Raw genomic sequence first — 60,948 nt, forward strand, 5'->3', positions numbered from 1 at the left:
TCAAACTCTGGGCCTTCGAGAGCCGGAGTCCTGCATGTTTTAGACATTTACTTCTAACACCCCTGGTTCAAATGCTGATCCAATCCTGATCATTTGAATCAAGTGTTGGACTAAGGAAACGTCTAAACGTGCAGGATAGTGGCGCTTGAGGAACGGAGTTGCCCACCCCTGCTTTAGATCAAAGGTCTCAAACTCTGGTCCTCGAGAGCGCGAATCCTGCATGTTTTAGACATTTCCCTCTTCCAACACACCTGGTTCAAATGCTGATCCAATCCTGATCATTTGAATCAAGTGTTGGACGAAGGAAACATCTAAACGTGCAGGATAGTGGCTCTCGAGGACGGAAGTTGCCCACCCCTGCTTTTGATCACAGGTCTCAAAGTCTGGTCCTCGGAAGCCGCAGTAATGCGTATTTAAGATGGTTCCCTCATTCAACTCACCTGATTTAAATGCTGATCAAATCCTGATCATTTGAATCAGGTTTTGGAGGAGGGACACATCTAAAACATGCAGGATGGTGGCCCTCGAGGACCGGAGTTGCCCACTCCTGCTTTAGATCAAAGTTCTGAAACTCTGGTCCTCGAGAGCTAAATCCTACATGTTTTTGACGTTTCCCTCTTCCAACACCCCTTGTTCAAATGCTGATCAAATCCTGATCATTTGAATCAAGTGTTGGACTAAAGAAACATCTAAACGCGCAGGATAGTGGCCCGGGTAGAGGACCGGAGTTGCCCACCCCTGCTTTAGATCATAGGTCTCAAACTCTGGTCCTCGAGGGCCGCAGTCATGCATATTTTAGATGGTTCCCTCCTTCAACTCACTTGATTCCAATTTTCTGATCATTTGATCAGCATTTGATTTGATTCAAATGCTGATCAAATCCTGATCATTTGAATCAGGTGTTGAAGGAGAGATACATCCAAAACATGCATGATAGAGGCTCCGCCTACTCCTGCTTCAGATCATAGGTCCCAAACATCATATTTGAGATGTTTTCTTCCTCCAACACACCTGATTCAAATGATCGTTATCATTATCAGGGTCGTCCAGAACTTGCCGATGAGCTGATCATTTGAATCAGGTGGGTTGGAGGATGGAGACATCAAGGGCCATTTCAACAATTTATCTCATGACTGATTGAGGCTGCGTGTCGTTCAGAGCGTACGCAGTTCGTGCGGCATCCACAATGCAGCACATGCCTACTCAGCCACGCCATTCTCTTGGCTGGCATGTTGAAAATTTTCCATGGGCTAATGGCTGACCTGACTTCAGTGGTCAAAGGTCATAAAATTGCGGTTAGTTAAGGTTTGTTGGCAGCAGAGGCCAGCAGAACACGTCATCTCCGATGTATAACTGCGCCTTATTTATCGCCGCGAAGCGACATCTGTACGTCAGCCATCAATTGTTTCCTCAAATAGCCGCATAAACTCCTTTGAGCTATCCTTTAACAAAAGACTGTATTTTTTTTCCTTACAGCCGTGGAGCAAATATTTGGACTCACAAAACAAATGGATGTCCTCCAGTGGTGCACAGCGAGCTCCTGGGAAATGATGTCGGAAGAGAATCCAGAGCACCTAGAAATGGATTCCTGACGTAAAAGACAGTTTGGAAATGTGGGATTTGATGAACGAGGTGTAATTTTAGTGAGACCGCGCATCTGGGGGTCCTCAGAGAATGCCCTTGTCTTGTTGTAATTTATGGATGGGCTATTATGAGCCTCAGGTCTGCCTGAGCTTCCCGGAACCACAGGACGCTCGCTGTTCCCTTTCTCGCCACGGATGACCCTCTCAACTGTAGCAAAGTTCATCCATGTTGAGCCTTGTTTTTTTTCCTTCTTTTTTTCTTCCCTGGCTTGGCAACCTCATTTGGTTTGTTAGATTACGTAATGTTTGAGCACATTAGTTAATGAAATGCGGCTTTTTGAATACAAGAGATGCACATTGGCGAAAATGATGCTGCCGAGCTGGGCTCTCTTTTATCTATCGTGCGACATTAGGACACTCTCCTACCCACATTAGCTGATTCAGTTCTTCACAACAGACGAACAGCTTAAGTTGCTTTCACATGCAATAACACCGGTGAGAGCATTTCTGTAACAAAAACAAGCAAATATAGGCAGCCAAAAACTATCCATCCATTTTTTTTTATACCTGTTGAGACGTCTGGGCACAGTGCCAAATGCATGCGACTGCAGGCAAAGGCTGTATCGTGAGCACCCGAAGTGTGTCAAGTATTTGTACCGTCTCACCCGAAGGTGGCCGGAGTCCTGCAGGTTTTGGATGTTTCTCTTTTCCAACACGAGCTGATTCCAATCAACAGGATCGTTTTCGGGCTTGTGCAGAGCTTGCTAATGAGCTGATCATATATCAGCTGTGTTGGAGAAGGGCAACGTGCAAAACCCGACAAAGTGACTTTGCTCTGGCCACACAGAGTCCGGCCATCCAGAACTTATTACCTGTTTATCACCGGGGCAACTGTAAATGAGCCATTGACTTGAAATTGGGCCTACATTGATGACTCCGTGTCAACATTAAAAGCTACCAGGAAAATTTGGGCCGCCTAGTTTTGTTGGAATGTGTGGAGGATCACTGGAGAGTGTACAGTACTATATACAAGCCCGGATTGGTAATTTTCCGGTGGGCTTGTCTGCTACTCTGGGCCACGATCCCTGTCTGCATTATAATATCCTCCAATCTCATTTGAAAATCAACACTGACGACATTGTATTCTATTACTGCTTTCTCATACAAATGCTCTTCTACTGTCATTCAATTTTTATTATTTATTTATTATTTTGTAGCACTGACTTTTGTAGATAAGAATGTATACCTAAAGTAACAATAACTTGACTAGAAACAACACCACTGTAACTAAGACAGCAATTCTCTTTACAAAATTATGGAAGTCTTTCGAACTTATTGCTAAAGTTGTTTGAACGTACTGCAAAGTACAAAGCAAAGTTGTTTCAACATATTGTCAAAATATTTTTTCCCATAAATGCTACAGGGTTTTGACTTGCTCACATACAATTGCGGCAATGCCACGTGGCATTATGGGAAAAAATGCTATGTTTTTAGCATTTGGCCTACATTTTACCAATACGTTTGAACAACTAAGTTCAAACAACGTAGGCTAGCCCAGTCGAAACTTTGTACGACATATTGAAAGTTCCGCGTTGCCGTACAAAATAACACATTAAAAAGGCACAGTATATTCAGAAGTGTTACACGAAACTGCAACAAAGAATGTTGGGAAAGCCTTTGTGCGTTTATAAAGTTAGCGCCAGTCTGTTAAGTACACAGGACGTTATGTGGATAGGTTTCAAATAAGAGCGCCAACAGGAATGATGTATTAGCTAAATATTGCTATCTTAACAGTGTTGGCTAAATCTGTCATGTTAAAGGTTTACTCAACAGGAAGTCAGACTCTTGCTTCACCCCTCACTACGATTTGAAATTGGCGCTCAAAGGGCGTGTTGCCTGGAGGACCGTTGGGTTGCGAATGGGGAGAGGATTGGGCGTGGTCTGGCTGTGATTGATAACAGCAACTCGCTAAGAAGCGTGAACGGGAATGAGCCTGTGGATGTATCGTCTCGTGTAATGAGAGGAAAAAAACTGCCAAATTGAGTTTTTCCCAGTGTGTTACCTGAAGATGGCGCCAAAAACACGTTGTTTTGCCCCAAATTCAAGCTTTAAACAAACATTCACTAAAATGTCAAAGTAATGACCAGGACATGTAGACAGCATTTGTAGACACCGGTTTATACAGTTTATCAGCAAAAAAAAAGTTGATTTGGTGTTGATTTATCCTTTAAGTATAAAGTGTCTTATGTGTTATGTACATTTGCCTATTGGTCCTTTATGTTCTCATACTTGTTCAAAAAACACTAGTCAGGTTTCCATCCAATTGTTAAGATTTTTTTAAGCGAATTTACTGACAATGCGCAAAACGGACTTCTGCCGGTTTCCATCTGTTGTTCTTTTGCGAATATTGAGAGAGGACTCCGCCGCTGTAGATGGCGCTATAGACCATAGAGATCATTTTAAAAAAGAAGAAGAAGACTAGGAAGCGACTGCGCCGTGTGATGACGTTGTATGAGTTAGCTTTTGCGTTTCTTTGCTGTTTTCCATCTAAAATAGCATGAATGTTCGCTTCTTTAATTAATTCCAACAAGATTTTTTGTTTTGTCATCCCCCAAAATATACCTTACTTTTTTACTTTATCGTCCGACATTGCTTTGGGACTACAAACGTACGTGCAACGTAATATCCAGTCAAAACGTGCGACGTGTATCCGGTTTTGCCGGCGGTTATTCGCAAAAGCTGTTTCCATCGCCAAAATTCGCATTTTCCCTTTTTCGATACACTTCAAAATCCACCCCCTCCAAGCTTAAAAACGTTGTATTTTTTTCTTTTCTTTTTTTGCGAATTTTGGGGCCTTTTTTGAATTTCTGGCGTTAACATTCAGTTTAATTTTCGATTTTTCTTTGAAAATTCGAATAAAAATGGGTGGATGGAAACCCAACTAATTGTGATCTTGTGAGCAAATTCAATTGTAATTGATTTAAAAAAATTATACAAAATCGTTGGAGGAAATAGTGAGCTATTTTAGATTGACACACTAACATGGGTACAATTATTATGTTGTTAACTAAAGTGGGATTTATGCATTCTTGATTATTGCATTAATCCCCAATCAGACTGTCGTCCACTGAGTGAACAATTGCCTTCGTCAAAATCTATTGTGCTGCAATTTGAGTGTATTCGCCACTTATAGGATCAGGCAGCTCTCTGCCGCAATTTTACTATTATTTAAAAGAGCCTGCTCACCATGGAGACAGGGTGTGAGCACACTGAACTGACATGTGGCAAGTGCTCTTTAATTCTGTCACAAAAAGGAGCATGTTGCTGTGCCGCCGGTGTGGCGGGGGCGGCTCTGGCTGTCGGCCTCGTTACGTGAACACAGACGGAGCTACGTGTGGAGCCCGAGTTCTGTGACACTTTCGCGGGCAAGTTCCTGTCTTCCCCATCTGCGGTTGCAGCCGGGCTGCCTGGTGCTTTGGCAGAGATGCGCAAGGAGGATGTTGAGGCATCAAATGAGAATTATTTTTCACAAAAACACTGACGGCCAGACTTGGAAGCAATGAGCCAGAGAGTCACTCGGCGTCACGTGGCATCAAGCCATTCGACAATCAAAGTTTGTATCTTGTGCTTTTAGGAATACGTCTGTGAGGCCATCTGGGCTCCTTTAATGACTCTCCTATGAAAATCCTTCACTTCTTTTAAAGTGCAGGTGTGAAGCTCAAAAATGTTCAGCCGGTTGTTTGCATACTGATACTGAATGCAAAAAAAAAAGCTTTCATCTATTAAGATGTCCAACACTGTGTCAGTATTTCATCAGCATTTTCCTCATTTAGGGCTCTGCGTCCAAAAGGCGTGGGCTAATCAGATGTATTTCATATTTTGGTCCAGGAACATTAGCCTCAAGCCTGTCTTTTGATTTCTATACGCTGAAGCAAATCCACTCGTGTATTTTCTTTACCCCCATAGTGAAGTATGACTCACCAGTAAAAGAGCGTCACTGGGTAAAAAAACATTATCATCACCAGGGCAAATTAGAAGAACACTTCTGGAATGCCAAACACAAAAATATTCATGAATAATTAACTTTTCTCTGCCGGTAAAGGTCAGTTCAAATGAAATTTGAGGTTGTTGAGCTATGTCCATAATTGTATTGCTATTTTTATTTTTTTATTTTTTACGCATGATCCAAAGAAGTGATGATCCTCCAGTTCTTGATTAGTGAGTCTGGGGAAGAACTCACAAGAGCACAAGTTGCGATTCAAAGCTACAGAGATTGGGCGAGATCGGACGTTCTCAGGAAAGTCAAAGACACAAACACACTTCTTGACATTTTCAGTCCAAACTGCATGCGCGGAATAATCAACTCCATTTATGAGCCCAGGATTGTCTTTTCATTCATGCACAAACAGCCCATCGTCTTCATGGATGCCGATCTCATGGTGTACATAAGTCATGCGAGGTATTTACACATGGATACACGCATGACAAAATTCAGGCCACGAAAGAACAACAATGATGAAACGTATCAGTAAAGCCACACAGTGAAAATTCATAATTCATGGAGAAAAGTAAAGAATGTGCCTGTGAAATCATAAATAATTCAAATATGATTGGATTATTTAGTGGCTTGGCAGAACTTTCTATTTGTGCATTTGCATTACTTATGTTCATCTTAGCTACTCATGGAATATTTCCTTATATGTGAACTAAAACCAGAACTGGCTCGTTTGTTACATACAGAGCACACCTCGGACTTTGGTCTATTTATAAGACGAGCTGAGCCGTCCGTGCATGCGTCAAATCAAAGTAGCTGACCTTGTAAATGAATGGAAGCGCTCAATTTGTGTCGCGGCATGAATGGCGGCTCCTTTCTAAGAGGGACGTGAAAGACGACTGCAGATGAGCTGCACTTCATCTGGCAGGATCTGGATCGGATCAAAAACATCCTCGTTCTGTGGATCTAACGGTTCATCGTTACCAGGCAACTGCGAAAAAAAATAAACAAATGATGACTGAGACTTTCTCCTCATTGGAATGTGCGTTTCTGAACGCGCCGCTGGCTCGTATCAACTAATAGGATTCGCTATACAGTAGATGTGTGCAGCTAAGTGAAAGCCGCTCCGCTCTGCTCTGTCTTACTTCTTGTGTTGGGGTCTTCTGGGAGGAGCAGATGGATTTTTCATGTCGAAAAGATCATCGCATCCCTACATGAACTTTTCTCGGTTTTCTGCTTCTTTTATTCTGCAAAGCCTCGAAAAGAGTTGTTTCGCCGTGAGAACAGAATGGATTTACTGTTAACTGCTTATGGGCTGTAACTTGACTATATTGTATTAGCATTGATTGTGTTTTATGTGTCACATTTGGTGGATATGGGCCAGCTAGAGCTTTAGACTTGAAATAAACAATTGTCTTCCAAATGTAATATGCCACAGAGAAGATTGCCAAATTTGATTGATTGCCATTTATATACGATGAGGCTTAAAAATTGTGAGAAAAAAATATATTCTATTCTTCTCAAATACTGTTGCCGTTTCCTCTGAATGTGTTGAAACCACACCACAGTCTGCTGAGTCAAAATAATTAACCCCGCCTTTGGTAAAAGTAACCCAAACTGGTCAAAATGCACAAAAAACAACCTAGCATTTTCTAATGGGCACCAAGATGAAGGTGGACTACACCCGGGATTGGTCGCCAGTCAATCACAGGGTACATATAGAATGATTTTTCCCCCTTCTTCTTCAGTTTGGCAAGATAGTCTAGACTATAGGGATGGGCGAGTACTGCCGATACCTGGCCTTATTTCAAGGTATCAGTACTTGCAAATATCAGATGCCCTCTTGTAGCCATTTTACGATCAGGAACAAGAAATTAGAAGAATGGAAAATTGCCATTCATTTCATGTAATTTTGAGTAAAAATGCTATTTTGCGATATATATGGATCTGTCTTTAAAATGATCTGTCATTGTTTTGTTTTTTGTTTTTTTTGTTGAAATTCTATTTTTTAAAAGTACTAGTCTCGTACTGGTATCGGTCTCAATAAAAAAGACAGTGGTATCGAACATCCATAACAGACAGACAGCCATTCACAGTCACACCTTGTATCATTCTGCAAGTATCACGTGACCGATGACGTTCGAAGCTTCATACGTCACAGCGCGTATTGACGAGCCGAAACGCTTTGGTGGCTAGTGGCCTGCGAAATCACGAACTGGAATTTATGCGGTCCTTTGACTGAAGGTCCCGTTAAATTCATTGTTGGATGGCCTCCTTTGGATGGTGAAGTGGTACCGTCACTTCACTTTGGTACATGAGACGTGGTTTCGTTTTCTGGTTCTCTATTCAAAGCTACTTGTATAATGTTAAGGGTCTTATTTAATTAATAATTACTCAATACCAAGCATGGTGAAATGTAATTAATTATATTGTTTGTTACTGTTGCCTCATTATAAATGAGTAGATCTGGCGCTTAAATTATTATTATTTTTTATTACAGTGAACGATGCATATTTTTAAAGATGCAAAATTAGAAAATCTTCGAAAAATAATTCCGTGGCCTGCGTCCTTTGTAACTGTTCACACGTAATCCCGTTTATATTAAACATCAACATACACACGTCAATCATATTTTATTTATGAAAAATACTTTTATTAGTAGCACAGACTTTTGTAAAAAATACATGCTCTGTATCTGGTTTATTTAGACTTTTATTGATGAAAGATAAGTGTGAGTGATTGCTTCCCACTTCAATGACATAGGTTGCATTGACTTCTTTCGTCCACTAGATGTCCCACATGTTACTTTGACTGAAGCACCAAAGCTCCGAATCTTACTCGGCACAATTTGAAAGAAAGCCTCAAAGGTTCACAAGGCTTCACCAGCACATCTCTACTTGTTTGTCTCCTTCTTTCTTGCTTTTAGTCAATAGTTTATTCTTTTGCGTTGTTTTAACTTCCATAACGGCTGCGCAAATCTCATGACGACTGCGCGTTAGCGAATGCAACCTGTTAATTGGTGACGGGTGGAACCTTTTTTTCTTACATTGGTTCCTATTAATAATTACCAATAGATGGCGTAGGATCACTAATAATGCAAACAACTGTTGCAAACAACTAAATAGGGAATGTATTAAGAGACTGTAACATCCAGCCTAAACAAACAAACAATGACAGGAAAATAAGAGAGAAAGGAAAAGCAAATCAAACATGAAAATGGAAAAAGGGGGGAAAAATGCTACTCATGACTAAAAGTCAGTTACCAATCTTGTTTTACAAAGATTCTTTCTGTAACTTCCCTGCAGGAGCCCTCTCAGCCTTCCGACTGCCTTTGTGCTAACAAACCAACAGAAGCCAGAATGTGTCCACAAATACACAGGAAGTGGAAAAAAGTCCATCACAGCACATTATGAACATTATTAATTTATTTGAAATCACTCACAGTTTGGTCAGCATCTAGTTAATGAAACACCCTAAAGGGAAAAAAAATGAAGAGGCTGTAAATTATCTATAAAGTTCTACAAGACCTACAAATCAACTCCGGCCTTTTCTAATAGTGAGTATCACAAATTGGTTAGTTACTCATTGCTACATCGATTTAAGGATTTGGGCAAAACATTTTGTGCGTGAGTGCGTGTGTGCGCGTGTGTGTGCGTGGGTGGCTTGCCACTCCAGATAAGAGTATGTGGACAACAGGCGCACTGCTGCCAGCTGCTTTGCCACATGTTGAGAAATACTGCCAAGGCTTGTTTAAAGAAACATTTTATTTTCTGCGAAAATGTCATTATTAGGCTATACGCGTTCTTCATCTAGCCTGGCTTCCTCACCTTTGAACCGATATGAAATGTGCACTCGTGCGTTTCAGCAATCTATATTTTCTCAGATGAGACAGAAATAACTATAAATTGGTTATGATAATGATGGGCGGGGGTGGAAAATCTGACTCCAGGAGCTCGCGCCATTTTTGCGTGTGTGCGTGTGTGCGTGTGTGTGTGTGTAGGACCTCCCAACAAATGTTGAGGCCTGGAAATTTCTGCTAGATTGACTCATTTGATATTCATCATGCCCCTGACCCTGCATGAACACACAGATCCCACGTCTTGAGCCTACTGAAGCATCTCTCAAGACATGTTCAAGAATGTCCACTTTTGCAATGGAGTCTTCTGTTTCTTGGTTCTTTGCACTTTGAACTTTAAAGGGAAAGCAAAGTCAAAAACATTCCTTGCAATGATATGTTCTATAAAGCAATACTAAGTCTAAACACGCTATTCTGATTGATGCTGTGTTTGTGGAATAGGAATTAAATGGCAAAATCCACTTGTTTTTCTCTATCACGGGGGGTGACCATTTTTTATTTTTTTATTTGTATTTTCTTTGTATTTTTTTTTTAATTTTCTAGTGCACTCACACACATATATGGTCTCCCAGGCGGGGAAGCGAACTCACGCCAACCTGCACCGAAGGCAAGTGACGGTAACCACTCCACCGCCCGGAGCCCCAGGGGGCGGCCATTTTGTCACTTGCTGTCAACTGAAAATTACATCACAGTTGCTCAGGGCTTGGGTATCGACCAATAGGGGCACACCTGCTCTCAGGTATCGACCAATAATAGCTCACTTGTGTTCTGAGTTTGGTCATGTGAACTGTGATGTCATTCACGACCTGAGCCCTGAGCAACTGTGGTCATAGTGACAAAATGGCTGCCCTCTGAGATAGATAAAAACGGGTAAATTTTGCTGCTTAATTCATATTCCACAAACGCAATATCAATCAGAATGCTGTGTTTAGACTAGTGGGAGAGCATATTATTGTAAAGAAATTTTTGGGTTGACTTCAGAAAATATGTTATGCTTTTTGATAAATTTGGAAAGACAATAATTTTGCATGTGCAGTTTCACCGGCTCAATTACAGTGTTTGACTTGCCTTGAGAACGATGACAGTATTTCCTCTTAAAAGCTGTGTCGATATATCTGAAATCATGAGTGCAGGTCGGCATGAATCCCAACCAGATTTTCTTCTCTTTTAAATCAGCCTCAGGCGTTCAGAGTTGCCTGGAGCAAAAACCAGTCTGTCACATCTTTTGCACACTGTCCTCACTGTCACAGCCCTGACAAAACCTTGAAGTCAGAAAATGCAAACTTTCATTATTGTTTTATTCTCCTTCACTCCCAAACCTTTCCGCCCTCAAACCTTTGCGCCGACATATGTCTTCTTTCCGAAGTGCAGCAACAACTTTCTGACAGGGTTTTGAAAATTCTATTCACTGTGGCATCCGTCACGCACTTTGGCTGACAATTAAAAAACGTTGTGACAAATCTAAGTGTCTGATTGACACTTAATCCAAGATTCACGATTCTGAAACTTAGTTGGTCAAGAAAAAACATTTTTTTTTTAAACACATAAATTCTTGATAGTCACAACCAGGATGGCCGAGTGGTTAAGGCGTTGGACTTAAGATCCAATGGACGAATGTCCTCGTGGGTTCGAACCCCACTCCTGGTAACAGTTTTTCATTGGTGGTGGTGGTTGGTCTTCTGTTAAGACAAAGGTAGAGAACTCTAGTCCTTGAGACTGTTTTAAGATGTGTCCCTCCTCCAACCGGAATAAAATGATCAGGATCATTATCAAGAGTATGAAAACCTAGAAAAAAATATATTGTACATTAAGAACACATATACCATTTGTGATTAATCGTGAGTATTGAAGTCACGCGATTAATTACAATTAAAAAATAATAATCGTCTGACGCCCCTAATTTTTTAATAATATTTTTTCTTTCTTTTTATTTATTTATTAGGTGCATCAGGTGATTAAAATGTTTAATTGTAATTAATCACATGACTTAACTTGTTACCTCAAGAGTAAGCAATAATTTTATATCTGTTCTAAATGTACAATGTATTTTTTTCTATGTTTTCATACTCTTGTTAACAAAAGTGGAAAAAATGTGAAACTAATAGAAATTGTTCAAATGCATTTTTGACGTCTATAGCCGTCAATGGCAGTGAATGAGTTAATTATTTTTGTTTAATTGTTACTCAGAAAGCATCTTGACTGTTTGCTGTCATTTATTTTGTTTTGACCTTTTTTTCTTTTCTTTTTTGTGTGTCTTGATTAGGGACAGATATACGTATTTTTCTTTCAGTCCCCTTTCATTGACTTTTCTTTTAAAGATTGAAATATTTTTTGGGAATTGAATTGAATTATGAGTATGAGTTATGAAGCAAAATCCAGCCGGTTTTTTTATCCATCTCTGGGGGTGGCCATTTTTTGTCCCTTGCTGTCGAGTGAAGATGACATCACAGTTGCTCAGGGCTCAGACTACAACCAATCACAGCTCACCTGTTTTCTGAAGCTGAGCTGTGATTGGTTGTTTACTTGTTACCTGAGAACTGTGATGTGATTTTCACTCGACAGCAAGTGGCAAAATAGCCGCTTTCTGATATTGTCTAAATGCCATATTTAGACTAGTGGGGCTGCAAAGAATATATTATTGTCAAGATTTTTTTTGTGGGGGGGGGGGGGGGTACTTGCCTAGAGAAAAAAGAGAACCTGAGATTCAAAACTAGAAGTTTTGACAGTGGGACAAACCTGCTAGCCAACGTGCCCGTCCTCTTCATTTGAATTGAAATATTCAGTGTATTTACATGTCATTGTTTCCATGAAGTAAACAAAAATCATGGCTAATAAATATATTCACGCTATCACTCTCCTTTTTCCCAGGTGGCCAACTTGCTGCGACTCTTTCAGATCCCTCAGATCAGTTACGCCTCCACCAGTGCCAAACTCAGTGACAAGACTCGCTACGACTACTTTGCCCGCACCGTGCCCCCCGATTTCTTCCAGGCCAAGGCCATGGCGGAAATCCTGCGTTACTTTAACTGGACGTACGTCTCGACAGTGGCGTCGGAAGGCGATTACGGCGAGACGGGTATCGACGCCTTTCAGCAGGAGGCTCGAGCCCGTCACATCTGCATCGCCACGTCGGCCAAGGTGAGCCGTTCCATGAGCCGCTGGAGCTACGAGAACGTGATCCGCTCTCTGCAGCAGAAGTCCAACGCCAAGGTGGTCATCCTGTTTACCCGCAGCGAAGATGCCCGTGAGCTCCTGGTGGCCGCCAACCGCATGAACGTCACGTTCACCTGGGTGGCCAGCGACGGCTGGGGAGCGCAGGAGAGCGTGGTGCGGGGCAGTGAAGCTGTTGCGGATGGCGCCTTCACCATTGAGCTGGCCTCCTACCAGATGCCCCAGTTTAACGACTATTTCACGGCTCTCCACCCGTACAACAACACCAGGAATCCTTGGTTCCGAGAGTTCTGGGAGAACCAATTCCAGTGCAGCCTTCACGATTTAAGCTGCGGGAAGCACTCGCTGCGAGAGGCTCCGTTTCAACCCGAGTCCAAGATTATGTTTGTGGTGAATGCAGTTTACGCAATGGCCACCGCATTGCACAACATGAGGCAGGCCTTGTGCCCGAACTCCACCAACGTCTGTGACGCTCTCAAGCCTGGCAATGGAAGGAAGTTTTACAGGGACTATATTCTCAAGACCAAGCTTGAGGGTGGGTAAAGTCTTCAATGGTCAATGTTAAAACGGGTTTCGTTATTTTTTTTTTCATCCATCCATTCTAAGACAAGTATTCATTTCTTAGTTCTTTGCATGTTTGTCACACTTAAATGTTTCCATCATCAAACAAATTGACATCAAATAAAAATGCAGTTTTCAGATTTCAGCTAGGCCACTTTAAAACCTTTTTTTTAAGCCATTCAGAAGTTGTCTTGATCCAAAACTAGAGCTGTCAAACGATTACAACTTTAAATCAGATTAATCGCATCTAAGAATTTTGATTAATCACGATTAATCACTTAATAAAAAAGGCTTTTTTAATCAAAAAAAATTGCTGCCAAATTTGAATAGCACCGGTTATGTGTTCATTCTTTTGACATTTAATGCTATGAGGACGTCTTCAACATTTTTTGATCCACTGCACACGCTCATCCTCTTTCTCTAATCAATGAATTACTTGCATAATTTAAAACGGGGGGAAAACGACCCCAATATTTTGACATGAACAAACATTCTAAATGTCATACGCAAACATTTATTAAATGCCTTACTTTAACGCATGTAATTATGTTTATTGCTCAAATAACCTGTGCTACCTTAAACGTAGCCATCCGCTGTCACCCTAAAGGATAATCCGATGTCAAAATTAATAGTGCAATTAATCTGCGTTAATTCATGTTTAATGCAATATTTTTTTGTGATGAAAAAATGAATTGGAAAATGGGATTAGCAAGGGGGCAAGTACTTTTTCACACAGGGTCAGGTAGCTTTAAATACCCCTCCCCCTTAATAAATCAAATCAACATTTAAAAATGGCAATTATATATTTATCTTTGTCTGATCTTCACATTTGTTTGATGATCTTAAACATTTAAGCGGGAAAACTATGCAAAAAAAAAGAAAAAAAGATACATTTAGAAAGTAGCAAATACTTTTTCATGGTTAGGGGTGTCAGGCGATTACAAGTTTTATCGTAATTAATTGCATGGCTTCAATAGTTAACTCACAATTAATCACAAATTTCATATCTGTTCTAAATGTACAATAAAATGTAAAATATTTTTTTCCCAAGTTTTTATAGTCTTGTTAACAAAAAAGTGGATTTTTTTTAAACTAATAGAAATATGGCTGCATCTTTTAGTCATTGATACAGTAACTTAATAATATTAATTCATAAAATTAAGTTGATAAAGATGTACTGTACTGTAAAAAACGAGTGTGATATTGATTTGTGTTATTTTTTCTGCCAATAGATGGCATAATTGCATTTGTTAGACATTGGTGACAGCTCAGAGCATTTTTCTTTTCATATTAAGAGCTAGCTAATCATTAACATGAAGAAACTTGTGAAATTCTGCAAATTTTTTAAAATGTAAAATAGTACTTGATCCCAGTCACCACAAATATATGCATTATTATATGTTGCGACTGGAATTCCCGCAGCACAGGCTTTCCAAGTAAGGGTCATTAATCGCGCCTTAAAAAAAGAGTGGAATTAAAGGAACTTGAAATTAACTGAAAATGAACGCACTAATTCTTATATTACTTTACAACAATCTATTCCAAGCCCAAGATTGCGTAACATAGCAAAGGATGATTGCATTTTTGTCGTCGTCATCGTCCAGTGCTTTTTATGATTGCTTTGTATTTTAACATTCTTTCCATTCATGCCCAACAGCACCATTTCGTCCACCAGATACAGATAACGTCGTCCGATTTGACTCCTTCGGCGACAGCTTCGGCCGCTACAACATTTTCCACTACCACAAGGCAGGCGGACGCTACAGCTATCGCAAGGTGGGCTACTGGGCTCAGAGCCTGATCCTGAACACCAGCCTCATCCCCTGGTCTGGCGCTCCCACCTCCCAGTGTAGCGACCCCTGCAGGAAGAACGAGGTGAAGAGTATGCAGCCTGGAGACGTGTGCTGCTGGATCTGCATCCCTTGTCAGTCCTACCAATACTTGCAGGATGCGTTCACGTGCGCCGACTGCAGCTTCGGACAGTGGCCTCTGGCTAATCTGACAGGTTGCTATGACCTACCTGAGGAGTACATCCGCTGGGAAGACGCCTGGGCCATTGGACCCGTCACCATTTCCTGCCTGGGGATGCTGTGCACTCTATTCGTCATCGGCCTCTTCCTCAAACACAACGAGACACCCGTGGTGAAAGCCAGCGGACGCGAGCTCTCCTACATTCTCTTGCTGGGTGTGCTGATGTGCTACACGATGACTTTCATCTACATCGCCAAACCTTCCACGGCGGTTTGTACGCTGCGCCGCCTGGGCTTGGGAACCTCCTTCGCCGTGTGCTACTCCGCCCTCCTGACCAAGACCAATCGCATTGCTCGGATCTTCAGCGGGGTTAAGGGCGGCGCCCAGCGGCCTCGGTTGATCAGCCCGGCCTCGCAGGTCGCCATCTGCGGCGGTCTGATCTCCTGCCAGCTGGTCGTGGTGGTGGTCTGGCTGCTCCTCGAAGTTCCGGGGGTGAGAAAGGAGGTGAGCCCGGAGAAGAGAGACGTTGTCACGCTCAAGTGTAACAGCAAAGACTCCAGCATGCTTCTGTCTCTCACCTACAACTGCATCCTCATCATCCTCTGCACGGTGTACGCCTTCAAGACCCGCAAGTGCCCCGAAAACTTCAATGAAGCCAAGTTCATTGGGTTCACCATGTATACAACCTGCATCATCTGGCTGGCTTTTCAGCCCATTTTCTACGTGACTGCCAGTGACTACAGGGTGAGTGACGACCACAACATCCACGTCTGTATGTAGACCTCTAATGTATACAAATTGAGAGGTCAAGTCTATCTATACAATGGAGACAATGTGGTTGCATAAGTGTGCACACCCTATTATAACTGGTTGATGTGCCGTTGTTCAAAATTGACCAATCACATTTAAACTCATGTTAAATGGGATTTAACCCGCCACCATTTATAGTACATCCAATTAACGCCAAATTAGTTCAGATGGTCTAGTAGGCTTTCCCTCACATTTTTGTCATCACATCTTCAAGAAAGGTCATGATCTGCTGCATCAGCGGTGTCTTACTGTTCAAAATTATCAGTCAAAGGGTACAATATATTTGACAAGACATTAAATATGCCATGGAACACAGTGAAGACAATCAAGCTAAGAAAATAGGGCATGACATTGACGTAAAATAAGAAATTGACGCCACTCCAAAATGATGAAAAGACAAGAAGAAAACTCATCAAGGAGGCTGCCAAGAGGCAAAAGTCGACATTGAAGGAGTTGTAGGAATTGCAGCCAAGTAAAGTACTGGCTGCATACATAGTTCATGTGACAACAATCTTGCGACTTATTCATATGTTTGGGCTATGGTACGCCTACACACAAAACATGCATGAAATCTCCCAAATGTAGGAAAATCAGTTTTGGTCCGATGAAACCAAAGTTCAAACTTTTCGACCATAATTCCAAAATGCATGGTAGTGCAAGCACAGCACTGCTTATCGCACACACAGACACCCCCACGCGCACACACACACACTATATATATATATATATATATATATATATATATATATATATATATATATATATATATATATATATATATATATATAGTATACTGACTGTTCCTGTGCGTTTTGGCCTCTTGGGGGCAGTGTGGTGTAGGTATGTGTTCCCACAGCATTTGTGTGTAAATATTCGTTATTTGAAGGAAAGAGACTCCCGAAGTTGATGCTAACTTCCTGTTCGCATTTGAATAGGATCCTCCCTTCACTTTTAGCATTAGCGCTAGGCTAGCGATGTTTTAAAAATGAAGCTTTTGTGTATTTAAATAAACAGTGGGTGTAATTCTTATTATTGTGTATTTAGTTTTACAGTTAACTCCAACTGGGGTGTCATTAAACAGCTTAAGGGACGATTGGGGGACAACAGAATAACCAGAATAAAATACGCTTCACACTTGCTAATTGCTAATGCTACGAAAGCAAAATGGTGCATTCAGAGTACCTTTGCAGCGTTGGAAAATTCGATTTTCTTTGATTATAACGTTTTTAAGTTGATTGTTTTGGCTGATGTTTGAAGGACAATAATCGGTCGGGCCCTATTGTTTTCAAACTACACTACTACATATATGACCCCTAGTGGCTACCCTTGGAATGTCAATATATCCCCTACCAAACATTGTATAAGCTAGCCATTTTAACAAAGCGCCATAAAACTATCGGAGAAATTAGTGAGCAAATTCGTTGGGATATTTGCCCCTGGGATCCAAACACATTGCGGTATTGGGGTGGCAGGAGGGAGATGTAGACTGTGGACTCCCTTGACACAATTGCCTCTCCAGAAACGAAGAGAAGACTGGCAGAACTGCGAGGGCAGAAAGGGAACTGGATGTCCCGTGGTGTCCCTGTACACTTCTATGTTGAACGGAGTGTGAAAGACAACAATACCGAGTCTCAGCTGTGCCCTCTGTCCTGGGACTTCTGTCAACTGCTCAGATAACGCCTCTGCACTGCCCCTGCTGGCAATGTAGGGAAACTGCAGCCAGAGTGGCCTCATCAGACAGACACAGAACTCTTGTATTCAAATGTTACTAGTGTTTCCTGAGTTTAATACCGCTTCTCAAATTGTTGACACACACGGATGCAAATCTCCAGCGAGGGGAAAAATTTGACCGCGGTCCGTCATGAAATGTTAACATAAATTAAATACAATCCACTGAGCCATGAATAGCTCATCTGATTATCATATGAAATATTGAAGCTGTTCTTGGCGCCCCGAGGGAGAAAGGTCTCCCCTCGTACGCCAGGCCCGGTCCTCTCATCTTGGCAGCAAACACAACTGATTAAACACCCACAGTCACAGACAGCGCCTCCACGAACACACGGAGGGCTGACGGGAAAGACAGAAGTACAACCTCTGACACGTTACAGAACCTCGCGCTCAGAAATGGAGCTTCAAACGTGCGCAGTTTAACTAGTGCTACAAATAAAGGACAAATCATCAGCTCTTGTTTTGCCAAATGGATTAGTAATTCCACCAATTTATTATTAAAAATTATTATTAAAAAAAAAAATGAATGACCATAAACTAGTAGTATAGCGTAAGTCGGACTTCTAAAAAATAAAGCCGTTTTTATCCATCTCAGGGGGCGGCCATTTTGCCAATTGCTGTCAACTGAAGATGACATCACAGTTGCTCAGGTTTCAGGCAACAACCAATCACAGCTCACTTGTTTTCTGAAACTGAGCTGTGATTGGTGGTTACCTGACACCTGAGCAACATTGATGTCATCTTAAGTCGACAGCAAGTGGCAAAATGGCCGCACCCTGAGATGGATTAAAAAGAGCTGGATTTTGCTTCATAATATCAGATTCCGCAAATGTAATATTAATCGGAACGTCTTGTTTAGACTAGTGAAGTCACATATAACCAATTTTTTTGTCAAAAAATGTTAAAGGTTAACTTCCACTTTAACTCATTCACTGCCATTGACGGCTATAAACGGAAAAAAATCATTTGAAATATTTTTATTAGTTGAATTTTTTTTCCCACTTTTGTTAACAAGAGAATGAAAACCTTTTTTTTTTATTGTACATTTAGAAAATATATGAAATTTGTGATTAATCGCGAGTTAACTAGTGAAGTCATGCGATTAATTACAATAAAAACATGTAATCGCCTCTTGCCCCTAATTTTTAATAATGATCTTCTTTTTTTTTTTTTTATGAATTTGTGGCAGTGAATGAGTTAAACAAGTGTATTTGACCGTGTGTTTCCAGGTGCAGACCACCACTATGTGCATCTCAGTCAGTCTGAGCGGGTCGGTTGTCCTGGGCTGCCTCTTTGCTCCGAAAGTCCACATCATCCTGTTCCAGCCACAGAAGAATGTCAGCACTCTCAGGGTGGCCACCACCCGTTTCAGCGTCACCACTGGCCCAGGTTCCAGTTTCTCGCAAGGTACGTGTTGGCAGTTATGTTGGAGAGGACAGATGAGTTGTGTGTCTGCGTCTCCTTCTTCTACTTGCGTGTCTTTGTTTTCGCAGCATCGGCGTCCAACGTCGTTCCAACGGTGTGCAACGGGCGAGAGGTGGTGGACTCCACGACGTCTTCCTTGTGAAGATCAGCTGAGTGCTTCTGCCAAGTGTTGTAAACACAATTATATAACCATTAGTCCTCAAACAGGTGTCTCAGATATTAAAGAGGACCATTGTGCTGACTTTGTTGTCCTCAAAGTGCTGTGAGTACAATGTCCCAATTATTTCCTTCTGGTTTTCAATTCAAATACATTTACCAAGATGATATAATGCCAATAAAGGTTACATAGAGTATTGCCCTGTTTTTACTGCAACAATGATAGTGAAATCTGTTAAATGTATTATATACGAGATGTTTTTCATGTCGATTTTGGTGAACAGTTTGTGCTTTATTGTAATTTATGTAAATAAAATGTGTTTTTTATTAATATGAGAATTCACTTGTAGTCTATTGAATAAATCGTGCACATTCATTGTTTCTGTTTTCTTAGGAGAGCTTTTGATTGTATTACTATCTGTATTTTCAATTGAAGTATATGGATTACAGGTTAAAGAGAAAGAGTTTTGTAATTATTTAAACTTTTTTTCACCACAAAATCCTGCCACTTTTTTATTATATAATCCGCTGTGAAAATCTGACTACTTACCTTCACTTCTGCTGTGAGCACCTTAACATTTGTGGCTGACAAGATAGTTTATTTGAAAACTCCTCTGCCCAAAGCATTTAAATCAAACGGGTATTTGGCTAAGACTAAGTTTCAACATAAAAATAATACTGATGGTAAATCTTTGACAATGCTTAGTCTAATTAGTGCACCTTCATCAGCTTCATTCCACAGCCATTTTTCCTCACAATACAAGCACACAATATTAAATATGAAACTCTACTGTGGTGTTTTAAACATAGCAACATGATTCAGTTCTGGGTAAAAAAAAAAATCGTAACACTGCCATCTTGTGTTCAAGCAGTTTTAATATGATCACGTGAGTGAATTGATGGTGGCCTTGTAAATTTAGATATTTTTTATATAATATATATATATATATATAATTAAAATATAGGTGTTATAGAAACAAATATTTTAGGTGAGTAATTTTATTAACTAGAACACCCCCCCCCCAACCCCCCACTCCCACCCCCCACATGTTCAATAAGAGAGAAGCAAAACATTTGGTCCATATTCGTAAAGAGTTCAAAGCACGAAATAAATATTTATATGATTCTGAAATTATTAATTGTTTATTACGAACACAAGTTCAGCTTTTTCTTATTCTTTTCTCATGTGTTTTAAATGTTTGAAAATGCAGAAGAACACTTACCGGGTTGCCCGCAAGGTAGCGGTGTCGGCCCTCATGTTAGCTTTGTTGTGGTCCCATGGCGGTCCCTAGTGGCTGACTCCTGTGACCGCAGCATGGAAGATGAAAGCTTGGCAGTCCTGCTTCCGCCTCTTCCTGACGCACTGACAAGCAAAACTTCAGTCAGACCACCTTCAAGTCTGTGCAGTGCAGTGACTGCGAGGTGTTTGTTTTGTGTGTGCCTTTATCTCTAAACAACCCTTATTTATTTAATAAATTAAGATTATGTTTGTGCAATGTGCAGCCAATTTGGATATTGCTGGCACTGGGTATAAAAATGTCCCAAAATCATCACTTCAGGATACAAAACAAAAAATTAACTTGCATCTTCAAAGATAGCAAGCCATTTTTAACACTTCGTAATAGTCAATCATTTGTACATAAATTAAATAAATAAATAAAATGTACCAATGTGACCGGTAGTTTTGTGCGTTGCCAACAATATGCGTGTATTTGTTGTTGGGAGTCTTAATTTGGTGGGAAGTAGGACCCAGGGAAGACTGGACATGACCGGGGACAGTGGAGTGTGTGTCAGTTTGAGAGTAGAGGAGAAAAAAACAGGACACACACACACACAATACAATGTGTGACAGTCTGTGCCATACACAGCACGAGGCATGAATGGCAGCCCAACTGGAGCAGAGAAGAGTCGATGGACGATTCATCCGTTTTTTTCTCATCATAGTCTTAATGGAGTCACAGATCAGCTGCTGTTGAATTGGAAATATCCACCTATGAAGGTATGGACCTCCAGAGGCTTGTTTGGGAGAAATCAACCTGTTGCATTGGCTCAGACGTGCAAGATGGACGCATGGTTCGTCACCTAGGATGCTGACCGGTTTAATACGTAAGGAATTGTAGAGTTTGATTTCCATTTGGAATCATGTGTAACAATTCCGAATTTTGATTTGACCTGAGCTACCAGAGCACACAGAAGACAATGGGTGGGTACTTTTGAAATGCTATTTAAAAGTTGTTAACCTTAAAATTATGTACATATACTACTATTTAGAATCCGAATCTAACTATACTGCCGTGGTGTATTTCAAAAAATAAGAAACCTGTGGAATAACTTAAAAATTATTTACTTTTGTGACAGAGTACAATAGGTTTTATATTGACTTCAGTGTATCCACTTTAAGAAGTGGTCGTCTTAGATGTGACTGATTTTATTTTATTAACGATCCATCCATCCATTTTCTTACGCTTATTTGTGGTCCAGAAGGCATCCTGATCAGATGCCTGAGCCGCCTTCTTCTGGCTTGTCTCATTTGAAACTATTCTTGGTAAAATGCCGTGCAGTTGAATGGATGTAAGGATATATTACAGCAAAATATAAGTTGGTCCCCACTTTGTGACATATTGCCACCTTCAGGACTGGAGTAGAACGATCACAATTTCATGAATGCTTCAGACATACAAAGCGTTAAATCTTAAAGTGGAAGTTAACCTCAAACATTTCTTGACAATGATATGTTCTATGTGACCTCACTAGTCTAAACATGACATTCTGATATTACATTTGTTGAATATGAGTTATGCAGCAAAATACAGCCATTTGTATCCAATCTCGGGACGGCCATTTTGCCACTTGCTGTCGACCGAAGATGACATCAATGTTGCTCAGGGCTCACCTGTTTTCTGAAGCTGTGCACCGATTGGTTGTTACCTGAGACCTGGGCAACATTGATGTCATCTTAAGTCGACAGCAAGTGGCAAAATGGCCGCCCCCTGAGATGGATAAAACGGCTGGATTTTGCGGCTTAACTCATATTCCTGACCTCCTTTTTAACTCATAACTGAAGCTACTTATGTCCTTTTTATTTATCTTTATATAGCACCTTGTAAGTTAGCGATAGAAAATGGATGGATGAATTTCTTAGAGCTCATGTGTAGCCAATGAAGTCTGCTGATTGTCTCTCTCTTGATCTCAGCACATCCATCCATAACGACGTCCCCGATCCAAGCAGATGGAGTCATGTAAGAATAATGGCCGAGAAGTTTGAGCCTATGATTTCGTCGGTCTCATATCAGCCGCAGCCAAATCTGACAACCGTCCCATGGGAGCGACATCCGACGGTTCCTTCCGACGTGGGCGTGGTCACAAGCTCCCAGTCGCAGCTCAAAGACCTTTTCGGCTTGTTCTGCATGGTGACGCTGAACCTTATCGCGTTGTTGGCCAACATTGGCGTGATGGTAGCCATTGCCCGCGCCCCACACCTGAAGAGGTTCGCATTAGTTTGCCACCTTTGCGCTGTGGACCTTCTGTGCGCCGTTCTCCTCATGCCACTGGGGATCATATCCAGCTCGGCCTTTTTCGGCACCGTGGTGTTCACGGTTCTCGAGTGTCAGGTGTACCTTTTCCTCAATGTGTTTCTCATCTGTCTGTCCATTTTCACTATCACGGCCATCAGCGTGGAGCGGTACTTCTACATTGTGCACCCGATGCGCTACGAAGTCAAGATGACCATCAATTTAGCCGTCGGTGTGATGATCCTTATTTGGGTCAAATCGGTCCTCTTGGCTTTGTTTACGCTCTTTGGATGGCCGGCGTATGGCAGCCAAAGCTCCATCGCCGCAGCTCATTGCTCTCTCCATGCGAGCCACAGCCGTCTAAGAGGAGTTTTTGCCGTGCTCTACAGTGTTCTCTGTTTCCTGGTTCCTTCACTGGTCATCTTTGCCGTTTACTGCGCCGTGTACAAGGTCGCTCGTTCGGCCGCCTTGCAACGAGTCCCCGCGGTCTCAACGTGGGCCAACGCAAACCCGGATAAGAATCGGTCGGACTCTATCAGCAGCCAGACCACCATGATCAACACCACCCGCTCTCTGCCCCAGAGACTTTCCCCAGAGAGGGCGTTCAGCGGGGGCAAGGCAGCCCTCACCCTGGCATTCATTGTGGGTCAGTTCTTGATTTGCTGGCTGCCTTACTTCATCTTCCACCTGCAAATGTCTCTGACCGGTTCCATGCACAGCCCGGGAGACCTAGAAGAGGCGGTCAACTGGCTGGCCTTCTCCTCATTCGCCGTCAACCCGTTCTTCTACGGTTTGCTCAACAGGCAGATCAGAGAGGAGCTGGTCAAGTTTCGTCGCTGCTGCCTGACCCAGCCGGTGGATTTGGCCGTTTCCAGCCACGAGGGCTCACTGCAGGAGAACTTCCTCCAGTTCATCCAGAGAACCACCAGCACATCTGAAACCCGCTCCGACTGTGTCAACACCAGTCCCAGAAACACTTTGGACCACAGGGTTAAGATCCCTGGGCAAATACCAGAAGATCATACTTAGACTATGTTTGACTGATTGATATCCTCATGGATGGAACATTTTTCCAAGTTTGCCTTTTGTTGTTACAGTCCTACATTGCAGGTGGTCTTTTCACTTTTGATAAACCCTAAAACAAGGGTCTGCAAACGACGGCTCTGGGGCCACATGTGGCTCTTTAGTCCCTCTCCTGTGGCTCACTGTGGATTTCTAAAAAAAATAGTAGAAATTATTTGATTAAAAATACATATTTGTCTTCAATTTTAGATAAAATTGTCTTTAAATGAGTTAATAACTTATATAACAACAAAAATAATTAAATATAAATGTCAGAGTCCTTATTTTAGGTTGTCAGAGAAAGAGAGACAAAAGGTAGATGAAAACGTTTTTAAGATTACTTAAAAATATCCAAAAAGGAAGAGGAAAAGCAAAAAATTACCATAAAATGTCCATGAAATTTCCCAAACAGTCCCAAAAATCTTTTTAAAGGTGGAAAAGAAAATGTTTAAAAAGTAATTGTAAAATGTCAACAACAAAACAAAATAAATCACAAAAATTACCATAAAATGTATGTCACAAAAAATTCAAGGTGGAAATTATTTTAAAAAGTAATTGTAAAATGCAAACATAAATAAAAATAAAATAAAGAAATCACGAAAATTACCATAAAATGTCCACAAAATTGCCAAAGAAGGCAAAAAAGAACATTTTCATTTTTAAGTTGTCAGAAAAAGAGAGATGAAAGGTAGATGAAAACGTTTTTTAAATTATTTAAAAATGTCTAAAAAGAAAGAGGAAAATCTGAAAATTACTATAAAATGTCCATGAAATTTCCCAAACAGTCCCCCAAATTTTTTTTCAAGGCGGAAAAGAAAATGTTTAAAAAGTAGCTATAAAATGTCCCAAAACAAGAAGGAATCCCAAAAATTACCATCAAATGTCCACAAAACTGCCCAAAAATTCAGACAATTGACAGCAGAAAATTACGAAAAAAAAGTTTTAAAAGAAAAACAAGGAGGAAGAGGCAGAAAATTATCATATGTCCATAACATTTTCAAAAATGTAAGACATTTAAGAGAAAGGCATAAAAGTCTAAAAATGTTTGAAAAACAAAGTCTGAAAATTTTAAAAATAGATAAATAAATAATTAAAAACAGAAGATTAAAGGTAGAAGAAAATGAGTCTCAAAGTATTAGATGCTGCTGATTTTTCTTGTTATCGTGTAGCTCAAATGAGCACTGTCTTAGGCCCTCAATACATTAGACTAACACTAACGCAATGTTTCCTTCATCACAATCTTCAAATGTTTTGTGGCTCCAGACACTTATTTTGGGGGGTTATTTGGCCTAAAATGACTCTTTTGACAGTAAAGGTTGCTGATCCCTGGCCTGTAACAAACTATCTGCTCTACCCTCCTCACCACACTGCCCCAAACATCAAAATAAAGAACAGGAAAAGTGCCAGGAACCAAAGACAAAGTTGTATTACGCCAATAAAAATACTACAAGGTTTATGACTTCATTTATACCATCTGCTGGATGTGGTCGCACACTACAAAATGTTTGTGGAAATGTAGGCTGTATCTTATGTTCAGCTATTGTACTATTGTTCTTTGTGATATGACCCAATAATCGATAGTAATGTTCTCTATAGAAAATTAGATGTTTAAAGTGTCATTTTTTTTCATGCCCGCTAACTTAATTAGCTATAGCATAGCACAACTCCCACATATCAATAAATGATCCGATATATCACGCAGCACAAACACAGCAGGCTCGGCAGTGTGAAGAGCTCTCATGAATCTGAGGGACAATAACAAGAGTTCCTGTGTGCAACAGATATGCTGATAGACGATGAATGTCATCTACCCCGGTCGTCATGGCAATTGAGTGAGCCAGTGACTCACATAGCAACAAGTACCTTTCAGTTGGATATATGATTTAAATGCTGGTTGGAGTCTACTTATTCTGGGTTTACATGCATGACTGGGTGCACCCTATATGCTCCGATAGTCTTCATCAACATGGTGAAAATGGGCTAAGTATAGGCAGGAAAGAATCAGGTTTATTATATAATATTAAATGTGTACAGTGAGGGCGCGATGGTGAGTATATAATAGCAATCATTACAGTACATTGTTAATGCTCCTAAAGTGCCAACAAAGTGCTATTTTATGGCCGCCACTGTTTGTATTAGTCTTTCATAAAAGGAAGACAGAATGTTGTGTTCAGAGCACGTCAAACACATGATCCTCTGTAGCCAAGATCAACACATCTTTGATGTGATTTTGTTTTGCACATTTCTTGGCATGACCATTGGGGATTTTGGACAACTGTGACTACTGTTGCCCCTGGTGCTGTCATGCAATCTAGTGAGCCGGGCAAAATTCGACACTATTTTCTGAGTTTGAAAAAAAATCTGTAGAGAGGTCGTGTGTCTTAAGTTACTCAGACTAAGTCAAATACTCAACCTCAATTTAAGAGATGACGCAACAGAGACATGAGTAAACAAAACAATATGAGAAAATTAAACTCAGAACCTGTGAGTCCTTTTAGAAAGGTAACACAAATGAAGGCTGTTGGACTGAAAGGGAACCCATGACAGAACAACTTCATGTTCACTTTTTACTTGGGAAAGACATGACTTACAACAAGAAGAGCTTCAGTGAGTGGGACGGAAGAGATCAAGCCATACAAAACAGCAGCAGATTCCTTTCCTGTCATTTGATTTACATGATCACATAAGTCAATGTTGTACATATTTGGAGGGCCAACTCACTTCACTGTAAACTTAAAAATACTGCCATCAGCTTTTGATAAAGTTACTTAGTAAAATAGATTAAAATCAAATGTCATTGAAAATACTGATCGTGTTGATTATATCCCAAATTGACATTGAAAATTATGCCCACCAGAGGGTGGTATGTACCACGAAAACAACAGCGCCGAATGTTTATTTATTTATTTATTTATTTATTTATTTATTTATTTAAACTCTTAGCACTATAATATGCATGTAGAGTGTAAACATTTTTCAATTTCAAACCTTGAAGCTCAAGTGGAAAACACATCAGTAGTGGTGTTGCACTTTGTCCACTAGATGTCAGCAGCCAACAACATTTGGAAGTAGCTACTACTACGATGAACACTAGACATGATGTCGTCTACATATGACGTCACAAACCCAAACAAACTAAATCGGCAGCCAGTATGTAGACAATTAGAGCCTTTTAACTCAAGTTGAAAGATCATTGGACTCAATTATGTGCATGTGGCGCATGGCCACATTACCAAACAAATGGCCGCTGCTACAGCCTCAAAGCAATCAGGTAAGTAGCACTTATGACAAGCTAGCAACGATAGCTAGCACAAATCTGTGTATCCAGCAAAAAAAAACACTGCAGCTCTGCTTACCTTTTGTCTTTGACATTGGGGACGTAGCTGTTGCTGGATGATAGTGTTTTAGACAAGTGTAATCTGGTGATCGGGTCGCTTGAAAGTGGCTCTGAATCTTAGAGAGATTTGGTGTGGTGCAGTAAATTGACCATACTGTTATGCAACAGTGGGTCAGCAGTGCAGAATGGCTGACTGAAAAAATACATTTTCAGAAATAGACAGATACAGTTAAAAAAAAAAAAAACACACTTAATGACTGGGCAGTCACTCCAGACACATTTGTATACAAGTAATAAATGATATTTTCCATAATGTGTCCCAATGAAATCATCTCCATGCTTATGGTTTTTAATCACTTCACATCCTTCAGACTTGGCTTCTCGAATTACCTTAAAAAAAAACATGTAATAGGATATTGTGTATAATGACTTTGATTCATAATTAGCATAAATGCCTGGTTTACACAATGACCACATATGACCTGTAGGGGGTAGAAAAAGGACTTTTGTGTAATTGTTGATGGCTTGTGCCCCCCCCCCCCCCCCACGCAGGTCTTAATGAGACATCATATGGAGAATGTCATGGGGGACAGGCATGTTCAACTTAATCAAGTCATGCCTCAAGCTGGAGATATGCATTAACAAGGTGTTACGTTCTGCCTCGGTGATATGCACCATGGTTGTCCTCCATTTGCTGGACACAAATGGATGGAAATAAAAACTAGAGAAAAAAACCAAAACTTTGACTTTTGGTCCAGTTTAGCTGCATTCTAATCCTTCCATTTATTTTTTAACATGACATCACATCATTTGTAACATTGACATCCGAAAAAAGGGCTGCCGGGTAGAAGAAGCCATGGCTTATTAGTAGCCCGTCCCCTGAATGCTTGTATGGCTGATGTAGATGAATTATAAGTCATGTCTCCAACAAGTGATTGACAAAGCTAATTGCAAGGAAAATGCTATTCAGTCATGCTATGCATTTATTCCATCTAGTGCAATGTGCGTGCACTGCTGACCTCAAGTGGGCTAAATTATGCATGCATGAATCATCACTGGCTGGCAACTCAACTGGTGTAAATCTCAGATACCGCCGGTTGTGAAATTTCTGTTTCGTTCTAATATTGTATGTGATTCATACTTAATACTATAAAGAGAACGTGTGTGAATGTCCCGGCCTCGTTATCTTTACAGTAGTTATTGTGTGTGTGTAGGGATTTCCCAAACGTTTGACTTCCTTTTGTTGTAAAAAATGAATACCTTTCTTCCAGTGTCAATCAAAACGAACTGAGCCTTATTATCTTTCCGACGGTCTATTTTTTCTTTTTTCTTTTTTTTTTTACATTTTGTGTAAAAAACACATTGGATTGTGCAAAAAGGATGCATTTCAAGAGAAAAAAAATGGAGTCCACACAGACCTTTGCGTTTGTTTACGCGCCTCATCAAGCAGGATGGTCATTACCATGCACTGTTGGGAAAATATACTGAATATTGTCCTCAAATATTTGTCACAGTATAGCTATTAGCTACTGATATCCTATGTGAGAGCCTTGATAGTCCCACGACTGGTGAAAGGTCATGGAATGTTTTTCCGAGGCTAATTAGAGAATGGTTTAAACCAAACTATTCGTTGTGCTCGATAATAATGAGCTAATAAGGACTACAGCATCTTGTTGGGGGAAAGGCATGATACTGTTGCCATGGTGAGGGCGCGAGTGATGACACCACGCCAGAGCTGGGCCGACCCAAATGTGGCGCCTTGGGTGGGAGGTGAGATTTCATTTCATTGTCACCCAATACATTTTTTTTTCCTCCCAACAATTTTATTCTTATTACAATGAAATGTGGATTAGAGTAAAAAACAAAGGACATTTTTGCTATAATTATTATTTTATAAATACAAAATGAATCTTCAGTTAGATTTAAAAAAAAAAGCTCATTAAGTTTTTTTTTCTTTTCAAAAAATATGTTTTTTATTAAGTCACAGCTATGTTAGGGTTTTAAGTTATCCATACCCAAAAACTAGTATAGTTCAATTTAATAAAAAAATATTAGTACAATTTACTCTTAAAATCATACAGTTACACCAACTTCAAAAAGTTAAGTTTGCTTTTATAAAACTTGGGAGTATTGTGTACTTAATCGTATTATTATTATTATTATTATTATTATTATTATTATTATTATTATTATTATTATTATTATTATTATTATTATTATTATATTCCCTCCCCCAAAAATTTATTACATAGCGAATAAAAAAACTAAGGGGAAAAAACGCACATAACATAGTGTGCGGGTGTAGAAATATATTTTTTGTTAAATATTATAATGTTAACTTTGCAGTAAACTTGAAGCAGCAATCAAAGCTTGAGGCCTTTTTTTTCCCGAAATAAGTGAAAACATTTTTTTTTTTAGCATATTATATATATATATATATACAGCTCTGCATCTCACCGTGACAACACTCCTACTTGCCTCACGCTTCATTTTATTTATGCCTAGCCTGCTTTATGCAAGCGAAAGATGGAAATAAACACGTCATTTGGGTCGCGGGTGCTCAGGAGCAGGCAAAAAGTCTTTGAAGTTGTCATGACTCACGTCGGCGTGTACGTGATGCAAATAACATCCGGTTGGGTACAAAGCATCAAACCTGCCGGGACGGCCTGCTTAAGAAGCAATCTGAAGGGTCTGCATTATTTGACAACTAAACACATCATACATTACTGACAGCTCCCCGCCCCATTCCACAGTAAAAAGCTGTCTAAATTTAGACGCGTGTTGGCTGCGTGACGTGCATTTGGCTCGGGTGGCCTCACTTACTCTCTCAGTGGACAGAGGCCGGCCCACCTTCACTCTCTGCTCATCTATTTGCGTCCATCTCCCTCCTGGCTGGCCTGCCTGCCGCAGCAGGAATGCTGGCCGTCTAATTGGGGCGGATCCATGCACTCTGATCCCATTCCTCCGCTTCTCTTTCCTCGACCCGTTGATGCCACCTGGGAACCGGAGAGGCAAATGCCCCGATGCCATCTGCTTGAACATGATATCCAATAATCAACAATCTTTTAGCTGGCTGCTTTTCCAACTTCCCATGGGGACTGCATGCCTTCTTTCCTGTTCTTTTTTGGTAGCATAACTGTCTATGAGCTTTTTTTTATTTTTTATACAATATTCTATTATAGAAAGCACTGACTGATAGCAGCAACTGCATAATTTACGAGGACTAAAATGGCCATTCTGACTATATGCACCACACTGTCGGGGCTCACAATGTGTCTGCCATCAGTGTGTAACTTGAGTCTCTCACATTGTATGTCTAATGGGGTGCGCCCCTTTGACCTTTTTGACCTTTTGCATTTACATACAGACTTAAAGATATAAAATTAGATTTTTTTTGTGGGGGACAAAAAGCACAGAAGTGAAGAGGAATGAAATGTATACAATATTATAAACAATATATATATAAAACTGAAAGGTAGGTCATGCAGAAATATTCAACCCCCCCGATTAGAGCCTGGTGTGTTCTTTGGTCTTCATGACGCTGTTTTCTCATCAATATTCTTTGAACAGACCTCTGAGACCATCACAGAGCAGGTACATTAACATTTATACTGAGACTAGATTATTACACACAGGTGGACTCTATTTTTTTATCATCAGTCATTTAGGTCAATACATAATGTTACATCCGCAGACAAAGGGCGGGAAATTCGAACCCGAATTCTGTCTGAAAACTATTGGCCAGAGGCTTGCAAGAGAGTACCCATTGTGAACAGCGAATGGGTTTAATCACTAATTAGAAGATGTTTCAGTCATAAATGGTTGAATAAAAAGTTTATTGTAAAGATATTTTGGGCCAAATTTTTACAGAAAGCAGATTTATGGAATTTTTTTTACATTAAAAAAAATTACATTTTCTTTTTTTTTACACAAACAAATAAAATTGATAAAATACATATTTATTAGTCTGACAAAGCCTATTTATTTGAAATACATAATCCTCAGATTAATGTATTTAGTATTAATAAAGTATCATTACTATATTTATATTTGTAGAGTTGTTCACATAGCAGTATATTTTTCGTGTATAGGTAACCGGATTATTATGCAATTCAAACAATATACTTTATGTATTTTAAATAAATACATCAATTAAAAAAATCTTTATTAATTTAGAGTAATTATACTTTATTAATACTAAATACATAAAGCTGAGGATTATGCATTTCAAATAAATAGGCATTATTAGACTAATGAATATGTATCATATAAGGTTTATGTGGTAGTTTTGTGTTGAAACGATCTAAAAAATAATGATAATAAATTAGAATTTGTTATGCCTTGAAATTTTTTTTGTGAGTGCAAATAATTTATTTTGTTACAATCTAGTGTTGGAGATGATTTGGTCATGCGCATGCACCAACTGAAATGGATTCTTGCTAATTTGACTGCATAACGATAAGAAACCTCCTGATCTGCACCGCAAATCCAAATTCACTTAATGAGCTGTTGAATACTGTGAAACATCCTTAACAGTGTCAGTTGAAATACGACAAGAACTGCAGGAGCTGACACTGTAATTAATTTGCACTCGTCTGCCGTTAAATATCGACGACTCTACACCCTAGTTAACGTAATTAAGACGGAAAACACAACATTCCACATGCAGGGGTGTGTGTGTTCGTGTGTCAGCGTGGTGAAAACTGGTGCCACAGTGCAAACCCTGCCCAGTCGGCCTCCCGCAAGCCCATGTGAAATGTGACACAAGCGTGGGCTCTCTGTCTTCACTGTCTATGCGCGGTACATCGTGCGTGCGCGTGCGTGTGCGTGTGCGTGTAGGGTAGGAGGTCAGGCCTCCAAATTTACCAGGGCGTGCGGCAGCTGTCGGCTGGCATGTCAACAGGGAGCGTCAGCTAGCGCAGTACACGCGGGGCGGGGCTTCACAAGCGATCCTGCTGTGCCTGCAGTGCGCGTTTCGACGGCTCTTCCCGCACTCGTCTTCATCATCCAGCGCCCCGCCGCCAGCAAAAATGGCGGACCAGTACCAGTACAACGCCAACGAGGAGAAGATCATGAAGGACAGCAACACCAAGGAGATCGATCTTATCAACAGAGACCCCAAGCAGATCAATGAGGATGTGGTGAAGGTTTGTCACGCCGCCCTGTCCACGCTAAGTTGGAAAACGATGAAAAATACCTCGTAGAATTGTAGCGAGGAAAGCAGGTTGCTGCGCTTGATCAAAATTCCTCCAATAGACCAGGAACTATTCCCGTTGCATGTCCAGAACATGGCGTTTATTTTGGGAGTCGTAGAGTATGCGTGTAACTGATATCCAGAGCTATCACCTTTTATTTAGATTTGACAACTCTTTATTCTTTGGTTGTTCGCAGGCATCACTCGTACCCATTTCCCATAAGCGCAGAATTTGATTTTGTTGTAAACTTGGACGTCTTATGAGCAGATTCTTGATTCTTGTGCTTAGCGTCCGCTCAAATCCATATTCAAACGATGGGCCTGCTATCATAAACAGATGTGATGCAAGAAATAGCCTTTAAAAATCTAAAAGCCGCTACGTGACGTACACTAGCGCAATAATAATCACAACTGACAGGTCGCTAATCAGTGTCCCCGAGTTTCTTAGATGAGGAAAAAAGCAAGCATGACGAAGGGGGGAGTAGATGAGGGGGTCAAATGGTAACCCACAAACAAATTGCAAGACACACGCTATGAAAAAAAACCGGCTGGAAATACATTTTTACAATGTTACGTATCTAAAGCAAAATTTGAAATTCAAGTCATCAGAGAAGGTTTGGAAAGCACTGATGGCACGCCATAGTTGTCGAAGGAAGCAACAATGATATATATATTTTTTTACTTATCATGCAACATAATTAATCGTGATTAAATCACATTTTTCTACTACTATGTTCTACAAAGCTTGTAACAAATATTTACTTGAGTAACATATTAGAATGGATGTCAAATCATTTGCTCTTAGATGCCCGAAGTGGGTCGTTTTACTTTCTGAGTTTGGCTCCAAATGTGAGCAGAGACTAAAGGCAGACAGGAAGTACATTTAGTTTATTTATTTTTTTTACTTTTTAAGGAACCTTAATTAATCTCCAGAGTTAATGTTTTAATTTTGATAGACATAAAATGTAAAAAAATATATATATATTAGAGCTGGTAAACGATTAAATTTTTTAATCAGATTAATCAGATCTTAGAATTTTGATTAATCACGATTAATCGCTTTAAATATGCCCGCCAAATCTGAAGAGCACCTGTTATGTGTTCAATCTTTCGACATTTAATGTTATGAGGACGTCTTCAACATTTTTTGATCAGTTAATTACGTGCATCATTTAAAATGAGGGGGAAATAATGACCCCAATAGTTTGACATGAACAAATATTCTGACTGACATACGTAAACATTTATTAAATGCTTTACTTTAATGCACGTCGTTATGTTTATTGCTCAAACGCAACCTGTGCTACCTTTAACGCATCCTTTTGCTAAGGATCATCTGTGCTCAAAATTAATAGTGTGATTAATCCGGGTTAATTAGTGCGATCATTGATTTGTGATTAATTAATTAGTTAAGGCTTTAACTTTGACAGCACCAATATATACTGTACATACAGCGTAGCGTAGTGTAGCGTAGCAATCCCCTCTCCTTCCAAACGCTTTCAGACCTTCACAAAATGCAAACCAATTTTCCGAGCATGAGCCCAGGCGGCTTCCTTTGAACAATCGGCCCAAGCGGATCCTGTCCACTGGTTTGGATGACAAAGACAAAATGCTTTTTGATGAGCAGGGCGTCTGCTGCCTGCCTGTCTGAAAAGTTCATTAACATTCTGTTGGAGTCTCAGCTGGGAATGCAGACAGAGTTTCCAATAGACCAACTGGCAGATCGTAGCGTAACCTTGCCCGCCCACGTCATACTGTACTACAGTCCATACTAACATGGCTCACTCACGCGGGCAACTCTAATGACCTCAGGTCATCGCTAATCAAAACAGCAGCGAACACGAAGATGAATTAGAAAGCAGCCTTCCTGACTACCACTCGGATTCTCTGCGATTTGAGTCCACCATTTCAAATCAGACGCTTTCAGCACTAATTTGCCGACTTTCATTTCTCATCAGGTGGAGTTTGAGGACATCATCGCGGAGCCAGACGGCACCCACAGCCTGGACGGCGTCTGGAAGCTCAGCTACACCACCTTTACCGTGTCCAAGTACTGGTGCTACCGCATTCTGTCCGCCATCTTCGGCATCCCCGTGGCTCTCATCTGGGGCTTCCTGTTCGCCGTCATCTCCTTCTGCCACATCTGGGCGGTGATGCCGTGCATCAAGAGCTGCCTGATCGAGTCGCAGTGCGTCAGCCGCATCTACTTGCTGTGCATTCAGACCTTCTGCGATCCTTTGTTCGAAGCCCTGGGCAAGATCTTCGGCGGCGTGCGCGTGGCGCTGCGCAAGGAAGTCTAAAAAAACTCACACGACGCTGCTGGGAAAAGTGCGGTCAGATGAGCTCTGCTATCTTTTTCGACGTCACCTTGGCGGCGGAACATGCGACTGTTCTGTTCTCTCTCTCATTCTGTTATCATGAGATTTTAGTAGGATTTTGTACCAAAAAAATAGGTAGCATTATTCATTGAAAATTGATCTATTTGCAGACGTTTGTCGTCATAAGATTTTAGTAAGATTCTGTACAAAAAAGTATCACTGGAAGGATAACATTTATATATTTGCACCACTTAGATCCAATTTTATGAGATTTTTGAAAGATTTTGCACATAACTGAGTTATTAGTACAAAATGGATTTATCATGAGTTTTTTTGCTGTTGAAATTTGTACAAAAAATACAGTTATTAGCAGAAAACTGATGTGAGTGAATTGAAAGAAAATAGTGCAATAAGAAATAGTTACAAATTACAAAAAAAATAATAAATAAATAAACTTAGCTTTTTCGTTATGATTTATTTGCTGTCCTATGAAAAGCAGGTATCTCCATTTTGCCAGAAATAACATTTGAGGCTAAGCGCTTTTGAGTGGACAGCAACGTTTTGTGGATTTTGTTGTTTTTATTCCAAAGTGCATCTGCAGGCCGGTGACACATACACTTACAAACACGTACCATACGAGACATCACTTTTCATTGTAGCTTTCGTACTAAATTCTTGACAATGGCTGCCTAAAGTATAACGCAACACATTTTTAATCAAAAGTGTTGTCTTTTTGGCTTCTGTTTTTTTTTTTTTTTTGTCTCTAGGAGTCTGAAGACGTAAACATTTGAACAGTTTTAACAAACAAACAAATAAATAAATAAATAAACATGAGCGTTTTCAGTTGTTGTTTCAGGTTTGTGTGAACAAAACTCACTTGGATGTAACGCTTCAGTACCTTCGCCGCAGAAGCCCAGTGACAGCTGCAGGAGGCGGCATGCTTCTGTGGCAGCTCTGCTGCCATCCAATCCGAGGAGGCTTTATTGTTGATTGAGGGGTGGGGGACATGGGGAGGATGCCCCTCTGCCTCCTTTTCCAATGTCATGTTCAATTACTAAATGTTGCCCCATTGTTGACTTCACACTTGTTGAAACGAATCAGGACCAGACTTTCTTGTTTGCGTAATTAAATGCTAATCAAATGAAAACAAATGTTCCGTAGCATCTAATGAGAATGAATTGGTCGAGTTCACAACTTGTTTTTATTATTAAACACAAACGACATGTAAACGTGAGCCAGTTGTGTCTTTTGCCTTCCAAAGCAGTTTAAATTGTTAATCATTGCACGCCACAAGATGCTGCTGTTGTGGACCTTTTGCATCTTTTTGAATATTTACAGCAGTGGTCCCAACTTTATTGACCCAAGGTAGATTAACTACTCATAAAAAGTTAAGGATACTGGGCTTTTGGGTGAAACCAGAATGAACTGAAAATGCACAATAACTCTGACATGGGGAACTGTACCTTCTGCCATCTAGTGGAAGAATCAAGAATTGCCCAATCTGTACCTACATTTCACTCAGTCATCAAATAATCATTTTTTTTTTTTTACCATTTAAATAAAATTGGATCATTTCCTCCACATCAAATGTGGTCTCTCACAGCAGCACAAGTGGTTGGGAATCAATTAAGGGCCAATATTCCTGACTCCACAGTCACTTAATTCTAGTTGATACATTATAGTTTTCTATCACTATGTGGATTTTAAATTGCATTATGGAAACGGAAGAACATTATTATGATTAATAATCTGTGACTGAGACTTCCTTCTCACAACAAAGATAAATGGAAGTCTCAGCAGACTGTGAGCAATAATGGGCAAACGTTTATGGTTGGGAAATTATGAATTATGTCAGCAGTGGATTATATTGTAGTCAAATGTTGACTACAGTACAAAACAGTGACGAAAGTCCAACTGAGCACTTGTATTTTGGTGGTAAGATTAGCAAATGGCAGGAAATACGTAGCGTTAACTTATAGCTAGCTTGCTCATAGCATATAGCTAGCTATAGCTAGCTAGCTTACTTCAGACCATTTCCTTCATAATTTTTTTGCTCCACTAATACTGGTTGTATATTACAATGTAGTATAAAAACAAAAGGACCAATATATCAATAATGTTTTTGATTCAGGGGACTAACTGTTTTAATTATTTTTTTTCCCTTGAGTATTAAAACAAGATGTTTGGTTCAAAGAAGCCAACGACTTTTCAAGGCCTCTTTCACTAAACATGACCACTAAAAAGGGGTGGGGGTGGGGGTGGGGGGGGGTCAATGTCTCCGACTATATGAAATTAGTTGAAGACTAACATTAACATTCTGTACACAAGAGTATGAACTATTTTCAGTGATTGTATCTTACATTTAGCAGCATTTATTAATGCAAAGCACAATCAACATTCTCTCTACTGGCCAAAATTTAATATTGATTTAAGTTACTTTTTTCAGACATCAACGTTTAGCCTTGAGTGGACAGCACTAATGTGTGGACTACGGGCAAAGCTTTGCGGCAATTGTCTGAGATTTATAACGAATGTTTTATATAGTATATAATGCATACATGTTGGTTCAATTTTTAATGAGTCCAATACGATAAATACCCTTTAGGGATCCTTGGTCAGTGCTTTGTTTCTTTTCATTCAGATCACTCGTACTGAATGGTGGCAATAATTAATGAACTGTGATTAGAAATGTATGTGGAATATTTTCCGAATGAGTAAATAAAGAGCTGTGGCTCCTCTTTTTGCATTTTATTCTCTTAATAAGAACATTTTTCAATGACAGTTTCCACATCTCGTAGTACAGCGTATAAATATTCGACACTTATGCAATCAAAAGCAGATGCACAATGTATAAACATGTATAGCGCACACACACACACACATGCAGACACACACGTTTTATACTCGCAGCTGCACACAATAATGTAAGCAATTATTGTAGATGTGTTGTCGAATTTCACGGTATGATTGGTATCACAATAAGGTGGCAATCCTCTTGTAGGACAAATGATGCAATAGCTATATTAGTAAGTTAAGTCGTAATGAAATGATGACAAAAGAGCAATTTAAATTCAACACCATGAAACAATATTTGTTTTCCTGGAAGAAAAGTTTGTACATTTTACGTATGAACATCATTTACAAGGAATCATTTGGAATGAAAATGATCTCTAATTACTTGTTCTCTGACAGCGTCAATCAAAATATACAAAGTTTGCAACGGATTCAGTACTACTGCTGTTGCATAATAATGTGGCTGGTAAAAGAAAGAAAGAAACAAAGAAACAAAAATAAGCAAACAAGTGTTGTTGATTGCTTGGCTTATTCCATTGTGATCCTGAAAATATCCATTGCACTCAAACATTCTCGACATCCTTTATTCATCCTCTATTTACACCAGATGTGGTTGTACTGCAAATAAAAAAAACTCCTTTTTCTTTTTCACGAGTGTCCTTCTGGTTCATTAAGTCGTTGCGCTCACGTGCTGGACGTCTGCGTGACGCTCCTCTGGCTGCCGGTGCTCTTGATGACCAAGGTGGACGAGAAGCTCTTGTGGCTGGAGTCCAAGTCGCGCTCGCAGCGGCACCGCGACGACTTTTTGAGGTAGCGCGCCGGGCAGCACAGGAAGTTCTGCCGCAGGTCGTGGAAGAGGTGGCCCGCGAAGCACATGTAGATCCACGGGTTGCAGCAGCTGTTGAGGCTGGCCAGCAGCATGGAGATGATGAAGGGCATGGCTGCGGGGGGGAAGGTCAGGAAAGGTCAGGACAGGAAGCGTCAGGTTGGAGGAAAAACACAGTCGGACCGATCCATTCATAAACTATACATAAGCCGAGGTCAAGTAAATTGTCAGAGCATCAATATTTATTTGAGCTCTCTACTCATCAATAGCAATGTAGTACAAACAAATTGCGAAAACACAGTTCAAATGAAATCATGTACAAACAAACATTAGCATCAGGATTTTCCTTATGAAAGAGAAGTTAAAAAAAGAAATTCAAGCCAAAAATGTTCTTCACAATAACGTGTTTATGCACCCCACTGGTGCATTGCGTTTGTGGAATGTGAAATAAGCATCTCAGGGGGCTGCCATTTTTGCCTTTTTTCTGCCACTTGCTGTTGACTGAAAATCACATCGCATTGCCTCGATCTTAATGTTTAATCTGTGGTTTCAGATCTTTCAAGTAATTGTACCACGAGGCGCAATTATCAGAGAAGATGATCCTGTGCAGAATGTTAAGATGGATTTGATCACGTTAGAGGTACGAATTGGAAATGTGTTCAATATTGACGTCTGCTATTTACAGAAGAGTGGGAAGAGATTGTTCATGTCTATACAGCTCCCATAATTACCATGACCTTGAATTAAACCAAGCGAGAAGAATCTTTAAGCAACTATATCTAATCCTATAACATGAAAGAAGATGAAAGCATACATCACAGCGAATCGTCGTACGTGGCGGCATACAGGATGACATTTACATCGCGTTGATTCTGTCGCCCGTGTGGCATTTTACAAATGTGTTTACCATCTCCGTAATTGTTTTATGACCTCTGTGACTTGACTGCTTATGTCTTTGGGAGCTTGTTTGCGTCCCTGCTGCACTAGGAGAGGGAAAAAAGGTGCGGCACAAATGACGTGTGAAAGGCCATGGAAAGCAATGATGATATAAGGTTGGATGTACAAAGCAACGAGATGTCAGCAATGTATAGTGACATGCAGAACTCGGGCTGGGCCATTCATTGAGATTGAACCCCTTCTGACCCACTTTTTTTTTTTTTTTTTTACTGAGTTTGATTCTTCCCACATAAGAACAACATGGATTTTTTTTTTTTTGGGGGGGGGGGGGGTATATCATGTTTTATTTTTGTTATACTGGACGCCAGGATAGTATGGCTGTAACGTGTTGATAACCTACCAAGCTTATATGTAACATTATTTAACATGAATATCATGTAAATCAACTTTGGTTAGCTAGGATCCAATCATGAACCAGAAGTGTTGCCATCATCAAAATGATGGATTTTTATTGGTTTAGACACGCAAATATGTCACGTCCACTGCAATCATCTATGCGTCCGAAGGGGTTAACCATGATTTTGATATGTGATTTTAAAAACATTATAATCAAACACATTTGTTTGAAAAACATTGTTAGCGCTATGCTAAAGTAAAATCTTTTTGACATACTAACAGGAAATTAGCATCACCTGTCGTAATTCAAATAATCAAATCCACATATTCTTCCCAATCTGTTGAGTTATATTAATAGAGCTCAATCATAACTTTCTTCTTCTACTCATTGTAAGCGTGTACTCCTTGCCTGCTGCCTTTTCCCGGAGTTTTCCAGTTACGAGCTGTGGCTTGTTGATTTTTGTTCTTTTCTTTGTCTTGCGAGCAAATATTTGACACGAGTGAACTTCAGGCATTCCACAGCTGCATGGCAGCAGTGAAGTTAACAATCAAGTGTGAACTACAGGTCGCCGTTTATGGCCATGCCCCTGTTCTTTTTTTCCTTTTTTTTTTTATGATTTTAACCAAACCACATAACTTTGTCTTACGAAAGTCCACTAACTTAATGCTAACACAAAATCAGAAAAGGCATAGATGAGTTTTAAAAAAGAGATATGAGGTTACAAACCTTTTAACAACTATAATAGTACAGTAACACAAGAAGAGTGTATAAAAGGCATAGATTATTTATTAATTTAAATATATATATATATTTTTTTATTGCAGCTTTATTGCTCCTCAACCAAATCTACGAGTATTTTAATTATATTTTTTACCCTGCCCCCTGGTGGCCAAGGTGCATGTAACAGATCATGAAATCATGATGCCCAAACTTTTTAATTCTACATTCGATGTCAGTTGTATCCAAAAACTGGCAGACCAATCGAAAAATAATATTTGTTTTGAATTGTGAATGCAACTCATACATCAAGATACAGCTTACAATTCAATTAAAGCGGAGGGTTTTCTATATCGGTGTGGTGTAATGAGAAAAACAAAACACAGGGGATCTTCTCTGCTGCCACTGGAGGGTGACGGACATTCAATTATGAATGATTTTGTATTGTCTGTGTTATTTTTTTTTTCATATAAGAATGCCATTGCTGAAATAACTCTCACGTGAATGCAAGGCTTCGACGCATTCTCATTTGAATGATCACACTCACATTAAATGATCGATTGAATGAAAACGCGTCCCTCATGAGGGGGCCCAAGGCTCATTTATTGGAAAGTTAGTGCGGATAAAAAGAGGTCCCCTCCTAAATATTTCCATTATTTTCATTTGCTGTTCTTGTGGCGTTTAAAAGAAAGAAAGAGTTTTAAAAAAAAAAAAGAAGAAAAAAGAAAAAGATCTCGACCTTTAGCAGGTTTGAAAATCCTTGGTCTTCGTGGCCATTAAGTGCTGAATGCAAATCAATAGCACAGCCAGGGTGAGTCAGCAGGCTCAGTGGGGGTGATTTTTTTTTTCAGAGGCAATATGTTGGAGATTGCCAGTCTCGTTCACCTTCCAGCGCTTTGCTGTCACCATCAAAGCGAGCCACGCAGGCTAAATGTGAAATCGCAGGTGTCGGCTAATGGAGCGTTTTTGCGGTCGCAATTACTGCCCGCTGATCATTTTCGCACATTCGTAATGCTGATGTGTTTCTATGTTGAAGCCGAGCCAAAGACTAAATGAGACCATGCACCGGTATGGATGAAGCATAGAGGTGAGAGGCCATTTTCACTTTCCACGTCAGCACTTAACAATTGGAGCGGCTCAAAGAGGATATTGCAAAAGTGAGTCAAGTGTCACTTTATGAAATATCACGGGAAAAGATCATCAAGTGCACCGTGCTGCTTTCCACCTGGATGCAATTCTAATGCCAAATAAAAAGTATTGGGGCAGCGGGCCATAACACCTGCAGGAGGTGAACCATGAACAACATATGAAGTTTCCCCTTCACAGCTGGAGCAGATGTGTGTAAATGTGTGTGACTCAAGTTCTAGAAAAAAATTATAATAATTCTAGATTGGATGATCACTTAAGATTCTGGCGAAACTCTACCATTGACTGATTGATTAATAGGTGCATCTCAATATTTTGGATATCTGTTTGTAACAACAGCAATTTTATAATACAGTAACTCCTAAATTTATTTGAAGTTAAAAATACTATACAAGTTAAAATGACTGTAAAACATTGAGTTATAGGTTTGTGTTGAGGTAATGTTTCTGCCACTGGGTGCTATTAGTGTTTTATGTTGGATGTTGGTGACATGAACAGTACCTTTTTCTTTCCAAATTAAAAGCAAATTAATTAGTCCCCATCACCAAAAAAAAAATATATATATTCACATGTTTGTGCTAAATTGCGTTATAATGACTGCTTTGCACAAGTTGTATGCCTTTGTCTTGTTAAAAGGGAAGTCAACCCCCCTCCCCCCAAAAAATTAAATTAAAAAAATTATAAAAATGAAATAAAATATATGGATAATAATATGTTCTATGCTATATTCTGGTTAATATTGCCTCAGTGGAATATGAGTTAAGCAACAAAATCCAGCAGTTTTTATCAATATCAGAAGGCAGCCATTTTGACACTTACACCGTGATGTCATCTTCAGTCGACAGCAAGTGGCAAAATGGCCGCCGCTTAAGATGGATAAAAACGTCTGGATTTTGCTAAATAACTCATATTCCACAAATGTAGTATTTATCAAAATGTCATGTTTAGAGTAGTGAGGTCACATATAACATATTATTGTCAAAAAAACATTTAAGGTTGACCCTTTAATTTTTATATGGAGGCGTATTGTCATACGTGACAGAAATAACACAGATGATGTTACATGTGCTACCTTCTGGAGTTGCTGAATAAAAAATACGCCTTGTGTTTAAAAAGGCAAGTGACATGGAGTCACTCCAAGTCACAACACCGGCTCTTGGTGGTCAGCAGGGTGCACGGGCACTCCCAGACACCTTTGAGCAAACTTGGTGCTAATTGCTAACCAGCAGCCTACCAAGTGTGTTTGGGAAAGAGGTGGTGTTGCTTCACTGTAGCTTCAATTCTCCTTTAAAAAAACAACAACAACATATTATTAAGTGATTTTATTTATTTATTTGAATGTTAGATAAATCAATTAAACAATTTTAATATTGAAATTGGATATTGATTCAATTGTGTTGAGATGCACCTGGATGGAGGATCTTAGGCTTTGGCTGTCTGCTGTCTGTCTGAGTCGACATTAGTGTCAGTCTAATGGATAGTGATCTGCACACAGGCAGCAGGCACTCTGGCCTATCTCTGGTACGTAAACACTGGCACGTGGATGGCGCAATTGTGGCCTTAGTGAGGGTTATGCACGTGGACGACCGCCATCAGCCAGCTTCCTACGCCATGCAGACAGGAGAATATTACAACAACAAAAAAAAGCTGTTTGCCAGGTGAGTCTGCTAAAATGCACCACACTGCGTTGAAGTGACTGTCTAGGTCCATAGCAAATATTGTGGCGAGAGAGTCAAGGATGGCAATGACATACTCGCTTGGAACCTTTCATGAAGGGGGCACACACAAAAGAAAAGGAGAATGATTTTCTCCGTCAAAGTTTGTTTACCTTGCCATGATGCTTCCTGACCCTTTTGTTTTGGTCGATCGAGAGATTATTCAAGCCTCTTTTTAGACTCGTTTTTTTCTCATGTGGCTTTAGGAAATACCATTATCAGGAAGACAAATATCCCCTCTTTGTGGTCAGATAAAAACTAAACATTCAGTCGACACACACAATTGAATATGCTTTGTTGTTCAGCCACACAGGAGAGACATTTTGAACAGCTCTTATTTTGATGTAATTCAGTTCTACAACCACAACCGAAAACCATAATAATAAATATACACGATACCCCAAAAGTCACTGCTTGCTTCCTTTTTACTATTTCGTTTTATCTATCATTCGGACAGATGTGAGGTCATCAGCGTTTGACAGCTTCGGCTTAGCAGAGGCCTGGAGAATGAATAGCTAATGTTACTCGTTTAACCCTATAAAGCCAAACGTGTCATATCAAATACAGTTTGAGTCCTCTATTTCATGAGTATAATATTTTTCCCCCATTAAAACCCTGACGTATATGATCTGACACATGCATTGCACAGATAATCCATTAGAGGGCAGCATCACCCAACTGATGGCTTTTCCAGCGACCTTGCAAGATCGCCCCAACTGAGAAAGGAGAGACACTTATACTTATTAATAGTGAGAAATATTATTTCAGATTTTTGGAAATACTCATATGTTTGATATGTCTGTTTTTTATTCTATTTTTGACATTTCTAAATGTACGAATTTAAAGTATTGTGATTGGATGTAACAAATATGATACACATCGAAAGTCATGTTTGTTCAAAAGGACTCATAAATACTCTATTTGCAAAGAATCTGAATTTTCTCTGTTAGATTTGCCTATTTCCAAACAACAACAGCCTTGTCTGCTGACTTGTAGATGAAATACAAGCGACCATCAGCTGTCTGCGGCCGTATGGGCGTGGCCTTCTGTCCACCCGACCGCTGACCGTGGGGGACTGCTACAGTGCTTGTCATGCTTTGCAGCTTATTGCTGTTAAATGTCAACGAGGCGCTCCATTGTGGTCCCAGAGGGCAAACATAAAGCTTGTAGGCGTGCGATCGCGCACACTAATTTGATTAATGATTAGCCGTCTGACACTGCGCACCGCGATGGGCGACACAGGACACGTGGGTTGAGGGCACCTTGTGCATTCTAAAAAGGAAAACTGGCTGCATATTGGGGAACAAAACAAATGTATTCAAATGACAGCCAGACAGATTGCGAGATAAAACTCATCCGAGCCTGCGTTTGTGTTCTGGACACAGCTCAGAATTGGGGATCTTTGACTAAGGTTTTAATTGTTCTGCCTCTTTTACATCGCCAGCAAAGACGGATTGACGACAGACCAATAGATTTCAGGCCAATTAAGTGAAATGAATAATTTCCCGCTATGCATTGGCCCAGTGGTTAAGAATCACTGATTTACTCAATATTAATGGAAGGATTCGTTTCATTAGTGGTTTCACAATATCGATGGCACATGAATAAAATCAAGATAAGAAGCAGGACTCTATATTAATCATTGAGCAAGGCAGCTTCATTTATATCGCGCATTTCATGCACATAGTAGCTCAATGTGGGTCACGTAGTTGAAGAGTATAAGACATTTAAAAGAAAAGTAGTTTATTAAAATGATAAATCATGAGAAAAAAGTGCAAAAACACAAATGGATTATAGAAATGCTTTAAAATACCTTCATCTTAGGTATGGAGGGGGAAAAAAGTTTTTAACGTGGCTTTAAAAGCATTTACGCTTGAGGCGAACTTCAGTTCTTTTGGCAGCTTATACCATTAGCATGCAGCATAACAGCTCATTGCTGATTCATCATGTATGCTTTGAACTGTGCACAGTACATTTCTTAGAGTAAATTTTACCCTAAAAAAATACTATATTTGGTCCTAGTCTAAAAAGAGTCAACTTTATATGTGGAAGAGAGTAAAATATTTTAAGAAAGAAAGAAAGAAAGAAAGAAAGAAAATGACAATCTACCTTGCTGAGCCGTGTCGCTCCTACTGTGTGTCGTTGGTGTCAGTTGGAATCCTCGTACCTCCAAAACCATCATTTTTGGTCTGCTTTTTGAACACACCAATATGATAACAAACAGGCGTGCCATAGCTCAAGTGATAGAGTGGCCATCTCCCATGCTAGAGGTTATGAGATTGTTCCTCAACCATTGAGTGGTTTTTTAAATTCATTTATTTTATTTTTACTCTGTTCAGGCTCAGACCGAATATAGTCCTCTTTTTTTAATAAAAAATATATATATATATTTTAGCAAAATGTACTCTATTAAATTTACTGTGTGGCTAACTGACCCTCGTCTGCTGACCTCAGAACCCTACTTGAAATGATTTCTCCTGTCAGGTATTAGTTTAACAACGTTTATTATTGCAGTTGCACTTTGCAGTAGTGTGGAATAATTCAGGGCCAGTTTTAATATATTTATAGTATTTTAGAATATTTATGTATATTGTCTGACTATGTATATGTGTTTATATATTATTTGTTTATTCTACTCAGAAAATGTGATTTATCTCCACGATGCTGGTCTATTCCTTCTCTATTTACAATATGAGAGTGTGAGAGTGAGATGAGGTTGGGTTCAACACTGCTCAGGAAGTCAACTGGCTTAAGAGAGGTCAAAGTGTTTTGACACATTTTTTCTTGTTGTGCCAAAAGTTGAATAGAAGGAAATGAGATTGGAGAAGTGAAAACGTTTTTAAGAACTGCTTGTACATTTGCAGTTAATATGGTGCTTGTTTTCATTATGGTCACGGGTGATATTGAGGATTTCCCCCTGACTATGGTGGGCAATCGTGGACTGGTCGCCTGCCAATCAAAGGAGGCATATAGAAAAACATTTATACTCAACTGCCTGGGAAATCATAACATTTCACTTAATTGGCCTGAAAATTAACATTTATTTATTACAATTAATGTGTCTTTGACTTTTTTCTATTCCCGCGACGTATATTGACATGCAGAACAATGACATGCTCTTCCACTAGGTGGCAGAAGTTACAATTAACTTGTGTAGCCACCTGTTGCTTTTCACAAGAGAATAGATTTGTACTCATTTTTAAAAGTAATGAAGTGAATTTGTGAGTAATATGAGACAAGTTTATCAATATCACTAGTTCAGTAGTTAGTGACGTGCCCGTGAGATTTTTTTTTTAATTGACCCGGACCAAGATGACTAAATTATATAAAATAAAATAAAAATTTTGGTGGCATTTTGTTTGATGTCATGAGATTTGCCCAGTATAAAATATGCGCCTTGGGTTCAATAAAGGCCGTGAAACACTGCGGTGACTTTTACGCGCAGTTTGGAGCGAAAGGCAATGAAACGATTTGCACTCACCCTCGCGAGGGGCGGCAGGATCCCATGCGGACCACATCTGCACGGAGAAGAAAGGGGTCCAGCACATAATGTAAGCCAGCACGATGACAAAAGTCATCTTGACGGTGGTCATTTTAGCCTTGGAGATGAGCTTGACGCTGCTGACGCGCGCCAAGGCGCAGCCTCCTTTTCCGCTCTTGGGCGTCAGGCTGATGCACTGCTCCCGTCTGGTCTTCAGCTTAAAGTTCTGCCATATTTTGAAGCTGATCAGACCGTAGCACATACTCAGGATCGCCACCGGGATAATGTAGATGGTCAGGCTGATCCACGTGATGTACGCTTTGGCCCCCCACGGTATGATAAAGTCGGCCCAGCAGTCGTACACCCCGGAGCCCACTTCGCGCAGGGAGAAGATGAACATTTGAGGGATGCTGAGGAGCATGCTGAGGCTCCAGGAGAACACAACGTAGAAGCGGTCCTTCCTCCTGTGCAGGGAGCGCAGAGGCTGGCAGATAGCCAGGCACCTGTCCACGGACATGAGCACCAGCATGTACGTGGAGGCGAACATGCCCACCACCTGCACGTACTTGACCAACCTGCACAGCAGATCCGGCCCGTAGAAGCGGAAGGTGATGTCCCAGATGAGTTGGGGCAGGACCTGGAAGACGGCCACCACCAGGTCGGCGATGCTCAAGTGCTTCATGAAGTAGTACATGCGCGACTTGCTGTGCTTGGCGCTGTGGATGGCCGCCAGGACGCACAGGTTGCCGGTGAGCGCCAGGAAGAGAATCAAGGCGAGGACGGTCACCTCCACCTTGGCCACCTCCTCGTTCCTCTTCAGGGGGTTGGTCCGGTTGGGCTCGGAGGACCAGGAGTCGTTCAGCGGCCACAAGTCACTTTGGTTCAAAAAGCTCTCCATTATTGGTGCAGGCCGTGCGTCAGGCGAAAAATCCTCCAGACATAATGAGTGCGATTCAATTGCACTGGTCCAAGAATCAGTGTCCAATTCCGGTTCCCGATAACAGTAAACACAAACATCAACCCCACGCAAAAAAATAAAATAAAATAAAAAATAAAATAATACAAACCTCACTTGTTATATCTCAAACCAAATTCTCAGCATCATTTCCAAGCACAAATCAAAATTGAGAGTAAAAGTGGATCAAAGTGCTGCAAAACAAGAGCTCCGGCATCCTCCTCGCTGACACGAGCAATGGGCAGACAAGAGCAGCACCACAGCATATGTGTGCTGTTGTGTTCGAGCCAACTGCACGTCCCACCAGACAGGTTGCAACGTCACAGCCGCTAGGGGACGCTGCGCACCAATTGCGCGTGTGCGCACGCTCACCGAACGTCACACCCGCGTAAGGAAAACCCAAAAAGATATACATAATTCATGCTGTCATCACATCTAAAGAGTGCAACTTTCTGTGGAGGTACCTGAGGATATTTATTGATTTAGTTAAATACCCATCGCATTATTACTTTTATTAGGTAAACATTGATAGCATGTGCAGTATAGCTGAATGCATAATAGTTAATAACTCGCATGAAAATGACCAGGTAGGCAGCTAAAAACGGGAAATTTGTCTTCAAATTATGAGACTTTCAACTATTTCAGAGTACAAAGGTTAACATAACTTTACACCAGGGCTGGACCGGCCATCTGGCATACGGGGCAGATGCCCGGTGGGCCGGCGTCTTTTGAGGCCGATGCAGTGCTTTTTAGTTATTATTTTCCTCCATTTTACCCCAAGAGACTGGCCAACAATTTAGAGGCACTGGTCCATTAATCCCTTTTGAATATAGACAGCAAACTGACCAACATCAGTCAAAAATATCAGTGGCAGAACAATGTGTAAGACAGGTATGGTCACGAGAAGAGCTAAGTTTTTATGAATTTGAGCCTTTCAAGGATTTTACATTATTTCCTATGAGAAAACTTGGTACAACTTGGAAATCAATAAATATCACAAAACAAATAATGTTCCATTTGGAGAGTCCACTTTTTAAATAAATGGCCCTTTGACAGTGCAAAATCAAAGATAGAATTTTAACGTCACCTCTTGTGTCAGATGTGGTGACTGTACACATGAACCAAGAGTCAAGTGGCAAGCGAATGTGTGCATCCCCTCCTAGCTGTGTCGTATGATGAAGACAAAAATGACAATGATGATTAGAACTGCATATGTTGAGCTTATTACATCATAATATTCAATATGTGGTAGATTTTGTGAGTTGCTGTTTGACTTTCGGCTCAGTCCGTCACCGTGGCACCGTCCGTCTTAAGGATTTTATGTCCATGACTTTGATTGTCAGTTTGTAAAGTGAAATGAGGTTTCATTCTTGAAGACATTTTTGACGGTGATGCAGTGTGACAGATATGAGAAAATTAATCTCTTCTGATGAAACGGAAATAATTCAGGTTGTCTTCATCTTTTTTTTATATACCTTTATATAATACTTTAAGTTTAAACTATTGTCCAGAATGATTAATTAACTCATTCACTGCCATTGACGGCTATAGACGTCAAAAATTAATTTGAACTATTTCTATTAGTTTAACATTTTTTCCCACTTTTGTTAACAAGAGTATGAAAACCTAGAATTTTTTTTATTGTACATTTAGAACAGATACAATTTTTTTTATTAATCATGTGTTAACTAGTGAAGTCATGCGATTAATTATGATTTAAAAAATTTATCGCCTGACACCCCAAATTTTTAATAAAAAGAAAAGAAAAAATCATTAAAAATAAAATATAAATTACTTTAAAAAAAAGAACAAAAGATGATTAAAAATTAGGGGCGTCAGGGGATTAAATTTTTTCGTAATTAATCGCATGACTTCACTAGTTAACTCACGATTAATCACAAATTTTAAATCTGTTCTAAAAGTACAATAAAAAATGTTCTAGGTTTTCATACTCTAGTTAACAAAAGTGGAAACAAATGTTAAACTAATAGAAATAGCTCAAAATAATTTCTGACGTCTGTAGCCGTCAATGGCATTGAATGAGTTAATTTGATATTCCAGGTAATTGATGTACGCAATGACTTTGTGTTAGTCGTTGCTCAGCTAGTCAAAGGTGTTCAGAAGAGACAGACCATCTGTGTACAGTCGGCAATTAACACCCTGACGATAACTTTAGAGTTAATGTAAAATGAGAACAATAGTGGAGCTAAAATTGATCTTGTGGATCTTGTGATTGGATTTACACAAATAAGAAGCGATGATACACTTGAGTATTGTCAAATCCGGGCTGATGGAAATTCCAAGAAATCCCAAAACGTCACCAAATTTCAACCACCTCCCCCGCACTCTTTGTGGTTTTGAGTCTGGAAAACAGTGGATTGCCTTCAAATTGTGAGCGACAATGTGAAGAGTGATTATGATTTAGTGCTACCTGGAAAGCAAAGAGGGTAAAAGAAAAAAAAATGATAATGATTGATTGGGTCTAATCCAACGACGAAGGAATTTGTGAGGGAAATATATACTGACTTCATGAACTGCATTCTTCTGGTCAGCCACTGGGAGTAAGCCAGGAAACAGCTACAATGCAGGCATCAGTGACACTGTCAGTCTATGATGGATGACGTGTAGTAAAAGGTAATTAACGTATTCTTGGAATGAATATAAAAAACAGCGCAGCCTCAATTGACTAGTGTCCCAATTTACAAGCTTTTCTAGATCCAAACTGTTTGGCTGAGTTTTTTTGTGTGTTTTATTTTTTTTGCCTTGACTTATGAGTGATTATTTGAGTTACGTGTGCTTCAAATATTCCACCACACAAGTGAAGTGAATTTTTTTTTTGAGTAGCTAAGGTAGACCTCGTAATATAGTAATACAGTACAGTATGTGTGCTTGAAAATAATAGAACTTTATTCTGGAATTTATGCCTTTTGTTCGAAAAATACAGTAACTTCATTATTATAGATAATTTTAGATTTTTGTGATTGTACTGTATATCACAATCACAAGGTAATCGGATGTTCAATACCCCATTTTTTCCAGACCGATACCAATGTACCGATACTAAGTACTGATACTATTAGCAATTTTAATACATAACATTTCCCCCAAAAAACAATGACAAATAAGTTTCAAGAAAGACCTACATATCCTAATATAGCATTTTCCTTAAAATTGCATGACATTAATGGCAATTTTCTATTCTTCTAATTTCTCATTTCTAATAGGCTACTAGTATCGGTCACTTTCGTGAGTACCAATACCATGAAATTAGGCCTGGTATTGGCTCTGTACTTGCCCATCCCTCGTAATCACAAGGCCAAGGTAGGGCGGAGTTTAGTTTAAGGGGAAGTCAACCTTAAACATTTATGTACAAAAATATGTTATATGTGACCTCACTAGTCTAAACATAACATTCTGATTAATATTACATTTGTGGAATATGAGTTATGCAGCAAAATCCAGCCATTTTGATCCATCTCACGGGGCGGCCATTTTGCCACTTGCTGTTGACTGAAGATGACATCATAGTTGCTCAGGGCTCAGGCTACGACCAATCAGAGCTCACCTGTTTTCTGAAGCTAAGCTGTGATTGGCTGTTACCTGAGATGAGCAACTGTGATGTCATTTTCACTGGTCAGCAAGTGGCAAAATGGCCGACTCCTGATATTGACAAAAGCTGCCGGATTTTGCTGCTTAACTCATATTCCCCTAATGCAATATTAACCAGAACACCGCATGTAGACTAGTGGGGCTGCATGGAACATATTATTGCCAATATATTTTAAAATGTATTAATTGGCGTGGCTCATATGAGCAGTAGCATTTAAAAAAAAAAATCATAAGACAATTTATTGCAAACTATTTTCCGGACCCCCAAGCAACAGCATGCGGACCACCAGTGTCCCGAAACACAATTGTAAAACAGCGCTCAAAATTGGCCTCAGCTGTAAACGCGAGTGCGGATGTTTTTTTTTTGTGTCAAGTGACTGATGACCACTGCGAGTTGCCCTTCTTGTGTTTTGGCCAAGTTGTGCGTTTTCCTGAGTGCCATTAGAGTTGCATCACACTGAGACACTTTTGGAATACTTGACTTGTCCTTATTTGGCTGCACGAGCATTGTTGTGCATGCTGATTGTCTACCACGGGACATTTAAAGGCAAAATAGTATCTTTGGCCGCATTGGATGTTGGAAGGACACAATAACATCTGACAATGCACAAGGTTGCATTGACTATTGGCATAACTGTAGCTCACTATTAGTCTTGGTTATGACTTTGTTCTTGTAATATTACGACTAATTCTAGTTCAATTTAGATGATTATTTTTTGTGAGCAATAGAATGACTTTTTTTTAACACATGATTTTCTTATGATTCAGATTTTATTGCCAAGGACATTATTGCTTGTATAATTAGGACTGTTGTCATAATATTACAATTTTATATTTGTGAAAGTTAAATAAAACTTTATCCTGGCAAGATGATGAAAAGTGACTTAATTCTTGTCTCCTATTGTGCAAAATGTATTTTTTTTATTATTATTATTTTTATTATTGTCACTTTACCATACAATTCAGAGTTCTTTCTTCTCTGTGGTTATGAGCAGATAATCAATACTCCATACAGCAATGTGACCTCTGGAGTTTTGAACCTGCCGCTACCTGATGATGTCATCCCTATGACTCCACTCAGAGCTTTGGGAAAGTTTTGGAACATCAGTCGCCCGGTAAATTGAGTTTTGCCCTTTCCTGTATGCTACTTTGGTATTCCAGAAGTTTCTTCTTGTTAAGATTGCCTTTAAAGGGCAAGCATATTAGTCGTGTGCTGGTGTTTAAGATGAGGTAGTCGGCAATCAATGGGCAGCCACAACAAGAAAATTGATTTCATTGAAGCCAGGCGTGTTTTCATATAGTTTGCCGTTGAGAATCTGGGACACTTTTGGCAAATTATTATTTTTTTGCTTTTTTGTGGCAAAGTGCTATCTACAGTACTGTATATCAATTGTACCGGAGTGTCTGTTTAATTAAGACAAGTTACTTTCTGACATAACCAATGCCCCAAACAAATAAAAATAAAATAAAATCCTCTAGTTGTCCACTCGACCAAACTCTCTCCACTTTCGGTCCCTAATTCTTTTTCACCATTAGCATCAGAATTGTTGACATTACGCGGATGCTTCACTGTAAAATGTTTAACCCTATAAAGCCAAACGTATCATATTAAATACGAAACATTTTGAGCCCTCTATTTCGTGAGTATAATATATTTTTTTCCATTAAAACCCTGACGTATTAGATTTGGCACATGCATTGCACGGATAATCCATTAGAGGGCATTATCACCCAGCTGATGGCTTTTCTGACCTTGCAAGATCGCCCCAATTAAGAAAGGAGAGACACCTCTACTTATTAACTCATTCACTGCCATTGACGGTTATAGACGTCAAAAATTCATTTGAACTATTTCTATTAGTTTAAGAAAAAAATTCCACTCTTATTACCAAGAGTATGAAAACCTATCATATTTTATTGTACATTTAGAACAGATATAACATTTGTGATTAATAGTGAGTTAACTATTGAAGTCATGCGATTAATTACGAAAAATTGTAATTGGCTGATGCCCCTAATTTTTATTAATCTTGTCTTTTCTTTTTATAAATCGCGTCAGGCGATTAAAATCTTTAATTGTAATTAATCGCATGACTTTAATAGTTAACTCACAATTAATCATAAATTTTATATATTTTCTAAATGTACAATACAAATGTTTTTTCTAAGTTTAAATACTTTTGTTAACAAAAATAAATAAGTTAAACTAATAGAAATAGTTCAAATGAATTTTTGACGTCAATAGCCGTCAATGGCAGTGAAGGAGTTAATAGTGGGAAATGTTCTTTCTGATATTTTGAAACACTAATATGTTTGATATGTCTGTTTATGATTATATTTTTGACAGTTATAAATGTATACATTTAAACCATTGTGACTGGATGTATCAAGTATGACACAAATCAAAAGTCATATGTGGAAGTTGATTTTCAAAAATATTTTTGTTTGTTTGTTCAAAAGGACTAATAAATACTCTATTAACAAATAATCCAAATTTTCTCTTATTTATTTCATGATTCAGGCTTTAGAGGGTTATTGTACTGTTTTTAAAGGGTACAGAAATATTTGAAAACGTCTCTATAGAAATGTTAATGTTTTGGGATCACAATTTGGATAATGCGAAAGAACGTTCTCTTTATGGTTGGAGGGCAAAAGGACTTGGGGATGAAAATTGATTTTTTTTTTTGTTTTCAATATTTTAAGGAGATGCGGAAATAATTAGTCGTGAGCTCTGTGAGGATCAAGGTCTCATTTTGGAGGAGATGGTGGATGAGCGTGGCCTGGAGGCAGTCTCAAGGACACGCTCGCTGTTGTGCACCCTTCTTAATAACTCTATGATGGAATGTTACGACATGGGCTTAATATATTTTGATAATTCATACTAATGTGGATAACTGACGCGCATTAGTTATATCAGGACCACTCAAGAGTTGGAGCCAAAATCCTGTCTTTTAATGTATCCAACGTGGGTGACGAGCACGTACCGTATTGTTGTTCAAGGTAGGTTGAGAAAAAGCAGCAAATTATGCAAATGCTCGTGAAATGATGTGAAGGTACGAGACGAGGGCACTTGAAGGCTTGAGTGGAGGGCCTCACAAAAGGTTTTTTCCTGCCGTAGAGAAAATACGGACGACATGATGGATGTCCGGCTCCTTTGTGGTGAGAATGAGCTGTCACGGAAAAAGACGGGAATGTAAGAAAAATTACAGCTGAAGGGATGTGGAAAACGATGCTCCCTGAGCCGCCTGATATTAATGATGTGTGACGAGAATGTCTTTATAGACATGGTGACAGAGATCGAAACGCTGACAGGATGACGTCTACCTACAGATGTGTGACTCAGACAAAAAGAAAGAAAAAAACGGATTTGTTAGTTATTAATTTAAAAAATATTGACATATTTCCACTGTGATGTCATTTTTAGTGGCAGTACAGGACAAAATGGCCGCCCGCCCCCTGAGTTAGATAAAACCAGCTGGATTTTTCTGCTTATTTCACATTGACTTAAAAAAATTATAATTGTATTTTGCTGTTAACTCATTCACTGCCATTGACGACTATAGACTTCAAATATCCATGTGAACTATTTATATTAGTTTAACATTATTTTCATTTAATTTCATTTTTTATAAAAACCTAGAATTTTAGACAGATATAAAATTTGTGATTAAAAATTGAAGTCATGCGATTAATTACGATTACAATTTGTAATCGTCTGACGCCCTTTTTTTTTAATTAGGGGCGTCAGGCAATTTTTTTTAATTGTTACTAATCACAAGACTTCACTAGTTAACTAACGGTTAATCATAAATTTAAAAAAAAATCAATTCTAAATTTACAATAAAAAAAATCTAGGTTTTCATACTCTTGTTAGCAAAAGTGGGAAAAATATGTTAAACTAATAAAAATAGTTCAAATTAATTTTTGACGTCTATAGCCGTCAATGGCAGTGAATGAGTTAAAACTGGGACAGAAAAGAAAAAGATACAGATTACAGGTGTACCTGGCATTCCAAAGCCATCTCCTGTCAAATATACTGCAAAAAAATAAATAAATAAATAATGTCTTAACTCATTCCCACGCTCACACACGTACACTATATTCCTGGTTCTACATTCAACATACAATGGATTATAAAAAAATAATAATAATAATTAATTAGCAAAAAAAATTGTCAAATAAATACTAATATTGTATATCAAATACATCACAATTTAATTAGATATTACTTATAGTATTTTACTAATCACAGGGCCTCAAATATTTGCTTCCCAAAAAAATCCAACTGTTTTTGTTTATTATTGTCTGCCGATATACAATATACAATATTTAAATCATATTTATTAATCAGGATACCATGTTTAAACTAGAGAGTACATATTATTCCGATTTTTTTTTTCAACTTGCCTTCTGCTTTAAATATATGGCTAAGATCTGAAATGCAAAATATCAGTTCAAACATTGCCTGTGCGGTACATATAGGTTTTATGATGGCGGCATGGAGGAGCAAATTATCCCATATTAAGTCAACCCAATCATATTTTGAGCATCCTCACGCAACGGATTACGGTCACAGACAAGACTGTAATTACACTGGCAGAAAAAAAAAAATCTATTATTATAGAAATGAATCCAGCTTGCCGTCCTCCCGAATGATTCCAGTGGCTCAGCAGTTCTATCTGCAGTTCCCACAGATTTTTAGGGCTTTGAGTTGACAGATCTAATTAGAGACAAGATTCAGGCCTAAGCCAACGATGAAGTGCGAGACGAAATTTATATAATTCTCAGATGGCAATTTTCCTCCTTGTGATCCGGCGGTATGAGGTGCACGTATAAAGTGAATCAATACGCAGCAGGGTGCGAGGCACTGCTGTCAATTGGACCTCGCCGGGTGACGTATTATACATGCAAACATCTCTCTGTGGAGGAGGGGCGGCACCATAGCGGCGCACTTTAAGAAGCTGGCATGAGTGTAAAGAAGAATTGGAAGGCGCACATTGCACCGGCTCGAGACATATCTCACCCACTCTTTGAGCTGCAAGGCTGCACTCGGGCAATATCTCATTCTCCTCCGAGTTCTTCTGCTGGGCCTCACTTGTGAGAGAATTGTGAACGTTTCCTGCTCTGGATCCGAGGCTTCAAAAACAACAGGATAAGACCTCCCGTGGTGCTTGGAAGTAGTTTACTATTAGTGGCCTAGACCACATTCAGGGCAACAACGTCAATGTGGCATGCAGGATCTTTGATGTCGTGCACTACGGGAAGACGTTTGAACTTTTGATCGACATTCTTGATATCCAGAGTAAGGTCCATGCACTGGTTTGCTCCTTGCTCTCCAAAGTGGTGTATTTACATATATATATATATATATATATTTTTTTTTTAATCAGATTAATCACATCTTGGAATTTTGATTCATCAATAAGCCTTTTTTATCCCCCAAAATGTCCCCGCCAAATTTGAAAAGCAACGGTTATGTGTTCATTCTTTTGACATTTAATGTTATGAGGACGTCTTCAACATTTCTTGATCCACTGCACACGCTCATCCGCCTCTTTTTCTAATCAGTTAATTACTTGCATAATTTAAAATGGAAACAAAAATGACCACAAAATATTTTGACATGAACAAATATTCTAAATGTGACACGCAAGCATTTATTAAATGTTTTACTTAAATGCACGTAATGATGTTTGTTGCTCAAACACAACCTGTGCTACCTTAAACGTAGCCATCCGCTGTCACGCTAAAGGATAATCTATGGTCAAAATTAATAGTGCGATTAATCTGCGTTAATTCATGATTAATGCAATATTTTTTGTGATTAATTAATCAGTTAACACTTTAACTTATATATATATATATATATATATATATATATATATATATATATATATATATATATATATACACATTTGTATTTAATTTTTTAATTATATTTTTTATATTCATTTTTATTTTCACTTTTAGTCATTTTTGCCAGCTTCATTGGAGAACTCCAGCAATGGACGACTACAAATACAAATACAAATACAAATTTATTTATTTATTTATGTATAGATATATATACATATTTTTTGTTGTTTTTATTTCCATTTATATATATATATTTTTAAATATAATTTTCGAATTCTATTTTTTATATCCATTTTTATTCTAACTTTTACTCATTTGTTTATCAATTTAGTCATTTATTTAATTAGAATTTTGGCAGTTTTGGTCCTCCATAAACTAGGGCACACAAATACAATTTTCTTGCAAGTAAGGACAAAGTGCACTTGTCAAATCAAGTTTGATTGCATTCTCTTCAATTGGCTTCACAAGCCCAGAGTTGACAAACAAACATCTTCGTTTTTAAATCTAGTTTACCATGTTTGGGAATTTGGCAGACCGCGCAGCGCCTCGCTAGGTGTTCCATCAGACTGAGGGCGTTTTCGATTACACACCCCCGGGGCATGTGACGATGGGGTGCCTGGCGGGCCTACAGTGCCCCGTCCTGCTGCGTTGGGTTGAGGGCGCGGGTCGTGTTGGGGTGGGGCAGACCGCGCAGCGCCTCGCTAGGTGTTCAATCAGACTGAGCGCTCCTGCTCTCCGGCCGGTGGCCCTGGCAGGGCCCGGGGGTCGTCCTTTGGCGCTGCCGCGGCCTGGGGGGCCCTGTGGTGTTGCACTTGCTCTGTCCTGGCGGGGGGCGACGGCTCCCCTCTTTGGTGGAGATTTTCATGCCAGATCCACCACACCAGCATCTATCGAAACTCAGACACAATCTGCTTCTTCCTCAGGTCGTTGAATCGGTGGAGGCTGGCGTCTGTGGATCTCTGGTTGGTTGCCCGGTGGGTGGTGGGTGGTGTCTGATCGGTGCTGGATTTCACTTTCCTTTCTTTTCTTTGGTCCTTCCTCGGGTCTCCTGACGGCCTCACGACTCTGGCTGGATTCTGAAGTGTTTGGTTTAGGTCAACGGTATGGGATTTTTTAATAGGTTTTAGGTGAACTAATGAATACACACTCACACGCACGCACACACGCACGCACGCACATGCACATACACACCCACATACAAAATAAAAAATTATAAAAAAAGAAAAAATACAAATAAAACAATTAAAAAGAGAGCAATGATGATATGTCAAATCGGTAAAATTACAGAATGAACTGAGCTCTCCAGAAAAAAAAGAAAAAAGGGAAAAGGTGAGGTCACACGTGGTGAAACCCTGCATTACAATCTGAGGCCACACAAATTGGAATTTTCCACAATCGCTTACGACTTGCTTCATAAATGACAATATTGTGCTTATCAAACTTTACGATCAGCAAACTACATTCCACTTCCTGTTTCCTTTATTGCTATAATAAATCAGGCCATGGACAAATTGAACTTGAATGTATGTACAGTAGCATGTGGTGGCTGAGAGAGAGAGAGAAAAAAAGCTTGCAGTGTTAAGATAAAAATAAGACGTATTGCCAATATTTTAATTAGGGACGGTAAAAGTTTTTACATTGTGTACATTCCATATTTGTACAATCACATTTAACTGTTAATGCTGATTTGCCAAAACATTGACTCATTTATTGTTTGTGAAACTCCTCAACAGTCCTCATTTTAATGCATTTCTTCAGTTTTTTCCTTGAATATCTGTTTTCTCATAATGACTTTATATTTTGTAATACTATACATTTTTCAAAATTAATTTACAAATGTATGTTCATTCTTGTAACTCTGCTAGTTCATTCTTGCAGTGTATCTTATATTTTGACGGAATGAGAATAAATAACTAAATAATAATAATAACTGCAATACATACAGTATATAATAGGTCTTACATTTTTTTCTTAAAAATTCCCTTTTAGTCCCATACTTTCAAAAAATGACATCTTTTGCACACACTTTTCAGATTTTTTTCAAACATAATTTTAAACTCAATTTAAAATAAAAGGTGTAAAAAAAAAATGTTTTCCTTGTAATATTACAGTCCCATTATTCTACAATTATATTCACACTGTACAGCATTTTTAATCTGGCACCAACAGTCTTTGCTTCACTTGGCAACTATGCTTAAAAAAAACAAAAGAGTAGCTGGGAGTCAAGTGAATGACATTTTCATGACATTGTTAAACGAAAGCACCCAGTCAACTTGATGAACACTCACGTCAGTGACTCATTTGTTTTTTTGCGTACATGAAACACCTCGCTTGGCGTTTTAAATATATCTAACATAAAAAAGTAATAGCCTTGTCCTTGGGCCGAGCTAACTCGTGGTGAGTCTGAGCCAAGGTGTGTGAAAATTGGCCCAGTTACCTGTGAAACAGGCCAAAAGATTTACAGTCTCCTCTGCAGTAGCAACGGAGTTGCATTAACAATGCCAAAAATATGCACCACTTTGTCTATGAAAAAAAAGAGTGACTCAGCACTTGGTGGCAAAACATGAATCCGCTGATCCATTTTATATATTGCTCATCCTGTTATGCAGCCTATTACGGGTCACGTCAGGCAAAAGACACACCACATCCTGGACTGGTCGCCAGCCAATCGTAGAGCACATCATTTATAGACAAGCAAGCATTATGCCCATTTTAGATCAGGGGTGTCCAAACCTTTTCCTCTGAGGGCTGCATACATATGAGGCTGTAAGGGCCCCTTCACCTTTAACTCATTTGCTCCCAAAAACGTATTAAAACGTTCCATTTTAAATATTGCCATTGTCCCTAAAATGTATTTAGAGCATACAGTTTTGTTATGGCACTTTTTTGTTTTTAACACATTTGCTCCCAAAAACGTATAAATATGTTCTATTTTAAATATTACCATGCTCGCAAAGAAGTATTTATGTTTGTTTTTTTTTATGCTAGAGCACACTGAAGGCTTTGATGCAGCCTCTGAACTGAAGAGAATGCTTGGAGCAATGGTAGTTATTACAAAAACGGCCAGCAGGTGGCAACGGAGTATAAGAGATCAACCAGGGCCATGTTGAAACAAGCTCCTTTTGCCAGTTTTTATAACAGATTTGTGAATAATGAGAAAACTTAGCTATATTCAAATGCTAATTGCTGCAAAACGGAAACAGATAGAAATTTTGTTTTTTTTTGCTTATGAAAAAAGAGACTCTAATCTTTCTTTTGGTAGGTTCCATATTTTTATAGCAATAGAATACAATATTCTATGGGCCTTGCAAAATCAGTCAAAATCCAGTAAAACAGCCAGGAGCAAAGGGGGTTGCTTCAGTGAAAACGGCTGGGAGTGAATGATAAAACAAATATCCCAAGAAATTAAAAAAAATAAAAATAAATTTTGGGTGATAATATTTTTGAAAAGCTCTACATTAAACCAAGGTTTATAGACGTGTAGTAGTCTTGAGTTGGGGATTTGGTTATTTCAGCCTGTCCACTTTTTCTCTCACACTCCTTTTAAGAAAAAAATGTCCAAAAATAAAATAAAAAATGAACAGAAATAACATAGTGATACATGGCGTGCCAAATGTTAATTTGAGTATAAGCTATGGAAGGTGGGCCACAAATAGCCCCCGGGCCATATTTTGGACACCTTGCCAGCCAATCCATGACCATCGCCGCTGAAGGTCATGAAGTGATGTAGCTGAGTGATATTGACGTTTCGAGAGCGCTCTTCAGGCAAGGACATCACAGCCCAGGAACAATAGATCACGAATCTTCACGTGGCATTATTCACAGCGTGTTCCGGCAACGGGGGGTGGGGGTGGGGGGTCAAGTCCCCTTCCAGGAGC

General features: G+C 39.4%; 4 protein-coding genes and 1 non-coding gene across 7 annotated transcripts in view; 4 read left to right on the forward strand and 1 right to left on the reverse strand.

The window, feature by feature from the left end:
- grm2a (glutamate receptor, metabotropic 2a) overlaps nucleotides 1–19,698 on the forward strand; it is a 33,816-nt gene extending 14,118 nt beyond the window's left edge. Inside the window, exons 3-6 of the mRNA XM_086086768.1 lie at nucleotides 12,302–13,139; nucleotides 14,823–15,880; nucleotides 18,904–19,081; nucleotides 19,168–19,698. Of these exons, the coding sequence (XP_085942894.1) occupies nucleotides 12,302–13,139; nucleotides 14,823–15,880; nucleotides 18,904–19,081; nucleotides 19,168–19,241 (2,148 nt within the window). The 3' untranslated portion in view covers nucleotides 19,242–19,698. The remainder of the gene's footprint in view (nucleotides 1–12,301; nucleotides 13,140–14,822; nucleotides 15,881–18,903; nucleotides 19,082–19,167) is intronic.
- trnal-uaa (transfer RNA leucine (anticodon UAA)) lies at nucleotides 10,998–11,080 on the forward strand. The gene has a single exon. It is a non-coding gene; the product is annotated as a tRNA-Leu (tRNA).
- A 1,356-nt stretch (nucleotides 19,699–21,054) lies between the features above and the next one.
- gpr61l (G protein-coupled receptor 61-like) lies at nucleotides 21,055–25,991 on the forward strand. 3 transcript variants are annotated; one of them, XM_086086769.1, is made up of 2 exons: nucleotides 21,055–21,458; nucleotides 22,449–25,991. In XM_086086769.1, exon 2 carries the CDS (start codon nucleotides 22,504–22,506, stop codon nucleotides 23,794–23,796), a length of 1,293 nt encoding a protein of 430 aa, XP_085942895.1. In that variant the 5' UTR covers nucleotides 21,055–21,458; nucleotides 22,449–22,503; the 3' UTR covers nucleotides 23,797–25,991. The 3 variants fall into 3 exon arrangements, with proteins under 3 accessions (XP_085942895.1, XP_085942896.1, XP_085942897.1); XM_086086770.1 differs by having other exon boundaries at nucleotides 21,055–21,361; XM_086086771.1 differs by having other exon boundaries at nucleotides 21,055–21,254.
- Nucleotides 25,992–32,038: 6,047 nt separating this feature from the next.
- Nucleotides 32,039–35,517, forward strand: cav3 (caveolin 3). Its single transcript, XM_086087118.1, has 2 exons — nucleotides 32,039–32,313; nucleotides 34,319–35,517. Exons 1-2 carry the CDS (start codon nucleotides 32,197–32,199, stop codon nucleotides 34,658–34,660), a joined length of 459 nt encoding a protein of 152 aa, XP_085943244.1. The 5' UTR covers nucleotides 32,039–32,196; the 3' UTR covers nucleotides 34,661–35,517.
- A 1,950-nt stretch (nucleotides 35,518–37,467) lies between these two features.
- oxtra (oxytocin receptor a) lies at nucleotides 37,468–47,855 on the reverse strand. Its single transcript, XM_086087539.1, has 2 exons — nucleotides 46,651–47,855; nucleotides 37,468–38,412 (listed from the first exon to the last, which is right to left on the reverse strand). The coding sequence occupies exons 1-2, from the start codon at nucleotides 47,546–47,548 to the stop codon at nucleotides 38,156–38,158; spliced, it is 1,155 nt and encodes a 384-aa protein (XP_085943665.1). The 5' UTR covers nucleotides 47,549–47,855; the 3' UTR covers nucleotides 37,468–38,155.
- Between the last annotated feature and the right edge of the window lie 13,093 nt (nucleotides 47,856–60,948).

Source organism: Leptonotus elevatus, chromosome 10, assembly GCF_054856555.1.
Source record: "Leptonotus elevatus isolate MCC_2025b chromosome 10, RoL_Lele_1.0, whole genome shotgun sequence".
Taxonomy (NCBI): domain Eukaryota; kingdom Metazoa; phylum Chordata; class Actinopteri; order Syngnathiformes; family Syngnathidae; genus Leptonotus; species Leptonotus elevatus.

Excerpts from the sequence above, each read along its gene's own strand:
- cav3 (XM_086087118.1), top strand. The coding sequence starts at position 32,197 with ATGGCGGACCAGTACCAGTACAACGCCAACGAGGAGAAGATCATGAAG. Across the intron at positions 32,314-34,318 it reads TCAATGAGGATGTGGTGAAG|GTGGAGTTTGAGGACATCAT; the intron begins GTTTGTCACGCC and ends ATTTCTCATCAG.
- oxtra (XM_086087539.1), bottom strand. The coding sequence starts at position 47,548 with ATGGAGAGCTTTTTGAACCAAAGTGACTTGTGGCCGCTGAACGACTCC. Across the intron at positions 38,413-46,650 it reads TCCTGCCGCCCCTCGCGAGG|CCATGCCCTTCATCATCTCC; the intron begins GTGAGTGCAAAT and ends TCCCCCCCGCAG.
- gpr61l (XM_086086769.1), top strand. The coding sequence starts at position 22,504 with ATGGCCGAGAAGTTTGAGCCTATGATTTCGTCGGTCTCATATCAGCCG.